Below are 72,089 nucleotides of genomic sequence, written 5' to 3'. Positions count from 1 at the left end.
ATGGGATGCAGCAAAAGCAGTTCTAAGAGGGAAGTTAATAGCAATTCAAGTCTACCTCAAGAAACAAGTAAAATCTCAAAGAATCTAACTTTACGCCTAAAGGAACTAGAGAAAGAAGAACAAACAAAACCTAAAGTTAGCAGAAGGAATGAAATCATAAAGATCAGAACAGAAATCAATGAAATAGAAACAAAGAAAACAATAGCAAAGATCAATAAAACTAAAAGCTAGTTGTTTGAGAAGATAAACAAAATTGAAAAACCATTAGCCAAACTCATCAAGAAAAAGAGCAAGAGGACTCAAATCAATAAAATTAGAAATGAAAAAGAAGTTACAACAGACACCACAGAAATACAAAGAATCCTAAGAGACTACTACAAGCAACTCTATGCCAATAAAATGGACAACCTGGAAGAAATGGACCAATTCTTAGGAAGGTATAACCTTCCAAGACTGAACCAGGAAGAAATGAAAAATATGAACAGACCAATCACAAGTAATGAAGTTGAAAGTGTGATTAAAAATGTTCCAACAAACAAAAGTCCAGGATCAGATGGTTTCACAGGTGAATTCTATCAAACATTTAGAGAAGACCTAACACCCTTCGCAAACTCTTCCAAAAAATTGCAAGGAAGGAACACTCCCAAACTCATTCTATGAGGCCACCATCACCCTGATACCAAAATCACACAAAGATACTACAAGAAAAGAAAATTACAGACCAATATCACTGATGAATATAGATGTAAAATTCCTCAACAAAATACTAACAAGCAGAATTCAACAGCACATTAAAAGGTTCATACATCATGAACAAGTGGGATTTATCCTAGGGATGCAAGTATTCTTCAATATATGCAAATCAATCAATGTGATACACCATATTAACAAATTGAAGAATAAAAATCATATGATCATCTCAATACATGCAGAAAAAGGTTTTGACAAAATTCAACATGAATTTATGTAAAAACTCTCCAGAAAGTGGGCATAGAGGGAACCACCTCATCATAATAAAGGCATTTACAACTAACCCACAGCAAACATCATTCTCAAGGGTGAAAAACTGAAAGCATTTCCTCTAAGATCAGGGAAAAGACTAGGATGTCCACTCTCATCACTATCATTCAAGATAGTTTTGGAAGTCCTAGCCATGGCAATCTGAGAAGAAAAAGAAATAAAAGGAATAGGAAAAGAAGAAGGAAAACTGTCACTGTTTGCAGATGACATGATACTATACATAGACTTACCTAAAAATGCCACCATAGGGCTTCCCTGGTGGCCCAGTGGTTGAGAGTCCGCTTGCTGATGCAGGGGACACGGGTTCATGCCCTGGTCCGGGAAGAACCCACATGCCACGGAGTGGCTGGGCCCGTGAGCCATGGCCGCTGAGCCTGTGTGTCCAGAGCCTGTGCTCCACAACAGGAGAGGCCACAACAGTGAAAGGCCTGCGTACCACAAAAGCAAAACAAAACAAAAAAATGCCACCAGAAAACTCCTAAAGCTAATCAATGAATTTGGTAAAGTTTCAGGATACAAAATTTATGCACAGAAATATCTTGCATTCCTATACACTAATGATGAAAAATCTGAAAGAGAAATTAAGGAAACACTCCCATTTACCATTTCAACAAAAATAATAAAATACGTAGAGATAAACATACCTAAGGAGACAAAAGACCTGTATGCATAAAACTATAAGACACTGATGAAAGAAATTAGACATGATACAAATAGATGGAGAGATATACCACGTTCTTGCATTGGAAGAATCAATATTGTGAAAATGACTATACTACACAAAGCAATCTACAGATTCAATGCAATCCCTATCAAATTACCAATGGCAATTTTTACAGAACTAGAACAAAAATCTTAAAATTTTTATGGAGACAGAAAAGATTCCAAAGAGCCAAAGGAGGCTTAGGGAAAAAAAACGGAGCTGGAGGAATCAGACTCCCTGACTTCAAACTACACTACCAATCTACAGTAATAAAGACAATATGATACTGGCACAAAAACAAAAATATAGATCAATGGAACAGGATAGAAAGCCCAGAGATAAACCCACACACCTATGGTCAACTAATCTATGACAATGGAGGCAAAGGTATGCAAAGGAGAAAAGACAGTCTCTTCAATAAGTGGTACTGGGAAACTGGACAGCTATATGTAAAAGAATGAAATTAGAACACTCTCTAACACCATACACAAAAATAAACTGAAAATGGATTAGAGATATAAATGTAAGACTGGACACTATAAAACTCTTAGAGAAAAATATAGGAAGAGCAGTCTTTGACATAAATCACAGCAAGATCTTTTTTGATCCACCTCCTAGGTAATGGAAATATAAACAAAAATAAACAAATGGGACCTAATGAAACATAAAAGCTTTTGCAAAGCAAAGGAAAGTACAAACAAGAGGAAAAGACAATCCTCAGAATGGGAGAAAATATTTGCAAACCAATCAATGGACAAAGGATTACTCTCCAAAATATAGAAACAGCTCATGCAGTTCAATACTAAAAACATAAACAACCCAATCAAAAAATGGGCAGAAGACCTAAGTAGACATTTCTCCAAAGAAGATATACAGATGGCCAAGAAGCACATGAAAAACTGCTCAACATCACTAATTATTAGAGAAATACAAATCAAAACTACAATGAGGTATCACCTCACACCAGTTAGAATGGGCATCATCATAAAATCTACAAACAATAAATGCTGGAGCAGGTGTGGAGAAAAGGGAACTCTTTTGCACTGTTGGTGGGAATGTAAATTCATACAGCCACTATGGAGAACAGTATGGAGATTCCTTAGAAAACTGAAAATAGAATTACCATATGACCCAGCATTCCCACTTTGAGCATATACCCAGAGAAAACCATATTTCAAAAAGACACATGCACCCCAATGTTCATTGAAGCACTATTTACAATAGCCAGGTCATGGAAGCAACCTAAATGCCCATTGCCAGATGAATGGATAAGGAAGATGTGGTACCTATATACAATGGAATATTACTCAGCCATAAAATGGAATGAAATTGGTTCATTTGTAGAGACGTGGATGGATCTAGAGACTGTTATACAGAGTGAAGTAAGTCAGATAGAGAAATATGATTATCGTATATTAACACATATATGTGTAACCTAGAAAAATGGTACAGATGAATCAGTTTGCAGGGCAGAAAGTGAGACACAGATATAGAGAACAAACGTATGGACACCAAGGGGGAAAACGGTGGGGGGAGGGGTGGTGGTGGGATGAATTGGGAGATTGGGATTGACATATATACACTAATATGTATAAAATGGATAACTAATAAGACCCTGCTGCATAAAAAGGTAAATAAAACAAAATTCAAAGAAAAAATAAATAAAAAATCTAAAATATGAAGTTGGCAAGTGCTAGCTACATTTTGAAAGTTGTCTGTGGTCTTTAATGAAGTTGATTTCCCTTTGGCATCTCTGTTACTCACTGTTTCCCTTTCTTGGGAGTTCTAGAGGTCCCTCTCTGCTATTTCTTCATGTCTACTGTAGAATAAGAAATACTATCCACTTCTTTCTTACAGAAAACATAGGAACAATGTTCCTGCTCATATATTCCTATTTATTAGCTAAATTTTTATGAGATTTGGTTCTTCAGAAACAATGGAAGGGGCTTACAAAAATGTATCCAAAGAAAGGCAGATTACCAATGAAAAATATAAACTTAGATTGGGAAAATATAAATAAGAATAAAATAAAAGGTCTGGAAAATATATAACATGACATTTAGATTGGTTGAGATTAGTCAGATTGAGTTGAGATCCAAATTCAAATTCAATGGAGTGTCTTACTTAAAAAAAAAAAGAAGACCAATCATTAAAAAAAAAAAACCCAATCATGATAAAACATGTAATTCACACTGGAGTGTTGGAAGATGCCAGTCAAATTTACATATTAATTTATTATTTTACAGTTTGTTTGTTTTTTTTTGCGGTACACGGGCCTCTCACTGTCGTGACCTCTCCTGTTGCAGAGCACAGGCTCTGGACATGCAGGCTCAGCGGCCATGGCTCATGGGCCCAGCCGCTCTGCGGCATGTGGGTTCTTCGCGGACCAGGGCACGAACCCGTGTCCCCTGCATCGGCAGGCGGACTCTCAACCACTGTGCCACCAGGGAAGCCCTATTGTTTTAATTTATAGAGTAGGTGAAATTGAATCACTTTTGTAACTGGTTATATTGAAAGATCAACTTCCTGTTAATGACCCTCTTAGTTTATGATATTTCAGCATATGGAATATCAATATGTTCAAGAGTACCTTTACATTTTTATATCATCCATGACAGTGGAAGGGGCAATTGAAACTATAGCCCATATTTACCACTTTCAGGAATTTTTTTACTTTCCACAGAGTTGTTATTGAGGTCAGTCTAGGAGGAGGTAATCCAGAGGGCAGGTGGACAGTTGACCTGAGAACTGGAGCTGAGCAATGAGAGGCTCCTCATCCCCTCCCCTGTCCTTGGAATGTGCATTGTGCTTGCCCTTTGCAAGACAGAGGCTTCCCAAGGACACAGCCTTGAGATAGTAATGTGGTATTGAGACTGGATAGTATACATGACTGAACTCAGTTAAAGCCTCTATGTAAACTTTTAAGATTTGGAGGGCAGTGTGGAGATCTACTTGTCTTGCAGCTGCCTAATATAAGTAGTTACCTTGTTTATTAAAATTGCCACCTACCAATCTGGAGTGATCTTCTCTTTCTTCCACCTCTCTCTGCCCTCTGTGTTTGGGGCCTGGTTTCAGAATATACCCATGCAGCTCTTGAGGAGGTTGCAAACTAACAGCCACGTCTTTTCATTCCGTTTATCTGATTCAATCCTGTCTGTTCTATTCTCTTCCTTTTATTACAGCAATACCTCTTAAATGGTCTCCTTCTTCCAGTTTCTTTCCACAATTTCCAACAGAATTACATCTTTAAAAATCTGGTCATTTCACTGCTTCAAATTCTCTGTATGCTGTGGATAGCACATACAAATTCTAAAATCATGCAAATGTTCTCAATACTTGCCTTCAGTTGTCCTTCTGGGTAACACAATGCATTATTTTTGGCATATAACATAACAATAGCTGATACATTTATCAGTATTTTGGGTTCTGATTTGTTTACTGTCCATCTCTAGTGCCCCCCTCCCACCAGCACAAACCCAGAGGAGAGTGAGTAACAATCAGACACCATCCAGGCAGCTCTTTAAATATACTTCCTGGTACTTAGTCTGCAACAATCTCCTCATTAACAAGCAGAATAGAGGAGAATTTATGGCCTGATAGACGATGCAGTCCTGTCCATAAATTTACTACATATTCTCGAGGAGCTCCTTCAAATCCCATTAATCAACTCAAAGGGAAGTCTTTGTCTTCCTTTTCCAGGAAGACATGTCTTTGTCACTCTCACATCCTTATACTCAGAACTGCCAAGAACTTGCAAGCTAACAAGTTGGCCTGCCACAATCCCGTGGATATTGGTAGAAAAACAAACTTATTGGCTCAAAGACAAAGGGCAGTTTGTTACAAGCAATAACATTAGCCAGAGTAACATTATTTGCTTTGGTTCCCCAAGGCTCAATTCCCACAGTGTGTAGTATGAAGGCTGCATGATGCCTGAACACACATTGGGTAACTTGCAGGAGTGGAACCCAAGGAAGGATTAAAGGAAACACTAATCTTTTATAAGGGGCCACTGGCAAACTTGTTCAACACTTTCCCAAAATGAGACATCATCTGTATTGTCTTGGACAGCAATCAAATTTATCCTCTGCTTCACAGAAACACTATTTCTATCTTTCAAGGATATTTGCTAAGTGAACATCCTTAGAAAAGACAATTAAAAACAAAAGCCATTAATGACTTTTTTTCAGAAGATGTGAGAGAATATCTCTCAACATAATGCACACATTCTTATGAGAGAGCAAAGAGAAATAAGACTGGAATGGGAGTTGAGCTTCAGGAAAGGCTCACTAACAATAATAAAATTTAATATTTTCTAGAGCTTACTATATGGCAGGGTGATTAACATGAATTAAGATGTTACTGGCATGAACCTCAATGTACATACGGGAAAAAAAGAGGTAGAGCTGGAGTTACTTGTTCAAAGCACCACATTTATTGAGTAGAACTTCAATTGAACCTATGTCTATCTTAAGAATCGGTGACTTTTTAAAGTTTGACATTTCTCCAAAGGAGACATACAAATGGCCAATAAGCACATGAAAAGAAAAATGCTCAACATCACCAATTATTAGAGAAATGCAAATCAAAACTGCAGTGAGGTATTACCTCACTCCGATCAGAATGGCCATTATCAAAAAAGTCTACAAATAACAAATGCTGAAGAGGGTGTGGAGAGAAGGAACCCTCCTATACTCCTGGTGGGAATGTAAATTGATACAGCCACTATGGAGAACAGTATCGAGGTTCCTGAAAAAAACTAACAATAGAGCTACCATATGAGTCTGCAATCCTACTCCTGGGCCTATATGTGGAGAAAACTATAATTCAAAAATATACAAGCACCACAATGTTCATTGCAGCACTATTTACAATAGACAAGACACGGAAGCAACCTAATATGTCCATCAACAGATGAATGGATAAAGAAGATGTGATATGTTTATATAGTGGAATACTACTCAGCCATAAAAAAGAATGAACTGTTGCCATTCACAACAACACAGATGGACCTAGAGATTATCATACTAAGTGAAGTAAGTCAGATAGAGAAAGACAAATATCATATGATTTGCTCATATGTGGAATCTGAAAAAAAGATACAAATGAACTTACAAAACAAATTCACAGATATCAAAAACAAATTTATGGTTATCAAAGGGGAAGGGGGGGATAAATTAGGATGATAGGATTAACATATACACACTACTATATATAAAATAGATAATAAAAAAGACCTACTGTATAGCACAGGGAACTTACTCAATATTTTGTAATATATAAAGGAAAAGAATCTGAAAAAGAATCTAAAAAAGAATATGTAGGTATAACTGAGTCACTGTGCTGTACACCTGAAACTAAGATGACATTGTAAATCAACAATCCTTCAGTAAAAAAAAGGAAAAAAGTTTGATATGACAAAATAATATTTGCAACACATATGTGAGTTATAAAGCATAACACCAAGGGTTATCTAGGAATTCACCATTCAACTTATGAACTTTGTCATTAGCAATAATATCTTACCTGTGGTTTTGTGCACCCCTTCACTATCTTATCATTCTATTTTTTTCCCCCAGTTAAACACTATCCTCTATTTGGGTTTATCATTTTATTGACTTTAATTTTTAACATATAGTTTTACTATATATATAAAACAATATAAGCTAACTTTGAAAATAAAATCTTTTAAATTTTATAATTACTTTTTATACAGTATCATGCCCTAATAATCTTCTGCAATTTGCTTTTATTCCACTCATATGTTTGTAACATCCAGTTTATCACATATAGTTTATAGGTCAGTCATTGTTATGGCTTCATACTGGTATATTTTATGCTTGAACAAAAAGTTCTTATTTTTCATTCCATTACAGCATCAGCTCAAAAGTCCAAAATTTCATCTTGACCTGAAACCCATCATCTCTGTTAAAGTTATGCTAAGTATCTTTTAAATATTGTATGATATATATTTAATTTCCTTTTGCTTTAAAACTTTTATTTCTTATATTTAAGATGTCTTTTTTATTTCCTAGACAATAAATCCATAACACATCTTCCCCTTCATGATATCAGTGCCAAGGTTGTTATGTAATTAAATTCTATAATTTTAAACCTCAGAAAACATTATGATTATTGTTTAACTGTCAACATTCATTTAAATTTATTCACATACTTAGCTGTTCATTGATCTTGGTTTTTCCTGTATTTCTATCCTTTTGTCTGACATCATTTTCTTTGATCTTTACGAATCCCCTTTCATAGTTTTCTAGTTTCTGTTTCTTGATGGCAAATTTTCTCACTTTTTTGTTTGTTAGAAAATATATCCTTTTGGGATTTCCCTGGTGGTGCAGTGGTTAAGAATCCACCTGCCAACACAGGGGACAAGGTTTGATCCCTGGTCCAGGAAGATCCCACATGCCACGGAACAACTAAGCACGTGCGCCACAACTACTGAGCCTACGCTCTAGAGCCTCTGAGCCACAACTACTGAGCCCACGTGTTGCAACTACTGAAGCCCACGCACCTAGATCCCATGCTCTGCCACTGCAATGAGAAGTCTGTGCACTGCAACGGAGAGTAGCCCCCTGCTTGCTGCAACTAGACAAAGCCCATGCACAGCAATGAAGACCTAACACAACCAAAATAAATAAATAAATAAATATATTTTTTAAAAAGTAAAGAAAATATATCTTATTGCCTGTACCATTGAAGGCCATTACTGCAGGGTTTAGATTTGGAGTTAGTAGCTTTGAATATAACCATCTTCTTTTGGCTTCCAATGTTTCTTTTGAGAAGTTACCTCTCTCATTATTGCTCTTTTGAACTTAATATAACTTGTTTATCTGGCTTCTCTATGACTTTTATCTTTTTTTTTCCTGAGTTTTATCAATGTATGACTATGTTTTTTGGATGTTTTTATACTGTTTGTCATTTACAACCCTTCTTGACTTTCTGAGTTCATGATATTGACAGTGATAAAAAAAATATATTTGCCAATATCTTTAAATAATACTTCTGCCCAATTATTTTTCTCTCTTCATTGTTTATATTAATTTGCACATATATTATGGGTTTTACAATCCCATATTTCTATTATAGTTTTTTTTTGTGTGTGTTCTCTTCCTTTACTCTTTCCACGTTTGTATTTTAATAATTCTCCTTAATCTATTTTCCAGATTATTTATGTGCTCTTTAATTTAAAATTTCATTGTTTTTTCTTTATTTTGAAATTTATATTTGATATTTGATTCTTCTTTATACTTACTACATTCTTCTAAATATATACATCTTTACTTTTTATGAACACATTAGATAGCTATTGCTCAGTGCATGTTTGAAAATCCCAAAATCAGGATTCCTTGTGGGTCTTCTACCTGTTTTCTCCTTTACATGTAAATTTCATAGATAACATTTGAGACTGTGGATGATGTTATTTAATTTTGCTTCTGTAAAGTAGTTAAATTAAGAGTAGATTGCATCAAGTTGAGTCAAATCTGCACTTCCTATTTTTTATGGATTGTTCTGATTAACCCCCTTTTCTAAAGTATACTTAATTGGGAGACTCAGTTGAATTCTTAGAGATGGTTGTAAGGTTTCATTCATCTTGGCAGTTTTCAAACTCTAATTTTTACTCTCAGCTCCATGAAACCATGTAATGGTATGATAAGTGCTCCCTCTTCACTCAGCAAACTATATAGAAGATTATATATAGTCTTCCCACATCAAAAGTATATAGTTAGATAAGTTTTTACAAGTACAGATAACCCTGTAATCATTACCACAAATAAGGAACAGAATATATAAAACCCATCTCAAATTGTTATTTATCTCTTCTAGAGTTTCACATATTCAGAATCAAGTTTTACATATTTCATTGTAGATTAAAGTCCCTTGGGAAGTAATTTTAATTATAAATTTATTATTTTTAGTAAAAACAGGGCTATTCAAATTTTCTAATTTTTATTGAATCAATTTTGGTATTTTCTGTCTTTTATAGAATTTATTCATTTATCTAAGTTTTTATATTGGCACAAAATTCTTTATTTTCTGCTATATATTTATAGTATCTTAGATTTATTCCTGATATTAATAAATTTTATCATTTTTCCTTTGGTCTCAATCAATTATCTAAATCTTTTGAAAGAATCTGTAGTTTTCTTTATTGATTTCTGTTGCCCTTCTCTTTCCTGTTTGTGTTTGATTTATGCCCTTGTCTTTTTTATTTCTTTCCTTTTACTTGCTTTTGGTCTAATTTCCTCTTCTTTGTGTAACCTACTTGTGTATGCATCCATAAGAGAGTTTCAAAATAAGCAGTGTAAAAATTAATGGGCTGAAAGGAAAATAGGCAAATATATAATTTGGAGATTCCAAAACCACTATCACATTAATATGTGGACAAGTGAACAGAAACTCAGTAAAGGCACAAAAATTTTGAGTAGTATTATCAACCAACCTGGCCTAATTGACTTACACTGTATACTCTAGACTACACCACCAAAACATGCATTTTGTTGTGTTCAAGCAACATTCACCAAAAGAGAATATATACTGGACACAAAAGATATCCCAACACATTTAGAACAACTGCATTCACAAAGAGTATGTTTTCTTATCAGAGACAATTAAATTAGAGATCAGCAACATGTAGAAACTTGGAAAATCTTCAAATATTCTGCATGCAAACAACATCCTTGTACTCATTTGTGTTGGTCTGATAAGGCTACCATAACAAAATACCCAGACTGCGTGGTTTAAACAACATGAATTTATTTTCTCACAGTTCTCAAGGCTAGAATCTCACAATCAAGATGCCAGCAGGGTTGGTTTCTGGTGAGGATGCTTTCCCTGGCTTGCAGACTGCTGTCTTCTTGCTGTGTACACACAGGGCCGTTCCTCTGTGCTCTGCACCCCTGATGTCTCCTCCTCTGCTTATAAGGACACCAGTCCTATTCACCTCACCTTTATGACCCCATCCTTCTGACCTTTAACTTTACTTCCTTAAAGGCTCCTCTCCAACTACAGTAATATTTGGGTTTCAGAGCTCAAGCCCAGTTTTGAGGAAACACAATTCAGTCCATATATCATTTTACTTTTAATCATTGAATATTTTGAGTACATTAATAATAGTTTAAAATGCTGTTATCTCTTAATTCATTCATCTATATATATATAACTTCTTGTTCTATTTTCTTTTAACTGACTTTCTTCTGGACTTTGAGTCACACTTTCCTCCTTCTTGGCATGCCAAATAATTTTGATTGGAGGCTGGGTATTGTTACGTTGAGAATCTGGATTTTATTTTCTACCTTTAAAAGATCACTGTGCTTTGTTTTAACAGTTAACTTACTTGGGTATCAACTTTATCTCTTTTTTTAAACTACTAACCAGTGCTGTAATTTGGTCTAGAGTAGCCTTAAATCTAGGGGAAGGTTTAGATGTATTACAAAGGTGAAGTCTTTTTGAAGTTTCTACTGAATTACCCATATCATTAAAGGCGACTCTATTCTTGCTAATTGGAGCTCAAAAATCTCCTGTCTTATCTGATATCACAGAATTGTTTAGCTTGGTAATGTTGGTCATTTCTTGTCTGGCCTCATGGAGTTTCTCCCTACACATGGGGATCTTCAGCAAGCTGCATTTAGCAAAGACGGAAGATAAACCCAATATAAGTTTGGGGGACTCTTTTTCTGTATAGATCTCTTCTCTCAGGAACCCTGTCCTGCAATTCCCAGTTGCCTAACTTTCTTAAACTCTGATCTTTATGTCCTTAATTCAGAAAGACCCTACAGGAGATTTATCATGGTGGTCTGGAATATTCTCCCAGGTAGAAAACTCGGATAACTTTGTAGAGCTCACCCTGTATGTTTCCTTTTGCACAGAAATCACAGATCTTCACTGATTCTTGTCAACATCTGAAAACAATTAATTTTTATAATTTCTCCAGTATTATAGTTGGTTGTTGTTTGAGGGTAATTCAGGTCCCTGTCTCTCCAGCATGACAAGAAGCAAAAGTTTAAGACAACTGTGTTAAAATAAAAAGTAAATACAAATAATAATAATAATAAATAAAAAGTAAATACAAAATTCTCATAAAGAAGGAAATTATACAATCTTAATATAACAAACTGTCCAACTTGATCCTTTGTCAACTACAGAATTAGGTCTTCAGCAGTCTTGCTTTTGTTTCAGCATTCAGTTTGAAATCTTCCCCTTTCAATCTGTCATTCCCTTTGATATTATCCATTTTGATTCACTCTGTTATTCACTTTAAGAACCCTGGAGATGTTCATTCTCTTTGACTCTCACTCTTATTCCAATCATCCTTAAAATCTAGCCTCAAGTTTACATTTTTAAAATGTTAAGTAAGTCTAGCAATAAAATATTTTTCAAAACATTTTTCATATTTAAAATTTGACCTATGAAACATTTACAAATGAAGTTTACTAACAAAACTTGATGCTACATTATTGAAATAATCCTACATTTAACTTTCTGTGTACTGTATTTGTAAATTCCCACTTTTGCCTACAGATAAGTCATAAAGTGAAATGTCATATCAAAGCTCTTCCACCACTGCCTCTAAGAATTTCTCACATGCTTATATTATTTAGCAAAAAAATAATTTTTATAAAATCAATAATACTTATTTCACTCTGGCAGTTTCTCTTTCATTACAATTGGGTTTTTAAATACTAATGTAATAAGGAAGAACCTTTGTATTCTATTGAATACACTAAAGAGATATTACCTATAAGCTTAAATTTTACATAAAGGCCCATTTCTGGAAACCCTGCCTCCCAGGTAATGAGTGTTAAACTAGAATATCTTCAATAAAGCTAATTAATATTTAATTTTATAAATATATATTTTTATTTTTTCATTCTTAAATTCTCACTTTTACTTCTATGATTTTAACTTTTATGTCTTCCCTTTAATAATAAATAATAATGGTATATATGAGGTTTTAGAGATTAAATATTAGATTATTTTCCCTTTTGCTATTTAATAACATAAGCTGTAAATTTTTTGTTAAATAGTGAAGAAATTCAGTTTAGCTGCTCAGGTCTGTTTACCTTTCTTTGTATGTGCTGGGGAATATCAATTATCACCTTGATAATGAACAGGGAGCAATTCTGTATGAATTCATTTTGTCTTTTTGCCTAATCAATATGTGTATTAGTTTGTTAGAACTGCCATAACAAAATACTACAACCTAGGTGGCTTAAACAAAAAAATTATTTCTTTTTCAAAATTCTGAATCCATAGAAGTCCAAGATCAAAGTGTATGCAGCTTTGGTTTCTCCTGAGTCCTTGATCCTTGGCTTTTAGATGGCCATCTTCTCACTGTGAACTCAATGATCTTTCCTTTGTGCACTTGGATCCTTGGTGTCTCTTTGTATATTCAAATTTCCTCTTCTTAAAAAGACACAATTGAATGGACTAGAGCCTACCCTAATGGCCTAAATTTAAATTAATCACCTCTTTAAAGGCTCTGTCTCCAAACACAGTCATATTATGAGGTGTTGGGAGCTCAATATACGAATTGGGAGGGGGCATGATTCAGCTATAACATTATTATGTAACATTTACTTAATAATGTGTGTGTATTTACTTGTGTGTATTTACTTGGGAAATGTTACATAGGCTTTTTAAATTGAATTATAATTGATTTGCAATATTATATTACTTTCAGGTTACAATACAGTGATTCAATATTTTATAGATTATAATCCATTTAAAGTTATTGTAAAATATTGATTGTATTCTCTGCATTGTACAATATATACTTGCAGGTTTTAAACTTTATTTATACATAGTAGTTTGTACCTCTTAATCATCTACCCTTAATTTACCCTTTCCCCCTTTCCTCTCCCCACTGGTGACCATTATATCTGTGTTCTTGTTTTCTATATCTGTGAATCTGTTTCTGTTGTGTTATAGTTTTATATATTTATTTGTTTTATGGGCAGAAGACCTAAAAAGAAATTTTTCCAAAGAAGACACAAGGTGGCCAACAGACACATGAAAAGATGCTCAACATCACTATTCTTCAAAGAAATGCAAATTAAAACCATGAGATATCACCTCACACCTGTCAGAATGGGTATCATCAAAAAACAACACAAATAACAAATGTTGGTGAGGATGTGGAGAAAAGGAAACCCTTGTACACTTTTGGTAGGAATGAAAATTTGTGCAACCACTATGGAAAACAGTATGGAGGTTTCTCAAAAAACTAAAAATAAAACTACCATATGACCCAGCAATTCCACTCCTGGGTATTTATCTGAAGAAAACAAAAACACTCATTTGAAAAGATACATGCATCCCAATGTTTATAGCAATACTATTTACAATAGCTGAGATATGGAAACAACCTAAGTGTCCATCAACAGATGAATGGATAAGGATGTGGTATACATATACAATGGAATGTTACTCGGCCATAAAAAAAAATAAAATTTTGGCATTTGCAACAACATGAATGGATCTAGGGGGCATTATGCTTACTGAAATAAGTCAGACAGAGAAAGACAAATATTGTACGTTATCACTTATATGTGGAATCTAAAAAATGAAACAAATGAATTCAACAATGCTTTTTTACTGTATTTTAAAAATATATTTTTGCCAAAGCTTGATTCATATTTTTGAAATATTTTTATTAATTTTATTTGTAGCTATTCCTTAATCCTTTGTGCTTTTATCACTCATAAAGTTTCATAACATTCAAATTTATACAATCTAATTATTCTTGTTTTATAAAAAAATGTTTTATTGTAACTGAATGCTACAGAATTTCCTTAGAATAATATTTTTTGTCTCTTGTTTTATACACACAAATATGTATATATATGAATAATATATATATAATAAGTATACATGTATTTAAATCTTAAACACCATTACACTACCTCATAAAAATAAAAATTCTAATAAATGTTGTATAATATTCTACTAATATATGTGTATTCTTAAAAGAGACTGCTTTAGGGGAACTCACTGTATAGGACAGGGAAATGATGAAAAATTTTAACTCAACTTATTTCATAAAGATACGCAGTTATGACCAATTTAGAATTGCAATCCATTTCTCTTTTACCTTGTGATTTTTCTAATAGTTCTGATTGACTCTGCTATTTAAATACTTATTCATTTATGCTCTTATGCAATAAATTGATGGGCACAGTGCCAAAGTCTATGTTATTCCTCCTTATATTATGATAAACCTAGAAAATGTTCTTGAAGCAGCTCATTGCTTAGCATCAGAAGTGGATTAAAAAAAAAAAGCTTGAAGCTGTAGAAACAATGTGACAAGGCATGAGATAGGAGACATTAGTGTAGAGGAGTGAACACCTAATTCTTTTTGGAGATTAGGGAAGAAGATACTGAATGATAATACTTGAGATATGGCTTGAAAGAGTAGGAGATTGACAGGTAGGCAATGATAATCTGTGTGGGTGGGGATAAAGAGAGGAGTCTTCAGGAAAAAGGAATCCCATGTATGGAGGCCAAGGCTAAAATGTCCTGCTAAATTTTGAGGTTGAAAATTGTTTAAAATCATCAGGGGCTGAGAGGGGACTGGCAGAGGTGAGTCCAGCTGGTAGGCAGAAACCAGATGACTAAGGAGTGCTAAAGCTATGCTTAGGAGCTGGGGCATCATGCCATCTGTAACAGAAAACCATATGTGATTTTAAAGAAAAGGTTGTCATTATCATGTCCATACTTTAGAAAGATCAAGCAGATGGCAAAATGGAAGACAGACAGGAAGGGAGTGAAACTGGGGACCAATTTGTAGGTGATTTAGTAAGCCAAGGAAAAATGATAACATGCAGAGATAAGGAGGTGATAACAGAAATGGAAAATTTCTCTTATTTTTATTATTCTTTTATTTGAAAAATATTTTTACTGTTTCAGATAATTAGCCTTTAACTAGATATTTAGTAGTCCTAAGTGTCCTAATAGCATCATGTAAATTTATTAACAATTTATGATGAATTTATTTATAATTTACTTATTTTAAAAAACAATATTTTAGGTAGTTTACATTAAAAATCAATACCCTTAACACAGAAACAAAATTTTAAAAATTAATAAGAAAAATAATATACATGTAACCAACATAAAAAATGTCCTTTGAGGCACACGCTATACTTTTTTTTATAAACATTTTATTTAACTTCTTGACATCCCTCAGTTATGTACCATCATGCCATTTTCCAGATGAGGATATTTTGAAAGTGGTTTTGGGATCTTAATCTTGGAGTTGGCTGATAGAATGAGCTTCCTAAGAAAAGGCTCATCTTTTATTTATCTTTACACCACAAACACCTAGCTAAAAAGAGCTGACTGAAGAATAATAGCAAATCAGCTCTAAATTCCCTAATATCCGATTAAAGAAAGAATATTGTGGAATTTATACCTCTTTGCCCTTTTTTGTTCTTTGCTTATATAAGGGAACATGACAAAACTAGTATGTAATGGCTTTTAATAGGGAGAAAGATATATACATAATTATATATAGAACACTTTACAAGGGTTTTAGACTTGCACTATATAAGGTCATGTCTCATATCAGCCTTTGGCAAAACACAAAGTCAAACTTTTAATTAATTTTGTCAATTCATTGACTAATTCATTTATTTAATTACCAGTCTTTCAGAACCTCTACTCAAAATTGAGAAAAGATAATTTTCCTCAGGAAAGTGTAATGGGGAACATTTTTTCTATTAAAATGAAATCTGATATGTGCTAAAAGCAATAAAAGCAAAGGGGACCTTGAGTACACAGAGGAGAACCCAAGAATGACTTTCCAGAAATAGTAACAATTAGGCTATATATATATATTTTTTTTTTTTAAGAATGAGAATAAGATTTATGTAAGTTAAGAGAAAGGAAAGGTTAATTTGGTGGGCAGAAAAAAATAAATTTCTTCAAATGCAGAGAGGGCCAGGAAAACCTTGTTCCCTTTGGAGACTTTTAAGTAGTTGATATGACTAGATCTCAAGGGGCACAGATTTAGAGTTTCTCTGGGTGTATTGAGACAAAAGAGAGATGAAAAACAAAAGCAAAAACAAGATTACAAGTATCCTTGTATGCCACACAAGGAGTCAGGATTTAATTTAGGATGTATGGGGTTTTATAATATAGATTTGGATTTTAGAAATGTCACTGTAGTGACAGAAGGGAATCTAGGGTCATGCTATTGAAACAAAGCAGAAAGAGACAAGTTTTACAATACAGGAGAGAAATGATGAACTAACAAAATGGTAATAAGATGGAAAGGACAGAACTTGAACTGGGGTAGAGGGAAAGGGAAGCAAGCAGAGGAGCACTTTATAAGCCGTCCTTCTTTAGGAGATGTTTAAATGAATACATTTAGATAAAGAAGGATCAGAATAAGACAAAAAGCTGTTGGAGAACTCAGAGGGGAAATCAATCTCTTTGACACTGATGAAAGTAGTTAAAGGATGAAATGTTATTAAGCTAATCCCATGGAAACTCAACTGGGTTCCTGCTACAACTTGACCTGTTTCCATTCCTATGATCATGTCCATGACATTAGAATCTAGCTATGATTCTGGAAGGTACAGGACAGTTTAGTTGCTTTATGTCACCCAGTGTTATAAAGGAAAACAAATAGAAATGAGAAAAGTTCTAACTAATCTAAAAAAATATATAAGTTGGAGCAAACCTGTGTATTTGACCTTTTTTGCATCATTGATTCACTAATCTAAAACAAACCACATCTGAATAATTTTCTGTCAAAAATTGATCTATACTAAAAGGGAAAAAATGAATTTCAGACCCTGTGGTACCTAGAAATTGCTATGGTGTTCATTCGCTTGATTCATTAGATCAAATCTTTGTAACCCATTCTCAAATCACCTTAGAATAGTTAGAAACATTAATATCAAAAAAGGCAGAGTGCTGGCTAGAAGAACTGTCTTCAAGAAAATCACTGAACACTTAAGAAAGAAGTAGGAATCTTTTCAAAGATCTCACTGGTTTTACATAATAATTATAAATATTTTGGTTTTGAAATTTAAATATATATCTTTATTGTGATGAAAATATCTGTATACATCACAATACCAGGACAACATGAATTTCAAAAGAACATATCACTAAGAGTGGAAGTTCTGTGGGACTTTTAGTATAGAACAATTTCCTTCTTCATTATCAATACAAAAAATCCAGTATCTATTAAGGAAGAAAAGTAAATGCAAACAAGTCTTTGTAGGACTCTTTTCTTAATGAATCTCACTAGATTTCTAGCATTTCTATACAGTATCAGCCTCTTGACCTTTTTTTGTAATACATTATGTTATACCTGGGATATTTTGTTGTCTTTACTCTTACACCATCTAATGCAGGAGTCCCCAGGCCATGGACAAGTACCAGTCCGTGGCCTGTGAGGAATCGGGCTGCAGAGCAGGAGGTGAGCGGCTGGTGAGTGAGCAAAGCTTCATCTGTATTTACAGCCGCTCCCCATCGCTCGCATTACCGCCTGAGCTCCGCCTCCTGTTGGATCAGCTGTGGCGTTAGATTCTCATAGGAGTGTGAACCCTATTGTGAACTGCGCATGTGAGTGATCTAGGTTGCATGTTCCTTATGAGAATCTAATGCCTGATGACCAGAGGTGGAGCTGAGGTGGTGATGCTAACGCTGGGGAGCGGCTTCAAATACAGATTATCATTAGCAGAGAGGTTTGACTGCACAGAGACCATGATAAATCAACTGCTTGCAGACTCATAACAAAACTCTATCAGTGAGTGACAAGTGACAATTAAGCTGCATCTTACAGAGTAGACTGCACATAAACAACACACTTCAGGTGTCACTGTCTCCCAGCACCACCAGATGGTACCATCTAGTTGCAGGAAAACAAGCTCAGGGCTCCTGATTCTGCATTATGGTGAGTTGTATAATTATTTCATTATATATTACAATGTAATAATAATAAAAATAAGGTACACAATAAATGTAATGCGCTTGAACCATCCCGAAACCACCACTCCCCTTCCCTGGTCCATGGAAAAATTGTCTTCCACTAAAACAGTCCCTGGTGCCCATAAGGTTGGGGATCACTGATGTAATGAATATCATGTTGTGAGCTCATTCAAACTATTTAACCAGAAACTGTCACTGGAATTTGCTTAATTCCTCTCTATCTGCTCCCATAAAATATTACCTGAGTTTTTCTAAGTAAATATTTGTGTGTGAGGGTGGAGAGACAAAAGGGCATTGCCATGCAAGGTAATAATTCTCTCACCTTCAACTAGCACTGGGATACCATTTGCATTCAACATCTCTGTCTCATTCAATGCTGTTGTCCCCCCACCCCACATCATTTATTGTCTTTCTATTGCTGACATAACAAACGACTACAAACATATTGGCTTAAAACTACAGTCTTTTATAGTCCTGGCTGAACAGTTGTGTGCTGTTCTAAGCATTCTATTTAAAATCAGTGTCAGCAAATTGCATGCATTTGATTCCTTGGAATCTCTAGGGCAAAAGTGGTTGTAGGACTGAGGCCCCATTTTCTTGCTGGCTCTGAGCTGAGGGATGTTTCCAGCTTCTAGAAACTGCATGCATTCTTTGGCTTATGGCTTGCTTCCTCCATCTTCAAAGTCGGTAAATGTGGCTGAAGTCTTGCTCTCAATGCCCTTTGCTGAGAAACTCTTCTGCCTTCCCCTTCCTTGCCATATAAAGTAAGATATTTTCAGGCATAAGGCCAGTGGGTAAAGATCATGGGGGCCAAAAACCTGCCTACTGCACATCAGAAATCTCAATTCTATTTACACTTCCCTACTTTCTCTTCTATGAACTTTTCTTTCATTTATGGACATACATACATACACTATTACATTTCCTTGTAATTATACTATGTTCCCCTAGTAAATCCATCTCTGAAAGTACTCTACATACTTATTTTTCAAGATCCAATTCAAAACCAATCTTTTTCACGAAAACTTTTTGACCTCTAACTGGAATCAATGTCTCTGTCTCCTAGAGTTCTCTGAGAGTAGGATGGATAAGACAATTAGGAAAAGGGACTAAGATTTATTCTGTGCCTACGATATGCCAGGTGCTTTAAACACATTTGTGGTACACACCTAACGAAAGGAGTTGGCATTATTAATCTTACTTAATAGGTGAAAAATGTCCCAGAGAGAGTCGTTCACTTCCCTGATAACACGTGGCTTATAAACATAGGATGTAACTGCTGATCTGGTGGTCTGTAAAACATCTGTGATTTTCCTGCTGCCTCAATGTCCTTGGTACCTGTGTCATAGCCCTTATCAGGGCTAATGTAATGTAATGTCCCAGATGTCAATAGTCCCTTGAATTAAAATAACTTGAGCCCTCATTCCACATATTGTGAGAAGTCCAGAGCTCCAGAAATTGTGGAATTGTGCTTTGCTAACTTCTCACCATGTAGTAGCTCACTTTGGCACCAGTCCCCTAGCAGCCCTCATCCAAATGTGAACTTCTGTGGGTGTTTTTAGGGAGTATCTCATATCTGTTCCTGAGTCTTACGTAGAACATAAGTCTTATGTAGAACATAAGTCTTATGTAGATCTCTTACATGTGTCTTACCCATTGCCCTCCAATCCCGCAGCTGCTGTTCTCTCTCTTCACTCCTTCTGCATTACACCAGATGCTTTTTCCTGAATTTTACAAAGCACCACGAATGCATGACTGTTGTGTTTAATGTCTTCTCTGAAGTCTGGGAGAAATAGAGAGATATTCCAAAAAGCACAAACAATGATTGAAAAATAAATATGAGACATTGTCATTCTTAAAGCTTCCTCAGTTGTCTATGCCATCAGACTTTGCTCACCTGCTCTGTATCTCCTTGAACCCAAAATGCTGTCAAGCATCTGATCTTCGTACTCTCTCTCCCCAGATCCTTTCTCCCAACTCTAATTCTCTCTTTTCCCCAGACTACCCATAAAGCCTTGTGTCTTATACCAGCCATGGGAAAAGTGAAATGTCTAATTTATCACTCATGCAGTTCATTTTGCAGGTGTGTGGAAAACACTCCCATCCTATTCCCAGTAGAGAGTTGGGCAAAAGGGAGCACACCTTATTCAATAAAAAGGTCCATTAAAGTGTTTTCCAAACTGAAAGAGTCAGCTACCTCTAATATGTATTGTTTACTCCTTCCTCTGAATTAGGATAGTGTTTTTTAAATATTTTTTTCATGTTCTCCTCATGAATGTAGCATGTGGAGGTAGGGTGGGGGTATGCACATGCACTTCACCACTAGAATGTGAGCTCTTAATTTGGGGGAGAATATCTTACTTTTATTGGACTTTGTATACCCTAGCTGCATAGCCAGTGCTTTGCATGCTGTGATTTTGAAATGATCAGCACATGAAGCATTCCCTTAATAGCTTATTCCCTAAACGTCCTGGGAAAAGACAGAGTTGAATGTTTTGTGGTTTTCTAAATGGTTCTAGGATTTGTAACTTATTTACCTATGCCTCTTTTATCCAATTACTTACTTTAACTGCAATGATTCTTGTTTTATTTGTTACGTTTTGCTAGTACTTAACTAAGGTGTCATTATAATGCAAAATTAAAGATTTTCTTGAAAAATAAATTGGTCACAATAGGCCCTCAGATTTAAAATGGATTTTAAATAGTGCATACAGGCTTTATTTTTCTCTATTTTAAAGTAGCATATGCTCAAATACATATATTCCTGAAAAGAAGTGCCAGTCTTCAATAAAAGTCCATGGACATATTTAATCACGACACTTGAAGTGAAAAAATAAGTTAATTATTTTAAGGTTGCTATTTGTTTACTCTGTTTTTTAGTGTGTTCTAAATGGCTTAGTGGGGTCTAACAAAAGAATAGAATTAAAAGCCTAACAAAATTTATTCTTACTGTGTTTTCAGACTTCTTGGTTCCCAGAATTAAGGAACGTCATAACAGAAGATCACCTAATTTCTTTATGTTTCGTGAACATGTAGTTGATATGAATTATTTGCTAAAATCCTATGTAATCCCATTTAAAATCTTTGGATTAATAGGTTTTAGGTAGAATTATTTTGGCCTATGCAATTTGCCATGGTCATAATGCCTCTTTAAATGCTTATAGGCATGGTGAGTAACTTAACTGAATCTGGAAAGCATTACCCGTAGAAATTGTGAAGTGCAGTGTATTTATTTGTCCCTGGAAAACTGCCAAAGCAGTGGGCAAGCAAACTGCCAGATATGTGCATGGGGCACCCATGAATGACAGACTAAAGTACATATGAGACCTGATACCAGGTCTGGGAGGACTGGTATCAGCAAAGCATCTGGGCCCTGAAGTGTGACTGCATTATATTTTCTACTCCCAATGGAGAACAATGCTAATCATGAACGCAGAGGCTGGCATTGTTTAGAGTCCTTTTGTTTTGAAACCTTTGCCATATATTAGAATAAAAATAGAGCCATGCTTTTAATATTTGAAATCTTAAGACTCGTCTGTAATTGCTTTGGACTATATCTATTCTTATAGCGCTGTTAGTAATACTGGGTGCACAATATGTTAACATAGATACTCAATTCGGCTCTTTTTCACTTTTGAGGATGCACTTATGCTAAATGGATGGGATGGCTTTCTGTCTTCATTTGTTCAGTTACAGATATGACCCCTAATAAATGTTACACAGTAAATACTAATTATAGACTTAATGCCTTTTTCTTGATTTCTTTGTTTTTCACTCTTCAGTTTAAAGAAGTAGGGCTCCAAAGCAACATCTCAAAGTGTATTTTCTGGATATTGGAAACTAAACTGCTATGAACTTCGTAGATAGTAAAATACTCTTTCAAAATATGTTTGGAGAATATTTAAATGTAAGTTTGGACCAAACTAGAACAATGTTTAATTATGCTTTAAAAAAAGAATGAGCAAAAATAAAAGCCACTGGAATGGGACAATTTTATTTGCTTAATATAGAGGGCAAATTACTTTTTCACTATATTTCAGTGATTCTCAGAACTGAGCAAACTTTATAATAATGAGGGGGAGGGCTTAAAATATGAATGCATAATAACTACATATTCATGAATAATTTGATTTAATTGTTTTGGGGCAAGGTCGACACTTCAGTATTTTTAAAGGCTCCCCCAAGTGACTCTAGTGTCTATCCAGTGTTAAAATTACTGCTATATCTGAAGTTATAATTGAAACTACTTTAATTGTTTAATCCCCCATCACATATTGTGTTTGTAATATACCTCTCTTCTTACATCTCTGGACTTTATGAAAATGTCTTTAGTTTTCTCTTTTCTTATTCAGTGTTCTACTGAGTGGAAGGGAGATTTTATTTTTTTAAAGAAACACTGATTTTGAAAATCATGATCATCAATTGTTTCGTTTGATGACCTAATTGGTGAAAAGTATGGGTGTGAAGGGGAGAGGAATCTCTTATCCTAACTCTCATTACCACTGTTTTGTTATTTGATAAAATAAATAGAAATGCATCATCAGCTTTCCTCTTGGTTCTAATTGTTAGTTGATTAGAAATTTGTCACTTTTTAGCATAGGATTTCACAATCAGAAAATTGGTTAGAAGTTCAGGAAGAGCTTTTGGTATAAGAATCCTCTAAGCCCCTTCTGTAAACAAACAGCGTAAGTAATTGTCAACACTGTTACTACTGCTAGATGCTTACCTGCATTGTTGCAATGTATATATATTGGGGTTTTTTTGTTTTTTGTTTTTTTGTTTTTTTGTGGTACGCGGGCCTCTCACTGCTGTGGCTTCTCTCGTTGCGGAGCACAGGCTCCGGATGTGCGGGCTCAGCGGCCATGGCTCACAGGCCCAGCCGCTCCGCGGCATGTGAGATCTTCCCGGACTGGGGCACGAACCCGCGTACCCTGCATCTTCAGGCAGACTCTCAACCACTACACCACCAAGGAAGGCCACATATTGGATTTTAATGTGAACACATACTCTGATACTTGACAGATATTTTTATTTTATCAAAATAATCTACATTAAAATTGAAACAAATCTTTAAATACTATGTGTATAGCCTCTAGATATTACTAAGAAACAAGAAGCAAAGAAAAACTTCTCAATTTTTAAATTGACTTTAGTGATTTTTGTGAAGATTATTATCATTATCTCCCCTTTTACCTACCCTTCCTTCATTCTGTCCTTTTCTTTCTTCTTTTATTTCCTTCCTTGCTCTCACTCTTCCCTTATTGTAGATATAATACTTGAAAAAAAATTCAGTAAGGAAAACACGTGAAGCTGGTCACTGTTACCTTCTGCAGCCACTCTTCCTGTTTGCTGTAGTCTCCTCTCAACTCTGCCCCATCATATCTGGGTCCTGACTGACAGATTCTTGTTGGACTTGCATTATTCAGACCTTTCTTGGTCTATGCATCATATGTGCTGTACCCTAAGAAAACAGGCAATATTCTCACACTGTCTGCCTCAAAATATATTTGCATCATTGCTATTTCCTTGGCACTTTGCTAGATGTCTAGTTAGGACAAATAATTTACAAAGTGTTAATGGTAAATACTATCTTATTATGAAAAACAATCTTCTTGGTCATAACACTTTAAAAGACTCCACAAAAATGTTTGCAGCAGTTAGGTAGAAAAAAAAAAAGAAATGAACTAGAAGTTAAGGCTAGTGCCAGTAGCTTTATGTGACCATTATATAACACGATGTGATCTTCAATTTTGTAAGTCCCAAAATTGGTGTCATTAGTTCATCCAAAGATAAACAATTTCACTTAAGTGACTTCCACTTTCACAATTTACAAGAGACTTATGTATAAATGAGGGTACAAAATAAACATTTCAAGGTTATACTATATATAATATGTACATCATAAAAATACTATTGCATATTATTCCTCATTAGAATTTAAGATGACAGGGACTGTCTATTTTATTAACTACTATATTCTTAGTTCCTAGACCAATGTCTGATACATATATTAGGTATCTAATGAATAGTATGAGTTTATAAAATTAAAATTTCATGCTATGTGGTAAAGTCCTCTTTACTTACTGGTACCATCCACTAGAATTTAAATCCCGTGATGCTTGGGACTGTATTATTCACATACGTAATGCTTGCTCCAACACAATGCTTCAGCAAACCAGTACATGATTTCCTACAGATGTTAGAGTTTAAATCATAATGACAGAGATGATGATGATGATGGTGACAAGTCATCACCTAAGAATGATGAGTCGGTAGGGCATGTTGAGGAAAGAAGAGAAGGTTTGAGATCATTTGAGAAAAAATATTGTTAAATAAATATGAAGAAATTGTCTGGCAATTTTGGGTGCTTTTTGAGATTATGGTCTTCATATTTTAAAAAGTTCATTTAACACATTTGTGTAATTTTCTCCAGCAGCATTCCACTTCTCAGCTGCAGCCAAGGAGTACACAAACATTTAGCTATAGCCAGGGCTGGCATTTTGCCTGTGGGAAAGAGAGTGAGAAAGAGGAAGAGAGAGAGAAAACAAGTGAGCCAAAAGCAGAATGATCAATAAGTGAGAAAGCTGAACAGCATTTATATCAAAGAATCTGGATTTTTGAGAGAGCAAGTGAGAAATTCAGCACTGAAGTAATAATGAGAAACAGTAAGCACTTCTGTCATCTTGAATACTGAGCTGTGTGAGTTGACTGTGGGTAAAACCATTACCTGAAAAGCCTGTAAAAGAAAGTGTCTTCAAGAGATAGTCATGTCATTTGGGCCACCAAGATAAGAGCAATATTTTTAAGAGGTGTTTAGAAAAGTGGAGTAATTTTTTTTTAATAGGATTTGAGATTCTAGGGGCATAGGAGAAAGATTTGAGAGGGAAGGAGGGAAGGAGAGAGAGAGTAAATAGAAAATGAAATCATAGTAAGAGATGTGCAGGAAGTACAGACATCAGCATCTTTTGATGGATGGACAAGACAGTCCATCAGATAAACAATCTGATGGTGACTGCAATGGACAAGACTGTGAGGCATGTGGGACTGTAGATCCATAGCGAGAAGGCCTTTCAAAATCTTGCTACCCAAAAATGAGATTCAAATATCCTCAATATTTTCTTCCAGGTCATTGATAAACTGCTGACTAAAAGGGACTGATCATGTATATTTGATTCTGGCACAAGCGAATTTGCTTTTGGATTTACCATCAGTGCTTTTTATAACTCCACTTATTGTTATCCATCTGCACTGTAAAGAAACCTATGGTCCTGCCTTTGAGCTTTGTATATAGAGAGGAGTATTTAGGCAAATATTAAAACAAAAGTTCCAGAATAAGTTTTAAAAACTGTTCTCATAAATAATTAATGCATATAAATGACTTTTTCACAAAAAATAACTGGATAAGATAAGACTATCTTCGTGTAATAACAGTCAAATTGCATGAGGCTCCAAAACATTTTAAAATATATTTATATGTATATATTTTTTTGTTTATTTTCTATTTTTTTTTGTGAAAAAGTCATTTATATGCATTAATTATTTATGAGAACAATATTTAAAACGTATTCTGGAACTTTTATTTTAATATTTGCCTAAATACTCTTTATTATTTTTCTCAGAACTGTAGCTAAAATTAAAGCATTAGGGAGATAACTTCAAGGTGGTGGAGGAGTAAGACGTGGAGATCACCTTCCTCCCCACAAATACATCAGAAATACATCTACATGTGGAACAACCCCTACAGAACACCTACTGAACGCTGGCAGAAGACCTCAGACTTCCCCAAAGGCAGAAACTCCCCACGTACCTGGGTAGGGCAAAAGAGAAAAGAAAAAACAGGGACAAAAGAATAAGGATGGGACCTGAACCTCTGGGAGGGAGCTGTGAAGGAGGAAAAGTTTCCACACACTAGGAAGACCCTTCACTGGCAGAGACGGTTGGTGTGTGTGGGGGGGTAGCTTTCAAGCAATGGAGGAGAGCGCAGCAACAGGGATGCAGAGAGCAAAGTGGAGAGATTCCTGCGCAGAGGATCGCTGCCGACCAGCACTCACCAGCCTGAGAGGCTTGTTTGCTCACCCGCCAGGGTGGGTGGGGGCTGGGAACTGAGGCTGGGGTTTCAGAGGTCAGATCCCAGGAGAGGACTGGGGTTGGCTGCGTGAACACAGCCTGAAGGGGGCTAGTGCACCAAAGCTAGCCAGGAAGGAGTTCAGGGAAATGTCTGGAACTGCCTAAGAAACAAGAGACAATTGTTTTGGGGTGTGTGAGGAAAGGGGATTCAGAGCACGGCCTAAACGAGCTCCAGAGATGGACGTGAGCCACGACTATCAGTGCGGACAGCAGAGACCTGTGGTCTCAGACCAAGGTCGGACCAAGCCGATGAAGAAGCCTGTGTGCAAGACAGGTCACTATCAACACTTCCCCTCCCAGGAGAATGTGAAGCCCGGCACTGCCAGGGTCCCGTGATCCAGGGACAACTTCCCTGGGAGAACACACAGTGCACCTCAGGCTGTTGCAATGTCATGCCAGCCTCTGCCACCACAGGCTTGCCCCACAATCTGTACCCCTCCCTCCCCCTGGCTTGAGTGAGCCAGAAGCCCCCTAATCAGCTGCTACCTCCCCCACAGGATGGGAACAGATGCCCTCAGGTGACCTACAAGCAGAGGTGGGGCCAAATCCAAAGCTGAACACTGGGAGCTGTGCAAAAAAAGAAGAGAAAGGGAAATTTCTTCCAGCAGCCTCAGGAGCAAAAGACTAAATCTCCACAATCAAATTGATGTACCCTGCATCTATCATACCTGAATAGACAACGAATCATCTCAAAATTGAGGTGGTGGACTTTGGGAGCAACTGTAGATTTGGGGTTTGCTTTCTGCATCTAATTTGTTTCTGGCTTTACGTTTATCTTAGTTTAGTATTTAGAGCTAATTATCACTGGTAGATTTCTTTACTGATTTGGTTGCTCTCTTCCTTTTTATATATATATATATATATTTTTTCCTTTATCAACTTTTGTGAGTGTGTATGTGTATGCTTCTTTGTGTGATTTTGTCCGTATAACTTTGCTTTTACCGTTTGTCCTAGGGTTCTCTCTGTCCGTTTTTCTCTTTTCTTTTTTTCTTAAGTGTAGTTTTTAGCACTTGTTATCATTGGTGGATTTGTTTTTTGGTTTGGTTGCTCTCCTCTATTTCTTTTTTTTTAATTACTCTTTTATATTTTTAATATTTTTTTAAAATTTTAATAGCTTTATTTTCTTCTTTCTTTCTCTTTCTTTCTTTCTTTCTTTCTTTCTTTCTTTCTTTCTTTCTTTCTTTCTTTCTTCTCCCTTTTGTTCTGAGCCACGTGGCTGACAGCATCTTGGTGCTCTGGCTGGGTGTCAGGCCTAAGCCTCTAAGGTCGGAGAGCCATCTTCAGGACACTGGACCACCAGGGACCTCCCAGCACCATGTAATATCAAATGGAGAAAGCTCTCTCAGAGATCTACATCTCAATGCTAAGACCCAGCTCCACTCAATGACCAGCAAGCGACAGTGATGGACACCCTATGCCAAACATCTAGCAGGACAGGAACACAAACCCACTCATTAGCAGAGCAGAGAGGCTACCTAAAATCATAATAAGCTCACAGACACCACAAAACACACCACTGGAGGTGGTCCTAGCTATCAGAAAGACAAGATCCAGCCTCATCCAGTACAACACAGGCACCAGTCCCCTCCAAGGGAAGCCTACACAACCCACTGAAACAACTCTACCGACTGGAGGCAGACACCAAAAACAATGGGAATTACAAACCTGCAGCCTGCGAAAGGAGACCCCAAACACAGTAAGTTAAGCAAAATGAGAATACAGCGAAATACACAGCAGATGAAGGAGCAAGGTAAAAACTCACCAGACTAAGCAAATGAAGAGGAAATAGGCAGTCAACCTGAAAAAAATTCAGAGTAATGATAGTAAGGATGATCCAAAATCTTGGAAATAGAATGGAGAAAATATAAGAAATGTGCAACAAGGACCTAGAAGAACTAAACAGCAAACAAACAATGATGAAGAGCACAAAAAAGAAAATTAAAAATTCTCTAGAAGGAATCAGTAGCAGAATAACTGAGGCAGAAGAATGGATAAGTGACCTGGAAGACAAAATAGTGTAAATAACTATGGCAGAGCAGAATAAACAAAAAAGAAAGAAAATAATTGAGGACAGTCTCAGAGACTTTTGAGACAACATTAAATGCACCAACATGTGAATTATAGGGGTCCAAGAAGAAGAGAGAAGCAAAAAGTCACTGAAAAAATATTTGAAGAGATTATAGTTGAAAACTTCCCTAATATAGGAAAGGAAAAAGCCAATCAAGTCCAGGAAGCACAGAGAGTCCCATACAGGATAAATCTAAGGAGAAACACACAAAGACACATATTAAGAAAACTATCAAAATTTAAATACAAGGAAAAAATATTAAAAGCAGAAAGGGAAAAGCAACAAATAACACACAAGAGAATCTCCATAAGGTTAACAGCTAATCTTTCAGTAGAAACTCTGCAAGCCAGAAGGTAGTGGCAGGACATATTTAAAGTGATGAAAGAGAAAAACCTACAACCATGAATACTCTACAGAGCAAGGATATGATTCAGATTTGACAGAGAAGTTAAAAATTTTACAAATAAGCAAAAGCTAAGAGAATTCAGCACCACCAAGCCAGCTTTACAACAAATTCCTCAAGGAACTCCTCTAGGCAAGAAACACAAGAGAACTAAAACACCTGAAATAACAAACCCAAAACAATTAAGAAAATGAAAATAGGAACACACATGTCGATAACTACCTTAAATGTAAATGGATTAAATACTCCAAGCAAAAGACATAGACTAGCTGAATAGATCCAAAAACAAGAACTGTACATATGCTGTCTACAAGAGACCCACTTCAGACCGAGGGACACATAAAGACTGAAAGTGAGGGGATTGAAAAAGATAGTCAAATCAAATAAATCAAAAGAAATCTGCAGTAGTAATTCTCATATCACACAAAATAGACTTTAAAATAAAGATTATTACAAGAGACAAAGAGGGACACTACATAATGATCAAGGGATCAATCCAAGAAGAAGATAGAACAATTGTAAATATTTATGCACCCAACATAAGAGCACCTGAATACATAAGGCAATTGCTAACAGCCATAAAAGGGGAAATCGACAGTAACACAATCATAGTAGGGGACTTTAACACACCACTTTCACCAATGGATAGATCATCCAAAATGAAAATAAATAAGGAAACAAAGCTTTAAATGATACATTAAACAAGATGGACTTAATTGATGTTTATAGCTAATCTCATCCAAAAACAAGTGAATACATTTTCTTCTCAAGTGCTCACAGAACATTCTCCAGGATAGATCATATCTTGGGTCAAAATCAAGCCTTGGTAAATTTAAGAAAATAGAAATTGTATCAAGTATACTTTCTGACCACAATGCTATGAGACTAGATATCAATTACACGAAAAGAAATCTGTAAAAAATACAAATACATGGAGGCTAAACAGAACACTACTTAATAACAAAGAGATCACTGAGGAAATCAAAAAATACCTAGAAATAAATGACAATGAAAACACAACAACCCAAAACCTATGGGATGCAGCAAAAGCATGTCTAAGAGGGAAGATTATAGCAATACAGTCCTACCACAACAAAAAGGAAACATCTCAAATAAACAGACTAACCTTACACCCAGAGCAATTAGTGAAAAAAAAAAAAAAACCCAAAAGTTAGCAAGAGGAAAGAAATCATAAAGATCAGATCAGAAATAAATAAAAAATAAATGAAGGGAACAATACCTAAGATAAATAAAACTTCAAGCTGGTTGTTTGAGAAGATGAACAAAATTGATAAGCCATTAGCCAAACTCATCAAAAAAAAAGGGGGGGAAGACTCAAATCAATAGAATTAGAAATGAAAAAGGAGAAGTGACAACTGACACTGCAGAAATACAAAGGATCATGAGAAATTACTACAAGAAACTATATGCCAAGAAAATGGACAACCTGGAAGAAATCGACAAATTCTTCGAAAAACACAACCTCCTGAAATGGAACCAGGAAGAAATAGAAAATATAAACAGACTAATCACAAGCACTGAAATTGACACCGTAATTAAAAATTTTCCAAAAAACAAAAGCCCAGGACCAGTTGGATTCACAGGCGAATTCTATCAAACATTTAGAGAAGAGCTAACACCTATCCTTCTCAAACTCTTCCAAAATATAGCAGAGGGAGGAACACACCCAAACACATTCTACAAGGCCACCAACACCCTGATACCAAAACCAGACAAAGATGTCACAAAAAAAGAAAACTACAGACCGATATCACTGATGAACATAGATGCAAAAATTCTCAACAAAATACTAGGAAACAAAATCTAACAACACATTAAAAGAATCATACACCATGATCAAGTGGGCTTTATGCCAGGAATGCAAGGATTCTTCAATGCATGCAAATCAATGTGTTAAACCATATTAACAAATTGAAGGAGAAAAACCATATGATCATCTCAATAGATGTAGAAAAAGCTTTTGACAAAATTCAAGACCTATTTATAATAAAAACTCTCCAGAACGTAGGCATAGAGGGAACTTACCTCAACATAATAAAGGCTACATATGACAAACCCACAACCAACATCATTCTCAATGGTGAAAAGTTGAAACCATTTCCATTAAGATCAGGAAGAAGACAAGGTTGTCCACTCTCACCACTATTATTTAACATAGTTTTGGAAGTTTTAGCCACAGCAATCAGAGAAGAAAAAGAAATAAATGGAGTCCAAATTAGAAAAGAAGAAGTAAAACAGTCACTATTTGCAGATGACATGATATTATACATAGAAAATCCCAAAGATGCTACCAGAAAACTACTAGAGCTAATCAATGAATTTGGTAAAATAGCAGGATATAAAATTAATGCACAGAAATCTCTTGCATTCCTATACAATAATGATGGAAAATCTGAAAGAGAAATTAAGGAAACACTCCCATTCATCACTGCAACAAAAAGAATAAAATACCTAGGAATAAACCTACCTAAGGAGACAAAGACCTGTATGCAGAAAACTACAAGACACTGGTAAAAGAAATTAAAGATGATACAAACAGATGGAGAGGTATACCATGTTCTTGGATTGGAAGAATCAGCATTGTGAAAATGACTATACTACCCAAAGCAACCTACAGATTCAATGCAAACCCTATCCAACTACCACTGGCATTTTTCACAGAACTAGAACAAAAAAATTCACAAGTTTTTTTTTTTTTTTTTTTTTTTTGCGGTACGCGGAGCTCTCACTGTTGTGCCCTCTCCCGTTGCCGAGCACAGGCTCCGGACGCGCAGGCTCAGCGGCCATGGCTCACGGGCCCAGCCGCCCCGCGGCACGTGGGATCCTCCCGGACCGGGCCACAATCTCGTGTCCCCTGCATCTGCAGGCAGACTCTCAACCACTGCGCCACCGGGGAAGCCCCACAAGTTTTATAGAAACAAAAAAGAGCCTGAATAGCCAAAGCAACCTTGAGAAAGAAAAACAGAGCTGGAGGAATCAGCCTCCCTGACTTCAGACTATTCAACAAAGCTACAGTAATGAAGACAGTATGGTACTGGCACAAAAACAGAAATATAGATCAATGGAACAGGATAGAAAGCCCAGAGATAAACCCACGCACATATGGTTACCTTATCTTTGATAAAGAAAGCAAGAATACACAATGGAGAAAAGGCAGGCTCTTCAATAAGTGGTGCTGGGAAAACTGGACAGCTACATGTAAAAGAATGAAATTACAATACTTCCTAACACCATACACAAAAATAAACTCAAAATGGATTAAAGACCTAAATGTAAGCCCAGACATTATAAAACTCTTAGAGGAAAACATAGGCAGAAGACTCTATGACATACAACACAGCAAGATCCTTTTTGACCCACCTCCTAGAGAAATGAATAAAAACAAAAATAAACAAATGGGACCTAAGGACACTTCAAAGCTTTTACACAGCAAAGGAAACCATAAACAAGACAAAAAGACAACCCTCAAAATGGGAGAAAATATTTGCAAATGAAGCAACTGACAAAGGATTAATCTCCAGAATATACAAGCAGCTTATGCATCTCAATATCAAGAAAACAAACAGCCCAATCCAAAAATGGGCAGAAGATCTAAATAGACATTTATCCAAAGGAGATATACAGATTGCCAACAAACACATGAAAGGATGCTCAACATCACTAATCATTAGAGAAATGCAAATCAAAACTACAATGAGGTATCACCTCAAACCAGTCAGAATGGCATTAATCAAAAAATCTACAAACAATAATTGCTGGAGACGGTGTGGAGGAAAGGGAAGCCTCTTGCACTCTTGGTAGGAATGTAAATTGATACAGCCATTATGGAGAACAGTATGGAGGTTCCTTAAAAACCTAAAAGTAGACGTACCTTATGACCCAGCAATCCCAGTACTGGGCATATACCCTGAGAAAACCATAATTCAAAAAGAGTCATGTACCACAATGTTCATTGCATCTCTATTTACAGTAGTCAGGATGTGGAAGCAACCTAAGTGTCCATCAACAGATGAATGGATAAAGAAGATGTGGCACATGTATACAATGGAATATTACTCAGCCATAAAAAGAAGTGAAATTGAGTTATTTGTAGTGAGGTGGATGGACCTGGGGTCTGTCATACAGAGTGAAGTAAGTCAGAAAGAGAAAAATAAATACTGTATGCTAATACATATTTATGGAACCTAAAAAAAAAGTGGTTATGAAGAACCTAGGGGCAGGACAGAAATAAAGATGCAGATGTAGAGAATGGACTTGATGATACGGGAAGGGGGAAGGGTAAGCTGCTCTGAAGTGAGAGAGTGGCATGGGCTTATATGTACTACCAAATGTAAAGTAGATAGCTAGTGGGAAGCAGCCACATAGCACGGTGAGATCAGCTCGTTGCTTTGTGACCACCTAGAGTGTTGGGAGAGGGAGAGGGTGGGAAGGCGACGCAAGAGGGAGGATATATGGGGATATATGCATATATATAGTTGGTTCACTCTGTTATAAAGAGAAACTAATGCACCATTGTAAAGCAATTATACTCCAATAAAGGTTAAAAAAAAAAGAATAAAAAAAAAATTGGAACTACCATATGACCCAGCAATCCCACTACTCGGCATACACCCAGAGAAAACCATAATTCAAAAAGTGTCATGCACCACAATGTTCATTTCTGCTCTATTTACAATAGGCAGGACATGGAAGCAACCTAAGTGTCCATTGACAGATGAATGGATAAAGAAGATGTGACACATATATACAATGGAATATTACTCAGCCAAAAAGGAAATGAAATTGAGCTATCTGTAGTGAGGTGGAATGACCTTGAGACTGTAGTACAGAGTGAAATAAGTCAGAAAGAAAAAAATACTGTATGTTAACACATACACATGGAATCTAAAAAAAAAAAAAAAAAACCGTTCTGAAGAAATTAGGAGCAGGAGAGGAATAAAGACGCAGACTTAGAGGATGGACTTGAGAACACGGGGATGGGGAATGGTAAGCTGAGACGAAATGAGAGAGTGGCATGGACATATATACACTACCAAATGTAAAATAGAAAGCTATTTGGAAGCAGCCACATAGCACAGGGACATCAGCTCGGTTCTTTGTGTCCACCTGGAGGGGTGGGATAGTGAGGCTGGGAAGGAGATGCAAGAGGGAGGAGATATGGGGATATATGTTTATGTATAGCTGACTCACTTTGTTCTACAGCAGAAACTAACCCAGCATTGTAAAGCAATTATACTCCAATAAAATTGTTAAAAAAAAAAATTAAAGCATTAACAGAGGCAGTAGTAAAACAGCATAACTAAAATCCATTTTAGCTATAAATGAGACTTTTCTATGTTAAATTTCAGTGCCATAATAACAAGGTTATAATCATTTATTATGTTAAAATAAGAACAAAATTTTACTAATGGTGCAATTTTCTTGCTAATTTATTCTTTACTTAATAGCACATAATTATCTGAGTAAAATCTGATGTCTCTTCCAAACAGAAAAGGCATTGTGAAGAGACAAATTCAAGTCCAACTAAGTTTTTTTAATTTAAATTATAAAGAAATTTGAGACTGGCATTAATGTGCTCTATGCTTGTATCTTTTTCTTTCATATTTTTTTGAAATTGGAAAATGTGTGTCATGGGTGTTCAGTTAGAATATTACGAATCTTACTGATCATGAAATAAATCAATATAAAGTGATTTATTTGGCAAATACATTGTAGTATGAAGGAACAAAAATTGAACTATATATCTCAAAATGACTCATTAGTTATGACAATTTAAAAATATTATCTTGTGGTTTAACAATTGTTATAAAGACAAAGTAGGAAGCACATGAATATAGTGAATGCTTAACATCTATATAATGAAACCAACCTCCTTCCAAGAAAACATTCATTGCTTAATAGCTACTTGATAAATTCTGTAAAGAAAATGTCCACTGTCACCAGATACTATAAAACTCCTAGAGGAAAACAAGCAGAACATTCTTTGACATCAATCGCAGAAATATTTCTTGGATCCGTCTCCTAGAGTAATGGAAATAGAAACAAAAATAAACAAATGGGACCTAATTAAACTTAAAAGCCTTTGCACAACAAAGGAAACTATAAAGAAAACAAAAAGACAACCTATGGGGTGGAAAAAAAATATTTGCTACTGACAAGGGATTAATTTCCAAAATATATAAACAATTCATACAGCTTAATATCAAAAATACAAAAAAACTAATCAAAAAATGGGCAGAAGATCTAAATAGACATTCCTCAGAGGAGACATACAAAGCCAACAGGTACTTAAAAAGATGCTCAACATTGCTAATTATTAGAAAAATGCAAATCAAAACCGCAATGAGGTATAAACTCACACCAGTCAAAATGGCCATCATTAAAAAGTCTACAAATAATAAATGCTAAAGATGATGTGGAGAAAAAGAAACCTTACTACACTGTTGGTGGAAATATAAATTGGTGCAGCCACTATGGAGAACAGTATGGAGGTTCCTTATAAAACTAAAAATAGAGTTACCACATGATCCTGCAATCCCACTCCTGGGCATATATTCAGAGAAAACTCTAATTCGGAAATATACATGCACCACAATGTTCATAGCAGCACTATTTACAATTGCCAAGACATGAAAGCAACACAAATGTCCAGCAGATGAATGAATAAAGGAAATGTGGTATATATATATATATAAAAAATACAAATGCATATTACTCAGCCATAAAAAAGAATGAAATAATGCCATTTGCAACATGGATGGACCTAGAGATTATCATATTAAATGAAGTAAGCCAGACAGAAGACAAATACCATATGATATGACTTACATGTGGAATCTAAAAAAATGATATAAATAAACTTATTTATAAAATAGAAACAGACTCACACACATAGAAAATAAACTTATGGTTACCAGAGGGGATAGCAGGAAGGGGGGGAGATAAATTAGGAGTTTGAGATTAACATATACACACTATTATAATTAAAATAGATAAACAATAAAGACCTATTATATAACACAGGGAACAATATTCAGTATCTTGTAATAACCTAAAATGGAAAAGAATCTGAAATATAGAATCTGAAAAGAATCTGAAATATCACTTGGCTGTACACCTGAAACTAACACAACATTGTAAATTAACTGTACTTCAAATAAAAAAAAAAAAAAGAAAATGTCCACTGTCAAATGCACCACTTTCAGTCTGCTGTTGAATACTATTTAAACTTCTCTATTCTTTCCTTTTTTCCCATTGATTTATGTAGATAATTACTTAGCACATTCCCTGTGTATATAATTAAAAATTATACTAAGTACTGAAGAAAAAGTCAAGATTGAAATGAGAGACTATAACAGGAAGAGTTAGTCCAAATTTGACACTCAGAAATGGTTTTCGAAAAAGTGTTATTACCTTAAGATCTGAAGGACATAGAATAATTGCCCAGAAAATAATGTGAGAATAGAGGAGTGTATATATAGAGAGAACGTGCAAAAGATGATCATCTGTTGATCTGTAGATACAAGCTCTGAAGAGAATCTGGTTTTCATCAAGTTGAAATTTTAAAATATGAACTAAATCTTCTAACATGGTGTAACAAAAATGCTAAACAATGACTGACTGATTCTGGAAAAAGGTAATCTGATGATTGACAAATAATGCAAAAACTACATTTAAATACTTTCAAACATTCTAATGTTTTTCAACCTTTCTAAATAAGACATAGACCCCACATTCTCTAGTTTAAATTTTAATTATAGAAAAAACACTTCAGGCTGAAAGATTAAAGTTCTTCTCCTTTCACTTTTGTTGCCTATTTTCTTTTACTGTGTACACATATATTTCAATACAGGCTTATGTTATGTATCAGTAGCTCTATAACCATTCATCAACTAATATATATTGTGGCTGAGTGCTGTCTCTGTTTCTCTTTCTACTCTGATTAGGGTTTATTTTTGGTTTGCTTGGTTAAATAGGTATAGTAGAACACAGTAACTTGTTTTTCATCTTAAAAAATACATTATTCCAACTGTAACTGACCACCCATGATCTAATTTGATTCATTAATGGTCTTGCCCTAGATTTCTCAGGGGACTTTTTATGCATGCTTCTACCACTCTTTCCAGTCACATCATGCACCTGCATGGACCTAATGGGCTTATTTTATTCACACTTTGCTATTATTGCAAAGAAATGGTGATTTTCTAAATGGTCTCTAAAACCTGAAAGAGCTAATTCAACTTTCTAAATTGCTTGGCTTTAACTGTGGAAATATCCAGGTAAGACTGATTCCATATATCTGGCTGTGATTATTGCACTAAGAAATTTCCAATCCTAAAAGTTTGGAGGCCGAAAGTATCTTCCTCAGTTGGAGATTAAATCATTATAGAAACACTACTCATACCAAACATATTTTTTAGAATTTTCAGTCCAAAGAATAAAATCTTTCATCCAGGTTAAATGGAACAATACAAACAGAAAGTTAGTAAATTTGCAAGTTAGGTGACAAATACTATTTTACACATAAAATGATGTGCCCTGATATAACATATTTAAATAATAGTTTATTTCTCTGCTTTTTCTTTTCCTACATAAATTATGTTTGAATGTTTTGTTTAACTCCTGAAACAAAAACTTCTGAGATGATATGCCTTGGTAACCCATTTTAACACCCTTAATGCTAGGGGAATGCTCTCTGTTTATGATAAAGACAGCTCTGGCAGCATAGGGTGGCCAAAACTGTGAGAAAGTTTTATGTTCTTATTGTAATAACAAAAGACCCTTACTTCCTTAAGTGTTTGACATACTAGACATCTTCACATCTAGTATGTCAAAAACTAGCAAGTTCAATGTCATGGGGCACTTTTTTCTAAGGTACATTAGGAATGGATGCCATTTTTATGAGAAAATCATTGTAGAGAGCCTGATTGATTTTGGTTTTGGAGGAAACACATAATAAACTCATTGTGAATCTTATTATGGTGGGATGGACATCAACTAAGAGTTCAACAGTTGAAATTTTTATTTCATGTTTTCCACATTAACTCTGATACCAAAGCCTACTTCCAAAATAGACTTCAGGCAACTTATAAGAAAACCACGCAAATCCAGCAGAACTGTGAAATCAGACAACACAAAACAAAGAAAACATCCAAGAGCTGAAACTCCATATGTGGGTAGATAAAGGTTAGGGGAAAAAACACAGCTACGTCAGAAGAAAAAGGTTTTAAGTTTTAAGTCTGCTTTCAAACTTAAAACCCTCAGCTTCCTGGGAGACAGTAGAGGAAGGAAGCAGGATAAATTTCAATGACATAAAACATGACTCAATAGAACACTAAATTATCTACTGGACAGTATTTTTATTAGCACTGTAAAAGTGATATAAAATTTGCTTGTTTACTGGTAACTCATCTTATATTCTGCCCATGATCATCATATCATCAAAATTACATAGAATTCCTGAAATCTTACAAATAATGTTCTACTTAAGTATTAAAAAATTTGAGAAAAACAGAAATCCCATACCAAAGTATCTTAACCCATCTGACCTTGACAAGAATGTTTACTGGTATTTTTGATTGCTAGTCATGTAGCCCACATCATTCTAAATATTTACTTCTCATGAAAACATTAAGTACAATTATTATCCCATTTACTGATATCTCATGTACCTGAACAAAGCCTGGCCTGCCTGTAGTAATAAGCAATAAATGGAGTTTTAAAGAGACTGAGTAACCAACACAGTGTTGTATAGCTGATAAACATTGAACTGAGATGTGAAAATAGGTCTTTTGACCACAGAATCAATGCATTATGATATATATTGTTACAAAGAAACGTTCATAGTTGTCAAGTTTCAACTACTAAAGAGTATTGGTGATCTGAACCCTTAGTAAGACATCAAAGTATCATTTATTCCACATGTTGGATATGGTTATTATTTAACAAAATTTCCTTGTCTCTATAGTTTCTACAAATTATACCTAAACTTTCTTTAATGCCTGTAGTCTATATAGCTCCATGGTTATTCACTACTGGTTTAAATGCAACTGTTTAATTATATACTTTAATATTGTATTCCTTTTGGGTAAATTGATAAATTGACTGCGCCTAAAATAAATTACACTAATCCTCCTCCTGTATGTATACATCTGATTAGCTAAAAATGCTCTGGGAAGTTGGTTGGAGACTTTCTCTAGTTAGAAGGCACAAATCATTCATTTATTCACTTCCTTCCTCATTCCTCTATTCCAGATAATTTAAGCACCATTACCTTCCAGATTCTACATAATATATTAGGGAAGTAGTGGTGAACAAAAAGATGTTACTCTGTTTTCCTGAGCTTTTAGATTAGTGGAAGTAATGAACAAGACAAAAAAAAATGCACTCAGTATAAAATTACAAGCTGTAATAAATGTTCTGAAGAAAAGATAATGAATCCAAAGTAACCATTTAAAATAACTGGTATGGTAGCATACAAGTTAGATGTATGTGCGAAAGCTCTAAGGCAAGTGTATACAAAATGTATTAGGTAAGGAACTATGGCCAGTGCATTAGAGAACAAAGGGTGAATAGGAGTGTTGCTAGTTGATGCTAGAAGGGTAAGTAAGATTCAGATGATAAAGGTAATTTTAGATTATGTTACTCTTTATCCTATGAGGTTAGTGTTTTTGCAGGATTGTGGTGAGATCATACTATATATATAAGCAACACTTCTGGCTGCAGACTGGAGGAAAGAATTGAAGAGGTGTTACTGTGGGAAACCAGTTAAGAGTTTACAGCAGTAGTATTTGTGAGAGATGATGGAGGGTTGGACTTCAACCCCAATGTACAACATCGACCCTTGCTCCAGAATTGTGGACCTACCTGGCTGTTCTACAAATGTTTGACTTGCCACCCCCCACAGTTATATGAGTCAATTTTTTGAAATCTCTATCTATTTATGTTATATGTGCTTCTGTTTCTCTAGTGATATGAAATTATGTAATGTAGACAATTGTTTTGGGAATTTGGCCCTAAAGTTGAAAAAAGCTGAACAATAAGACAATAGCTGGAGGGGAAATGGAATTAAATGCTAATTGAAAGGCTGAGGTAAAAGGGAAAGAATGAATACACACAACACAAAAAGGATTACTGATAACTTTCTTGATATAAGAAGTTTGGGTGGGTTCAAGGATGAAGGGATGGTTGGATCTAGAGCAGAGCAGGAGTTATTGTCCTTAAATGGTGATTACGAAAACTTATTTCTGGGTATTTTGTTGTCTAGATATAGTAAGTAGAATCTGTGTGCATCTAGTCTTATGGCTTCAATTTCCTTTATGAAGTCTTGAAGCCTACTCAGAGTGAATCCATGTGCTGTGAGGAAGAGGCAATTACAGGTCTGAGAAGAACAGAAAAAATTTTAAATGGAAATTTAGGTGGAATATCAAGACAGACATGGTTATGTATGCCTGTATTTCCTTCTTTTCCTCATGAAATTATTTAAAACAAAAAAAAACAACCATCATCGTAAAGGGAGAAAACAAAGTCTTACAAACTCAATTTCACGTGAAAGTAGGAAGGAGATGTAATCCACAGCTTCCAAATTATGTGTAAAATGCTACCAAAATACCTAAAATTGGGCAAAAGCTGTGAGAGAAAAATAGAGAAGTGTGGATAATGACAGTAAGATCCAGGGGAGTTTATGTCAGAAAATTCCAGGAAAAATAAATTTTCTGAATGTTTAACTCTTGGTGTCAACAAGAAATGTCTGCACTGTGGTAAGTTAAGAAGGTAAAGAAAGCTCTTCTGCTAGTGATCTGGCTCTCGATTTGGAGTTGCACAATGAATCACAAAGAATACAGTCTGTCTCTCTGGCAGCAGAGGTGAGTGTGCCTTTGGTATGTAGGAATTTCCCCTGCCTAGTAGAGTATCTGGACCACTTCCTATATGTAGAGAACTAATAAAAATGACTGGACAAAGTATTTAACATATATAATTGTGAATAATATAATAAAAGAACTTACATGCTATTGTTACAGAAATGATATAAGTAAAACAAGAAGAAAAGGAACATTTTCTCTACCAAAAGACAAAGTGACCAGAAAAAAATTTCTACCACAGAGAAAAAAAATTTTGGCCAAATGTTTTCCATGAATTAAAAAACAAACTTAGTAAACAAATCACACTGATGAACAAACACCACAAGACAGGGGAAAAAAAGTCAGGGGCTAGAGGATCAGAAAGATGGAAGAGACAAAATGGGAATATAGACAGAGCTCAGGAAGGAAGCAGCAATAATTCATCACAGCATCACAGAAATGAAGACAAACTTGGAAGAAGCACCGAAGAAAAGACCCTGTAGATACACAGTAAGAGACACAGAGGCTAGAAAAGAAGAAACAAGCACTAGGAAATAGAAATAAAACAAGTGTTAAATGGGATAAGAGAATAATAGATATAGAAGACAGGCAAAAAGATGCATGTATAATTAGAGTCTTTAAAGACATAAACTGAAATAATGGGACAGAATTTAATTCAAAACTATAATAGTTAATCTGTACAATTAGAAAGAATTGAAATCTACATAATGGAAAGGAACACCATTTGGCTGAAAAAAGAAGTAGCATCTCTTTGAAGGGGGAAAATTAATTCAACTGGGACTCATTTTTTCACAACCATATTCTGTGTCAGAAGAATGTGGAACAAGTTATAGAAGAGGTATACTCAGAGAAAGAGAATGTCACCAGGGACTTAATATTCAGCCAAATCTTTACCCAAAATTTCCAAGGAAAGAAAAGAAAGAAAGAAGTCATTAAATATGACAACACATTCTGTTAACGAAGCTGTAGGGAAACAAGGGAAACAGGTACTCACTCTGATGGTGAAATTATTAACTGGTACAAACTTTATAAAGAGTCAATTGCTAACATTGATCAAATTTAAGAAATGTGTACACTTGACAGAGCAATCTCACTTCTAGGAATTATTCCAATGACATGATTACCTATATGTGAAATGATATATTTTCCAGTTTATTCAGCTCATTGTATTACATTAAGACAAAAAAACAACCAAAGTCCATAAATTATTTATATCCACATAGTACATAGTGATAAAAGCATATGAGGAAATGTTTTACTTGCTGATATAGATAGATCTCCAAGATACACTGTTAAATAAAAAATTACAGAACGGTGTGGGTAATAAATGATACAGGTAAAATAAAATTATGAAAAATAAGGCATTTGCTTTGTTTCTGCTGGTACATGTATTAATAAGTTCTAGAAGAAACAAAAGAAACCACCAATGGCAGTTATTTTGAGGGCAAGGTGTGGATAGGGGAAATGGAGGATGTGCAAAACACTAAGATTTTCACTATATATCTTTTTAGGAATTTGGGGGTTTTAGCTCATTGGAGTTTATTACATATTCAAAAAGAAAGTGAATAAATTTAATGAAAAAATATATAATATATACAATAGGTGAAGTACTTAAACACATATTCCCAAGCTCACAAATTCCTTATTAAGAAGCTTTTGTAAAGTCAACTTAGAAAAATACCATATTCATCATATAATCTTCAATAATAGTGGTCGTATTCTGAGAAATAAAAAACCTCAGACAATGTTCTGTAACCCTCCCCAGCTATGTAGCTCTGACATGTGACAAAGTAATGTCACTATACTTGCTTCAACCTAAATTGGAACATGTGACAATCCTATTGAATAATTAAAACAAAACAATAAAAACACCACCAACAACAAAACCTTGCCACTACCATTAGTCATCATTTAAGATTTATTTTTTAAAACACAATGGAATATTTTTAAAATTTATTTATTTTTAAAATTAATTTATTTTTGTCTATGTTGGGTCTTCATTGCTGCACACGGGCTTTCTCTAACTGCAGTCAGCGGGAGCTACTCTTTGTTGCAGTGTGTGGGCTTCTCATTGCAGTGACTTCTCTTGTTGTGGTGCAGGCTTCAGTAGTTGTGGCATGAGGGCTCAGTAGTTGTGGCTCATGAGCTCTAGAGCACAGTCTCAGTAATTGTGGTGCATGGGCTTAGTTGCTCCACTGCATGTGGGATCTTCCTGGACCAGGGCTCAAACCCGTGTCTCCTGCATTGGCAGGTGGATTCTTAACTACTGTGCCACCAGGGAAGTCCTAAGGTTAAAATTTTTTAAGGACTTCCTATATATAGGACCTGTTGAAGTCATTGCTGTTTATGTGGCAGAACTGTTCTATCTCTGTCATCACTGCAATACTGGTGAATTTTTACATGATCTATGTCATGTAAAAACTACTAAATCTATTTTAGGGTAGGGTGGTTAGACATAATGCAAAAATTACACAAAGCACTTTACTGAGAAAAAGAGTTCTTTAAGTTAGCCACATATGAAAATCACTGCAGAACACATTCAAAATATGATAAAGGAAAAAATTATTGAACCGTCATTTTCCAGATATACATAGTGGCTCTCATTCCTAAAATAATACATATTTAAACTAGCAAAATGGTAATACTCTGTGAGTCTATTTGTGTATTACAGAAGAGATTTCAGAAATACCAAATAGGACTTCCCTTAAAAAAAAAAAAAAAGTGAAATGGAAATTTGAGAAATTAAAAAAAAATGATATATATTAAAAAAAGAAATACCAAATAGTCTCTCCATTTTTATAGTTAGAAAAAAATATTTTCTTCCATTTTATTGACCAGGAAGTACAACTAAAATATTATTTCTGGACAGCCCTAAAAGTAAATTTCTGGTGAATTCTGTTGACATCCAGCCTTTATAGGCAAAGTACAGTGTTTATCTTTTGGGTAATACAATGTCACACTCATAATGGATCCTGGTTTTTATTTCCAAACAGGAAATTAAAATGTAGGAAAATCTACCGGAAAATCAAATTAACATTACTAAATTGAAAACATGGTGATTAAATATCTTAAGATGAGAATAATCTTGCCTGCTTAATAAAACCTTTCATTTAATTTAATAAGTTACAGTATTTTCTCATAAATAGGGTATTTCAAACCCATTTGTATTTCTTTGGAAAAACATCATTTTTTGGAATCACTAGTGCCATGCATCTGCAGTGCATTACCTAGTATTTCAAAACATTCTTTTGAAAGACTTCCGTAAAGTCAAATCATGTGTTTTGCTTTTTTTTTTGATTTTTATCTCAAGTCTCTTAATTACCATCTAAAGTGATTCTATATATTTTATTCAAATATATGATAATTAACTGGGCTGAAATTATGTGCAATGTAAGTTGCTGTCAGATGAAACGTCAAATTGCAATACACAGTACAAACCAAAGTAAATTATTTCCTTGAAACTGATGTATCTTCAGTTTACATTGACAATGATATAAATACTAAAGCAGCCATTTTGACCAAAGGAAGCTGAAAAACATATTATTGAGTATGAGCTGTTAAATGAAGACTGAAAGAATAGATGAATAAGTTTCCAATTCTTTATGTGACAGCTCAATGGTTCTACTTTTAAATTAACGCTTGGGGCTTCCTTGGTGGCGCAGTGGTTGAGAGTCTGCCTGCCGAAGCAGGGGACACGGGTTCGTGCCCCGGTCCGGGAGGATCCCACATGCCGCGGAGTGGCTTAGACCCGTGAGCCATGGCCTCTGAGCCTGCGCGTCCGGATCCTGTGCTCCGCAACAGGAGAGGCCACGACAGTGAGAGGCCCGCGTACGGTAAAACAAACAAACAAACAAAAAAAACCACTTAATTATTCTGTTTATAAATCTGTTTATATGATATATGTTTCCATTTTATTCAATAGCTAATTACACCACTTGCTAATAGAAGTTTAATTTATAAAATATGTTAAAACATTTCTATTTTCTCAAAACAGTAATTGTAGAAGCTGTAATAAGCAGTGCTTATCCTATTAGAATTGATGAATCCTAATATTCTCCAAAAAGAGAAGAAAAAAGCACAAAATATTAGAACATAGACACATATATTTGGATCATTCAAAAAATAACTTGCATGTGCAATTGTAATGTGAAAATTTTATTGGTCACAACTAAATATTTTCCCACTCATTTGTATTACCTGAGAATCCCTTCCACATGCTTACCATAGAAATATAAAAGGCATAAATATAATGCTTCTTTGGAAAGGGAGTAGATTTTAATCAACAAAATTTATGAATGGTTTCTACTTTCCACATTTAAAATCCCTTTAAGATTTTGCTGCTATTGGAAAAGAAGACAAGTAAAACTCATCAAAACAGTGAATGACAAAATATCCAGTAATATTGATTTTTATAGAAAATCACCTAAAACAACAAAAAACCCTATTATTCCAAAATTTTCTTATGAAATGGTGATGGGATCATGACAAGCAGGTGATAACCACTCTGGTTTCTCACTTTATAACTTTGAGTCTATGCTCATTATTGAAAAAAAAAACAAATTATTTTAGAGAAGATTCTAACTGTAGGTTCATGAAATATAGGGCATAACATTGTCCAGCATTGTCCAGCATGATCATCTAGAACAGTTTTCAAAGACAAGTGATTTTGTCCCCCACAGGGGACTTTTGGTGATATCTGGAAACATTTTTATTGTCATGGCTTGGGGTGGGACAGATTGACAAAGATTGACTCTCTCCTTGAACAAACTTTAATCAGGCTTCTCTGAGCCCTCTTCTCAACTAGGTCACTACCTTGGCATCCATGTCCTTGGCCTGATGAGTCCAGTTATCAAAGAATCCTGCTAAGACAGTTTATTGAGAGCCTCAGCCTCTCAACCCTTGATATCTGATCTGACTCCTCATCTCTTACTCTTGATATCTAAACCCTTAGCCTGCTTTTAGCAAGAATCTTAAGCTAGTTTAGCAAGAATTCCCTTATGTCTGGTACCTAATCAGGTGTCCTCTAGTAATTTTCAATCCACTGACCCCTTCATTCAGCTCCTTGGCCACAGGTCTTCAGCTGTCTCAGAACTGAGTTCAACCTCTCTCCTATGGCAACAGTCTTGACCTCTATTGTTATATTCTTGAATAAAGTCCTCCTTGTGTCTTTTAATGAGTGTCCAGTGCAATGTTTTGTAAAAATTGTTAGAATAATTTACCTTTAACAGGATAATGTTGACATCTAGTATGAGTGGGGACCAGAAATGCTGCTAAGCATCCTACAATGCACAAAACAGCTCCAAAACAAGGAATTATCCAGCCAAAATGTCAATAATACCTGGTTGAGAAACCCTATCCTAGAGAGATCAGAATGGCTGACAAATATGTGACCTAAGGTAGTCTTCTACACATATTTGTTGTAAAAAATTAAGCCAGCTTGCATATAGATTGCATTTTCTTTTTAAGATCTGCTTGTATTGGTAACCCATACTCAGTGCTAGAATTTGGGAAATTTGTAGGTAGGAAAGCTGCTGGACCTAGCCCTAACATAGTGGTTGTTTCTTTCGGAATCAATGAATATGCCTCTCAATATGAGTGAAGAGATGTTTGAAATTTGACTGTTGGAAGAAAGCAGACTAGCAAGAACATCCCTGCAAGGGATGGCAAGGGCTCTGCATGGTCAGACTTAAAAGAGTGACACTCTTTGGAGCAGAAACAGTAACTGTGGACTGCTCATACTGAGATCTCCCTAAGTCAAGCATTAGAATAAATCTTAGCAGTAAAGAAATCCATAGACTGTTAAGGTAATTCAAGCAAGGACTTCAAGAGACAGGCAACTCTTGAACTTTCTGCTCACAAGTGTGAACTTGTAAATAAGTGGAAAATTAATCTAAGGAAATTAACAAGAATGAAATAAATATAACTATGTGTCAATTATTAAATTGAATGATATAGACATTAATGTTATAGTAACACAGAAACAAAGATTAATAGTCACAGAAAGATTAATAGTCACAGATGGTTTAGTAGAAGAGGATAGAAGATTTGGAGATGAATAATATAAGTAAAATACGATTTAGCTCAATTCTGGAACAATGAAAGTCCTCAAAAAAAAAATAATAAGAGCAGCTATCACTGTTTTCCTGCTTTTCTTTTAAATATGTTCAAATGTAAGTTAATTAGAAGAGAAGGGAAAGAAATGCCAAGTTATAAAGATTGAACTGAGGAAAATGAAATAGAGATATATAGAAACAAAGTATAGACCAAGCTTAGCATAATGCTTTTACAGATTGGATCTAAATTGATAATGATAATTATTGAAAGTATCAGGTTTTTGTTAGACTTTGAAACATTATGTGCATCACTGAGTGTCAAGTACCTCAACTTTCACCAGTTTAAAGTCCCCTTCTATGCTTCAGGCAGATTGAAATATTACATGTCGCTGTTTACATAGTGACCCTTGGTCCCCTTCTTTGATTTGTTAAGACTTTATTTTTTACAAAGTAAAATGGAAGGAAAAGTACAGAGATATCCCATATACATCCTGTCTCCACACATGCACAGCGTCCTACATTATCAACATCCCCTACCAAGGTGGTACCTTTCTTACAACTGATGAACCTACATTGACAATTCATAATCATTCAAAGTTCACAGTTTACATTACAGTTCACACTTTATGTTGTACATTCTATGGTTTTGGACAAATGTATACATCATCATTGTATTATCCAGAGTATTTTCACTGTCTTAAAAATCCTCTGTGCCCCACCTAATCATCCCTTCCCACCCCTCAAACTTCTGGCAACCACCAATCTTTTGACTGTCTCCATACTATTGCCTTTTCCAGAATGTCATATAGTTGGAATCATATATTATTTAGCCTTTTCAGATTGGCTTTTTCCACTTAGTAAAATGCTTTTAAGTTTCCTCCATGTCTTTTCATGGTTTGATAGCTCATTACTTTTTAGTGCTGAGTTATATCCCATAGTTTGGATGTACCACAGTGTATTTATCTACCCCTTATCATTTACCATGGTGTTCTCTCTTTCTAGAACACCTCTTCCTAACCCTTTGCCTTAGCAACTTCTCCTGGTATAGTCAAAACCCTTACCCTATGGTCACCATCTTCTGCAAGTCTACCTTGACTACCCTATATTTTTATGTGAGTAAAGCATCCTTTTTCCTTCTTTCTATAACTCCCCATGTTCATTATACTTATCACCCTGCTTTGTAATTGTTTGTTTACTTATCTGTGAGGACTTTCTCTTTCACTAATCTCATAGTTTCTGGTACAGTGCATTACATTCAGGGGAAGTCAATAAGCATTCCTCACTGACTGTCTCTGCTTAAGAGCTTTAGGTAAAATAATTACCTTCAGTAATTACAAACACACCCACACAAAGCAAATGCTTAAAAACAAGAAAAAAAAATTTTGTCAAGGCAAAGAAAGAAGGCTAAGGAAAACTGTTCTTTATTATTTATTGTAGGCCTTTGTAAAAGATCTTTAACTTCCTTTTTTTCTATTATGAAACATGGAATGCTTTACACCAGTCATCAAATACCATTATTTGTTTAATATAGGTTACTAACACAGATTTTGGCATGAAGCATGCTCTACAACATACAAGCATTCTGGAACCAGACAGCCTGGCTTAAAATCCTGACTTTACTGCTTATTAACAAATTAATTTCTTTGCCCAAGTTTCCTCTTCTAAAACAAATTCAATGAAAGTGTGGTGGGGAATAAAAACAAAAATAGTAGCTCCCTGGAGTTACTGTATTAAACACTAAGTGAATCATTAAATGTAGAGTGCTTGTAAATATGTCCGGTCAGTGTAAGTGTTCAGTAAGCGTTAGATATTATTTTATGATAAAACAATATATTTTAGATAATGCATTTTCTTACCAGTGTTCAAAATACAAGAATTGTTTGTAATATTGAATGTAATACTAACAACAAGTGTTTATCTTCTCTGCTTTATGAGACCACATTAAAAATAACAGTAAAGAAAACAAGTGCAAATAGGTATGCCAAGTGTTTTCCATTTGCCCTGCCATATTTACAATCTGCTTTTCTCTATGCTTTTTGTGAAGCACATCTATTATCTTTTGCTTTGCATTTTTTTCTTGCCAGTGGAAGGGACTTAAAAATTAGAAGGGAGAAGAGTGAGGTTGGGTATTATTTCCCTAACCCCATTCATGCCATATCATTAGGAATTAGCAAGTTCACTGAGCCTACAGCTCTTGTTGGAAGGTTCTCTACTAGACACGGATACTTTCTCTGTGTTCTAGAATTTTTTCTTTTCTTTTTCCCGGTCAATACCTGTATTAGTTTTCTTTTGCTGCTGTAACAAATTACCACAAACTTAATGGCTTCAAATGACACAAATGTGCTATCTTTCAATCTTGCAGATTACAGGTCTGACTGGACTAAAATCAAGATGTCCACAGGGCTACATTCCTTTCTGGAGACTTTACTGAAGAATCCATTTCCTTGCCTTTTTCAACTCTTAGAATAACAAAGAACAAACCTGACTCCATATTGGATCTATTCCTTTAGCTCTAACCTTCATGTCCTGTTGCCTGTGCTTAGTCATGCTGGATCTGCACTCTTGTAAAAGAATGTTACCTATAGCCTGAGATATACACGATAGCCCATTCTCAAGGCTCTGCCTCTCAGGCTTGACCTTTAAAGGTGTGATACTTTTCATTCATATGGAGATAAAAAGTTGCAGAATAGAGAATAGCATTTGTCTTGTTGGAGGTTTACAGGAACACTGTGACCAGATCTCTGAGGACAGCTGCAAGCACAAAGTATTCTGGCACCAAGAAGTTTGCAAAAACCAATCACACTCCCTCCCCTTGTAGTACAAAAGAAGCCTAAATTCTAATTCCAGTAAGATGGTTCTTTGGGACACTAGTATACTATCATCTCAGTCTGCTGGCTTTCTGAATAAAGTCGCTATTCCTACCCTAACACCTTGTCTCTCAATGTATTGGCCTGTTGTGTGGTGAACAGTATAAGCTTGAACTCAGTAACACCAGAATCTCATAGCCCTCTTCCTTCATCTTTCTCCAAAGCCAGCACATTTCATCTCTGTGAAGATTCTTCCACAGTCATTTCTCCTCTGACCATAGCCAGCAAAGGCTCTCTACTGTTAAGAACCTATATGATTAGATTTGGTCTGCCAAGAGAATACAGAATAATCATCCCATTTTTAAAGCCCTCAAGTTAATCGTATCTGCAAAGCTCCTTTCACCATATAAGACAAAAGGTTCTGGGGATTAGGATGTGAACATTTTTCAAGGCACCCCTTTTTTCTTTACCTCACTTCTAGACTGGTTTTATCCCCACCTGTTGCTAGCCCTGAGGTACTGCAACATCACTTGATGTTTCTCTGCCTACACATTTATGAATAGGATCTTTATAAACCATCCATCTTGAGTGTGCAAGGATACTGACAATCCCACAAAGAGAAAAATATATTGGAGAGAGTATATCAGTGAATAATAGATTATACAAATCTTTATAAGAGTGTAAGGCAATGTAAAATTGGTAGCTGGGTTAATAGTATGTAGAAAGCAAAAGACAAAAGGATTTTCAGAATGAGACGATGATGTGAAATAAGCCAAATACTGTTGAGAAATTTCTGAGAAGATTAGGGAATGTAGGAACCAGCTGTCCTAACCAGAAGGTGAGGACAGAGTGGAACATTCAAACCCAGGGGTGTTGAATAAACATCTGCACAATGTATTCACTATACTTTCAGGTAGAATAATGGAGAGAATGAATTTTCTAGAGACACTGAGTGGGCAAGATTCTTAATTTGTAGGCACCTAGAAAAAGAGAGGGCAGTAGTGAAGGAGTGGAAGTTTTTCTTCTCAGGAAATAGAGTTATTCATTCAACCAGCTTTGCCTTACTCCTAAAACCCAACCAGGTAGGGCTGTAATTTCTAGTGTTGGAGGTTGAAGAATCTATCTTGGAAGTAAAAAATATACCTATGTTAAAGACCTGCATATACTGACATTTTAGGTCTTCTCTGACAAAATTGCCTTCTCATTCTCACAGTCACCTACCGAGAATCAGGTATCATCCTAGTATACAAAATGTCATTGGCCATGTTAAAGGATAGGTTCAGACCTTAACAAGAACAGAGGCTTTGAAGAAAGTCCACCTAGAGAACAACCCTCTAGATTTTTTTTTTAAATTCTAAAGTATCTATAAAAAATTTCAAACACCCTATCATACATAGCCAATGAAATTTCCCAGAAAAATCAAGCAAATAGAAACAAGGACTAGGGGGCTGAGGTTGAGGGTCAGATGCTTACTCCCTTTCCTATCTGTTGGCTTCTAGAGTACATGCATGGGAATTAAGCTCCAGATGGTTTAGTGTTCATTGTGGAAGCAGCATCCATAGGTAGCAAGAGTCCTGTGCACCAGTCAGTGTCTTTAGTGGTAGAAAGCAATGCTTCATGGTCTTGCTGTGTGTGGTACCTTTTTCTGTCTTCTCTTATTCCTGCATTTCTTCTAATCTGGCTCAGCAGGCTTCACAGTGATGCAGTGAACTTCCTCGGACCCTACACATAAATTTCTGTTCTGCTTATGTTAGCTAGATTTGGTTTTTCTTCCTTGTAACTGAGATCAATGAATCACAAAATTTATTACCCTTTTAGTACTATTTGACTTTTAACTATGTGTGTAGTAATTTTAGATGAAAAAATAAGAAGAATTACGGTGGAGAAAGGCTTTATTTATAGCAAAATTCTAGGATGTTTGGATTTAATTTTTCCAAGTAGAAAATAACTTGTCTACTGTTAGCTTTGCCGAGGAAGGTATAGATCAGGCAGTGATAATTTTTGAAGAATCTATGCATTTGGGGACTTGTATGAGGTCTAAAATATTATAATTATTAATGATTAGTATGCATTTATTAAACTTCTTAAATAAATAAAAATAATTTTTCATTATGTCATAGAACATTATAATATTTTCATTATTGTTCTTTTAAGGTGTAAATAATTATTCTTTCAAAAACCACTCTGTTCTATCAGTTCTTCCTGTTTGATCTGCTGAGATAACTTGCCTCCCCTTTTTCAGTGGTAATGTGATTTTTTTTCCTAGAAGTTCCTTGTATAAATAACAAACTCCTCTGCTCTGGTCAAGCATGATAAGGCAGGAAGGAAATGTTTAAAATGTTTAGGTTTAAATAATCTGTCTCTCAATTTCCTTCTCTTCCTCCCACTTTTTCTCTCTCCCTCCATCCTTCCCTTCTTCTGTTCCTCCCAGTACATGCACGCGCACACACACACACACACACACACACACACACACACACACACGGCATTTCTTTGTAATTCATCCTCATTGCTACTTAATGAAGACTTTTTGTGTAATATTGAACACTAACTTAAACTGGTATACAATACATTTTATGCATCTAGAAAGTATGTGAAAATTTAAAGCCCTAGCTTTCTAATATTCATATCTATTACTAAAATCTAAAAAAAGAGTTTTTCTACTTATATTATATTTGTAGAAATGTTTTTCTTATGAACTAACTTATTTGAGAATATGTTAATTACTGGGGAATAATGAATGGAAAAATCAGATAGGTGTGTTATTCAAATTATACTAGAAAATACCGTATTTTGTTTATTTTGTTAAGTCCCAAGCAAAAGCTGCATAGCCTTTTTTTGTGCTCTGTGATTAGAACAAACATCTGAGCTGTGTACAGCATTTTATGAGAGCATATTATAATCAATCTAATCCCATTACACTGGGTAAACAAATTAGCCCTAAAATTGCTGAAATTTATCATGGATTCCAATAAATGTTCATGCATTATTTGCTCTGCTCTCCTTAAACATGTGTTGCTAAGCCTATTTTAGGCTTCCACATGAGGATTAGCCTTTCCAATCACACTGAAAGCCAGATTGCTTAACTACAGCACAGAGTGTCATGCTACAGATAATCCATGCTCTTGATTAATGCTCTTATAATCAATTGCTGTCTGGAAGTGACTCCTTTCCATCACACTCTTCACAAAAAGAGCAGATGGTATTTAAAAGGTTATGGCAGAAGGGCATTACAGAGGTCAAATGGAACATCGATCAAGTGGGCAGAAACATTGCCTTTTTTCTTCTTTTTTCTTCTTATCCTACGAATCCATAAAGGAATGTGGTGTATGAATTATAGTTTGATCTATAGTTCAAGCACCAAGATATTTTCTTGTTTCATATTTCTGTGTTGTTTTGGGTAATGAACCTGGAAATTGGATTCCTTGCCTGCCAATAAAAAATTGTACCAATATGAGCATCTAAAACAAATAATTCTTAGACACAGGAAGATTTTTTTTTCAAAAAGTTTAATGCAGCCAGAGGGTTCCAGCTTAATAGAGACTTTAATATAGAGTAACTCTCGGATCAATTTTTACAGAGGTAATGGCTTTATTTCTAGAAAATCACACCAAATTTTCATTTTTATGTGAAATTAAATGTAGTGCTATGTGTAGAGGTTTTCTCTCTCTCTTCCTGTCCTTTCTCACACTAGTGACAGTCTATTATATATTTTGAAATGATCAGTTCCCTTTTTAATTGGTATGCTTACATTCTAATGAGGCAGAGTCATGGTAGGGAGGCTGCATTTCCATGTTCAGATTACGAAGATTGAAACTAAGTAAGAAAATGTCAGCATAAGGTTCTTTAAAAACTGAAATACATTATTTTAATAAATGAGTGCCTTCAGATACATAGATTCAGATGCACTGATCATGAATAGGTCACTTCTACACAATGTAATTATGATAAAGATATTCATTATATAAATAAAGAGAATAGGCACCCTTGAGCTTATGGAGAAAAAGAAAAGCTTTTTGAACAAAGGCTTTGGTAGAAGGTTTATGATACCAGACATCTGTATACCTTTCTATTGTTCAAAGTGTTATTACATGCATTATCTAGGTAGTCATTAATAATTTTCTAAGTACCTACTCCATAGGTAAGTGTTAACTATTTGGGGATGCAAAGACATTGTCTCTATTGTCAAATAGTTTAGGTATATTTGGGGAGGAAAGCACTATACAAAAGTAATATGAGAGACAGGATGTAGAGAACAAACATATAGACACCAAGGGAGGAAAGTGATGGAGCGGAGTGGTGGTGTGATGAATTGGGAGATTGGGATTGAAAAAAAAAATGTGGAATTGGAACAAACTAAAAAGAATAGAAAAAAAAAGTAAAATGACATTATTTGACAGTTATTCAAGAATTTTCATAAGAGAATAGTTGGTTAAATGTCAAATGAATGGTCCTCAGAATAATGTTATTATGAAGTCACTAGAGACAGAGATACCTGTGGTCTAGGCTGGCCAAAAGAAATTCAGATTTCTGAAGAAAAGTTTTCAGAATAAATAGCATTTAGAAAGTCATTGAATCCAGAAAGGCAATGCAGAGAAGATAAAGTGGAAGCAAACACACCAAAGTGGAATATCCTTGACTAATTTAGGCCAATAGAGTTGCAGTGGAAATTTCACACAGCAAGCAGGCATATTTGAAAGTCTATTGAGGCCAAATTGTAAAGGAGCTTAAACGCTGTGCATAAATGTTTGAACTTTATGGCATATGCAAACGTTTTTGATAGAGGGAGTTTTCTTTCACCTAAGTGTAGGCTATTTCTTTCTAGTAATATGCAATGTGTTTCCAGTTTTCTAATTTTAGCTTTTACAAACATATATGGCTTTCAGTCACATCTTAGCTACTAGTATCGATAAATCTGAAACTAATAAAAACTATTTTGCTAGATGCTAACAAATCTAATCTTTCAAAAATCTAATTTATGTCAAAGGATTGGAGAACACTCATTTTAAGTTTGTGACATACATTACAATAGGAGACAGAAGTAATCAGGAGGGTTTCATTGATAGAGAAAGATACTGGACTTTGAAGGGTTTGTTGAGTGACTACAGTACACCAGGCTTTGTGAACAACAGACCTCATAAAATATGGACCCTCCCTCTCAGGAGTTTTCAATCTAGTGGGCAAGGCAGGCTGCTGTATAGAGCATGGTAAGTGTTAGAAATCCCGTAAGGAAGACATATGACAGGGGCCCAGATGACATCTTGGAAACGAAGTGCAAGCTGAACTTGGATGGGAACATGAACTTCAGCAGTGTGTGAGAGAGGAAAATGCCAGAATGGACTGGGGGAGTTGTTCACATTGCAAATGCTTTTACCCAACCTAGATAATCTGAAAGAGCTCTGGGTCAGGACAAGGGGCCCTCTTTCCAACCCACTGAGAATCACTGCATTTAGCCTAGAAAAAGGAAGATGAATAAAAGGACTGTATATTAGAAATATCAGTGTAAAATGGGAGAGTGGAAATAGGAAACTCAACTAAAATTTGTCTTAATTCTGGAGATGAAGGTTATATTCTTTCCTGTGTGATCCCTTGAGACATCAATATTATTCTGGCTTTCTCTATATGAATGATAGGTAAAAGGCAGTAAATTCCCAACATGATTAAAGTACAAAAACTTTAAATTTATATAATAGAAAAAAACTGGGGCCGCTATCTGGCTCACACTAATTTCCCTAGAGGCCATGTCTGAGCCTGTAACCCTTGGGAAGCTGTTCCTCCCTCTTCAACCCTCACCCTATCAGGGACAATAAAAATAAATGGGAGATACAACGATCTGTCTCCCTGGCCACAGTGGTTTAATGTGACTGTGACTGAATCAATTGATCTTTTTGTCAGTACTTTTCCAAAAGAGAAGCTGGGACATGGAGACCTCTTACTTTCTCAGTAGACAGTGTTGTGAAATGTAAGCCCAAACTAGGGGACTGCCCTGTCTGAGGTTCCCATCATTGTTTAAAAAAATGATGGCAACAACTTTGAAGTTAATTATATTAGCATTAGATAAATCCTTAGGATTTGACATGCTAATGCCTTATTTTTTCTATGCATAAACTCAGCCATACATTTGACAAATATTTATTCAGCAACTGCTATGCATGAGGTGCATTTGTATGTGTGCATGGGATACGTAGAATCAGATTTATCTCATGCCTCAAAAATCAGTTTTTGCTAAAATACTTTTATACATGATGGTTACTCCCTATTCTCCCCACTGTGATAGTATTTCAGGCTGTGTTCGTATTCTTTATGATCTACAACATGCATTATAAAAAGGAACATTCCAACAAACACGTAAGTTTGTGTGGAATTACTGTGTGCCATGCAAATGAGTATGCTTACACGTTACTGGGCATAAATATGAATCTCTAGGCCAATAGATAACATCAGCTCTGAAAAAGGGAGCTGAGCCTTTGCACATTACAGATAACTATATTTAATCTTTTCACCTGTATTAAAGTAACAGACACAATAGTCAGTGTTACAAAAATATCTTCATTGGGAAAAAATGGTCTCTGATCCAATTCTTGCAAGGTTATTTACCTGGCAGCCTTATCTTATGACTTCTTTCTTTTTTTTTATCCTTTCAGCCTTAATAAGAGTGGAACATTTATTAATAAGCATGAATTGTTAGCATGATTTGTACATGGCAGTTTTCATGGTAAACAAAATTTATTAATTCTAAATAATTCATTAAGTGCTAACTTTGAAATTTCCTCTATTCATTACCAGTTTGATATACAATTAAGGTATACTTACGAAAACCCTGTAGACCTTGGAAGCTCATTGAACTAGTGAGCTAGAGAATACAAACAAGCTCCTACATGATCAGGCTTATCCCAACTGTAGAAGGATTGCCAACTCCTGTGATGTTCCTGCATATTTCTCCTTTAATTAGAATAAACAAAATAGACATGAGCTGCTTGTGATGTGCACTGCAGGAACAAAGAGCATTAAGTACATCATTGTGCTCCATAAAAGAATTAGAGTGATGATGCTTAAGAGAGAGCCTGGTATCAAGTGGATCAAAATTTTTATTCAAGAATGTGCTTAAAGACAAATGAGTCTGTATTTTATACCAATGCTACCTTCATAATAAATGCTTGGAATATTTTTGACTCTTTACTGAAACAGAAATGTACAAAGCATAAGTAAAATAACCACTTTAGTTGACCTGAAGTCTTTTTTTCTCTAGAAAGTTTTGTGCTTAATCTTGTGGAGGGAAAGAGCAGTCATGCTCAGAAGTTGGTGCTCATCCTTCACAGTTATCAGTAGACGAAGAATATTCTGCTCAGGAAAAATAGAATGTTTATTATAGACTTATTTATATTTGTGATTTTATCAAAGCAGTACGTATATATGGTAAGTAATCAAATGTATAAATGACTTACAGAGAGAGCAGTAGTATGAAACCACAATTCTATTTACTTTGTTTTACCTCCTAGTTTTTATTTTTGTTATTGGTGACATCATAATTATATAAAACATGCTTCAATTTCTAATTGATCTCCTGCAGACTATATAATTGTGAATAATGAGAATGTAGTTTATTTATGCAAACTTTCTTTCCTCTGAATTTCTCCATATGCTAGATACTTATATGACTAATTTTTTTATTTTATGGTAGCTTCTGTAACTAAATAATACTCTTAGAACTATATTAAACATTATAATGAGAGGGTTAGTCTTTGAAATTAGGTCTCTTCCTTCAAATGCTGTGTCCTCCTCAGGGGGGACTAGGAAAAGAAAGGAGACCACACTGGGGAAAGGCAACTAATCTGAGGTGGACTAATCTGGGCAGGAGAATTGCCCACAGGTGAAGTGCAAAGGATCAAAAAATGAGTTCAGATCATAGACAAGTATTAAATAGTATTATAAGAATTTTTAATTTTATTTTGTAGCCAACCAGTGGGCGCTAAAGTTTTCTTAGTGAATGGTAAAGTAATGAGTTTTAATAGCATGTGTCTAGTGCTGCCTTAGAAGTTGACACTAAACTAGAAAGTGCCAGAGACAAAGATATCAGTTAAAAAAATATTGCAACAATTTAGCCCAAAGATGAAAAATTAGGTCCCTGGCAGTGAGAATAGTGAAGATTTATGAAAAATAAGTGGACATATCCTTACTTGGACTTAATAACTAGTTGAGTGTAAGGTTGTAAAAGTAGAAGTCAGTAAAAAGAAAAACGTATCTAGAATGACGCTGAAGTGTCCCGCTCAAGTTTGCCTTTAAGTCAGAGATTATACAGAAAATGGAATATGTTTGGGTGAGATTTAGCGACTTTTTCTTTTGAAGTTTTTTTGGTCCATAGACAAGTTTCCTTAACCCTAGAAAAGCCTTTTCTCGCCAAAGAGCTAGAGGGGACACAGAGACATGCAAGCTTGAACTCTTCTTCTTCCTCTTGCTGTAAATTCTGAATCTATACTTATTAACACCCCTCCAAGAGCAAGCAGCTGCTGAGGCTTCAGGCTGCTGGAGAGAAGGGTTTGCAGAAGAACTTAGGCTCTGTGACAAACTGACCTTGAGAATAGATGGAGAATATTTCACCCTTTGGCCTGCACAAGAGTCCTGGGACCAGTACTGGAAAGATTTAGAGCCATGCATAACACCAAGAAAAGAACACTGTCTCATTCTAAGATCACAGATAAGGGTTAAGAGGGCCCAGGTCTGCATATTACTAACTTGTTTTGTGACTCTAGGTGAAGCACTTAAATCCTCCATTTAAGTGTTTCCACAGGTCCCTATCTTGATAAGGAGGTTTCCTCAACTTAGTGTCTCTATTCCTTTTCTACTTCCTCACAGTATTCTTCATCCTTCCTTTGGCTTTTGGAGAAGAGCAGGTTGTAATGCTTTTAACCATTTCATCCTTCATGCTCTGCTTAAAACTCTGCAAGATGCAACTGATAGCCTTGCAAAACAAACTTTTCCTAGGGAAGTGGATGACTTTTCATGCTCACTGGGATTAACATTTGGAAGTAGAAAAAAAAAAATCAGACAAATGGGAAAAGAACCTGGATTCTTAGCCTATCTATGTAATAATGAGTTCCTTGCTATAAACTATATGAGTTAATTACATGCATAGGAACAATTTAATTTAATTTAATTGGAATGTGAACAGAGAGATGTCTGAAGGCATCAAATCACACCTGGAAAATAAAAAGTCGTAATCTTTCCCATTAAGTTAAATGAGAAAAGGCCCACTTTAAGAATGACTTGTGATGCCTTCAGCAGAATGACCTAAATTTTCCTTTTAAAATAGCCTACAATGTAAAATTGTTTATTCATCTTCAATATCCTGTATAGAGTTGAAAATCTAGATTATCTTAAATATGTATATTAAGGTCAATTTTTTAAAAAATGTAAGTATATCCCCTAAATTATTGGCATTTGACAGATAAATGACTAAAAAAGTTGGTAAAAATATGCATTATCTGCTGTGAATAATTATTTAAAGTGCTGCATGCAAAGTTCTTTCATATTTATTACATGCTTTTACCCTGGTAAAAGTATTATCCTACCATATTTACCAATAAGAAAACATGAAGCAGAGAAAACTTAAGTGGTTTTCTTTAAATCAATTAAGAAAAAATGACATTAGAATTTATATTTCCCAACCTGCTTTTTGTTTTCAATTACATCAGCCAATCAGAAAACATCTACATGTTTATAACCATCTTTGTTATCTTATCATTATTAATTCATTCATGATCGGCTAATGTTAACTTTATTCCAAATACTTACATTTGTCTTTTTGCTACTGTTTTCTTTTCCTCTGGGAAGATCTATTGCCTCTCCATACATAGTGCACTCTCCTAAACTTATGGAAAGGGAAGTAATTGACTTACTCTCAAGTAGTGATCAAGTAATCCTCAATTCAACTGATGATTTTTGTTTATGGTAATTATTTTCACTAGGAAGGCATAACTGGACCATCTGCCTCTTCCAAAACTGATTTGTGTCTGGAATAGGCAGACAGTAAATATGTAAATTTATCACCCCATCTCCCAACTCTATTGAACACAGTAAATTTAAGTTTAACTTCATCCTGAGGGCCTAAAATCCCAACATCCAAATTTAGGACTTGTTATTATTTACGTATTACAGTCTATGACCACAATTTAAGACTCTTTGAACTTCTAGTCAATAATATTATTGTTGTTGTGTCCTCCACAATGTAGTAGATATTCACTAGATAAAATTACCAAATGCATACCACAGCCAAACCTGGAGCTGGATGTTGCAAGGCAATTATTCTTCAGGTTTTCTCAAACCTAGAGATATGCGTTCCATCCTACTCCATTTTAGATATTGGTCTGTCTCACCTGTTTTAGGAGCTAAAATGGACACTTGGATCATGTAAAGCAGTTCCTTCAGTAATATAATGATGAAGAGATGTAGAATACATCTCTTAAAAGCATGTACTCCAGAACAAGAGAGCTTGGGTTGGGTTAGAATCCCAGCTCTACCATTTTCAATTGTGGAACTTCAGGCAAGTTTTATCACATCTGATGCCCTTAGTATCATTAACATTAAATGTGTATCCACTTTATAGTATGTGTGATGGACAGACTCTAAGGTGATCCTCTATGGTCCCCAACTCTGAGCATTCATTCCTTTGTGTAATTTCCTCTTCTGGAGGGTGGGAAGAACCTTTGAATTTGTTCTAACTAATAGCCTCTGGCAAAGGTGATGGGATGTCCTCCAGTGATTACATTATATTATATTGACACAAACTTGCTAGAAGACATTTCCAGAGACTTACTCCCTTACTCTCTTTGGTCTTCTCACCAGTTAAAATGGGAATGTTATGGGGGATAAGGAGACCTTAAGCCTTGTAATCTTCTATTACGGGCTTTATGCTTGAAAGTCTTCTTTACTTATATGAGAGTAGTTAACTCTGAGAAGAGGTTTTGAGGGGTCTATTCAAATCTTGATGGGAGATGTACTATGAATTTTGCCAATATCAGCTGGAGATTTTGCCCATATGAAAGGTGGTTGCTGATTGAGTAGGAGTCAGGGGATTGAGATGATGACTGAACCAGTACAGTTTCAGTGAAGCAGCACCTGTTCTCAAAAGAATGGTCCAAAGTCTAGCCAGTTCAACTGAAACAGCCTGATATTAAAATTAAACCAAAATGCCAAATGAGTACTTGCATACAGAACAAGGCCTTAACCAGAAACAATAAAACCTCGAACTAGATTCCAAAAAAAGCCTGGAGAGGTTCAAGGGCAAAGATGGGGTGAGCTGGGATCCAGGCAAAAGAGGTTCCTTCAAACTCCAGGGTCGGTGAGGAAAGCAGTGAGCCACAATGTGCTCAATTGTAGGAACTGTACCTGTTTGCTCACTAGCACTGGAACCTTTCGAGGTCTTCTCTGGTCCACTTATGGGCCAGCAAAATGTTGACCTAAAACAAAGGGAATGCCAGATGTTTCTCTAGTAAAGATGGGGTTATTTGGGATTAGCAGAGAATACAATTCAGGGTCTGCAATCATAGCAAGCCCTGTGGGAGTCTCTCTGCATAGCAAGGGAAGGAGAACACTTTTACAGAAAGAGAAAGGAGGTTGGGAGGGCTGTAGTAAACAAAAAGTCCACGGTTTTTATTTGACTGAGTTCAGGAGAAAAGAGGAGTCTTTCTTCTTCCTGTTTGGCTCTGCTAATATCACAGGGCATGATACTGGCCTCCCTACTATATTTAATTGATTTTAAAATACTGTTTATTAATACATTACAAAGCCATCAGGGTGGGGTCTGCTGGCCCACTGGTTCCCTTCTCATATGTGAAAGGAAGGGAAGGTAAAGAAATACCAGAAACAGTCTCTTGCCTCCAAATGCACAGTGTTTTGACTTGACTGTACAGTTTGCTTGAAAAATGTTTCAGAGAAAAAAAACAACAGAAAATTAAATAACGTCTTTTCTTGCTTCTTTAATTTTGTTCTGTCTTTTAATTATTGTGTTATCTTGTACAAAATTCACTACAAAACTATTTGTAATTAATTTTTTAGGAGCAGGAAATGGGTCTCTTCAGAACACATTACCTCTATTTTCTGTCATTGCTCCTTTTGAGGGTGAAGACCTTTACCTTAATTGTCCAAGTCCTTTCTCTCTATTGCCTTCACCAAACTCCCCTTGAACATTATAAAATTCTACAACATGTTGTGAATTTTAGTTCATATTATATTATATATCTTTGTGGTTTGGCCTTGTCACTAATTATGGAATATGAAATCTTCTAATGTCCAAGTAGATTCAAGAGTTTGCATCCACCAGCAGGTTGAAGATGTTTCAGCTGCAGGGTGATGTACTTGCTCAGGGTTCAGACTAAGTGCTTACAATAAGACCATAATTGTATTGATTTATTTTTGTAAGTTTTTTTCTTAAAAAAATAAAAATCTATATCAATTATATTCATGTTTATAAATATATTATATTCATGTATGTAGTTTATACTTATCCAAGATGTTCATATTTTCTCTGTCTCTCTCTTTTCTCCCTCTTTCTCTCTTTCACACACACACACACACACACACACACACACACACACACACACACTCCAGGCCTTCTCAACATTACATTGCTCACTGTCCTTGAAAAGATAGATGGGTAACTTATAACCATAATTATACGTACTCACTAGTCTAATGAAGAGAATTAGAAATGTGTACACAATAGCAATGCAGGAGAGAGGAATCATAATTAGCAACTATTAATCTAATAGAGAGAAAAAGAGATGGCTTGAATAATTAACGCTTGCCACACAGAGTGATCATTTAGATAAGGATGACTGAAAAGACAGCAGCATTACTTAGCTTTCCCCACCGGCAAAGAAAACCAGAGGAAAACAAAATGAATCTTTGGCCCAGACAGCAGCCATCATGTTTACTGAGCTGTGGTGAAAGTAGCCTGTTTAGATATCCATAATTCTCCTTTAACCCCTACTTTACTAATAGAGAATCATATAATCTTGTCCTTTTTCATAAAATTTGGTCAGCAACGCTCTTAAAAGAAACACTGAAATTATATTTAAAACAACCTTTAGTTAAGAAAATATTTATCCCTGGACATAATTTGAAAATATGAAACAGTCATGCATTTAAGAAACTCATGTGTATTTGCTCTCTCTTTTGGCTTTGGTTTACTTCTAAAATATATACCCCATCAAAAATATCACTACAAATAGTTTTAAATGATCCATAGACAAGGCATGCCGTTCTCATCATTAACAGGGAGATTAAATGTATTCACATGGCATACGTCTGAAATAATGATCACTTGCTTCTTCTTTTGACATTCTTTCCACATATAAGTAAATATTTAAATACTAATGAAATTCAGGCCACTTCTGAGTTGTGTTTATTTACAGTTTACTACTTTGAATAATAATAGAATTTATCATGGAAAATATGAGACAGGCTTGAAAAAAGCATTATTAGAATGCCTTGAAACTAATCCTACAAAGAAACAATCCATATGTCATTAGATGAAAAATAGTCAAATATATCTTCAAAAGTCTACAGCCTTTTTTTTAACATCTTTATTGGATATAATTGATTTACAATGGTGTGTTAGTTTCTGCTTTATAAGAAAGTGAATCAGCTATATGTATACATATATCCCCATATCCCCTCTCTCTTGCATCTCCCTCCCACCCTCCCTATCCCACTCCTCTAGGTGGTCACAAAGCACCCAGCTGACCTCCCTGTTTTATGCGGCTGCTTCCCACTAGTTATCTATTTTACATTTGGTAGTGTATATATTATCAATGCCTCTCTCTCACTTTGTGCCAGCTTCCCCTTCCCCCTCCCTGTGTCCTCAAGTCCATTCTCTAAGTCTGCGGCTTTATTCCTGTCCTGCCCCTAGGTTCTTAGAAACTTTATATATATATATATATATGTTAGCATATGGTATTTGATTTTCTCTTTCTGACTTACTTCATTCTGTAGGGCAGACTCTAGGTCCATCCACCTCACTATAAATAACTCAATTTCATTTCTTTTTATGGCTGAGTAATATTCCATTGTATACATAGGCCACATCTTCTTTATCTACTCATCTGTTGATGGACACTTAGGTTGCTTCCATGTCCTGGCTATTGTAGTGTTGCAATGAACATTGCAGTACATAACTCTTTGAATTATGGTTTCCTCAGGGTATATGTGCAGTAATGGGAGTGCTGGGTCATATGGTAGTTCTATTATTAGTTTTATAAGGAACCTCCATACTGTTCTCCATAGTAGCTGTATCAACTTACATTCCCGCCAACAGTGCAAGAGGGTTCCCTTTTCTCCACACCCTCTCCAGCATTTATTGTTTGTAGAATTGTTGATGATGGCCATTCTGACTGGTGTGAGGTGATACCTTATTGTAGTTTTGATTTGCATTTCTCTAATGATTAGTGATGTTGAGCATCCTTTCATGCATTTGCTGGTAATCTGTATATCTTCTTTGGAGAAATGTCTATTTAGATCTTCTGCCCATTTTTGGATTGGGTTGTTTGCTTTTTTGATATTGAGCTGCATGAGCTGCTTGTAAATTTTAGATATTAATCCTTTGTCAGCTGCTTCATTTGCAAATATTTTCTCCCATTCTGAGTGTTGTCTTTTTGTCTTGTTTATGTTTTCCTTGGCTGTGCAAAAGCTTTTAAGTTTCATTAAGTCACATTTGTTTATTTTTGTTTTTATTTCCATTTCTCTAGGAGGTGAGTCAAAAATGATCTTGCTGTGATTTATGTCATGGATTGTTCTGCCTATGTTTTCCTCTAAGAGTTTTGTAGTGTCTGGACTTACATTTAGGTCTTTAATCCATTTTGAGTTTATTTTTGTGCATGGTGTTAGGGAGTGTTCTAATTTAATTCTTTTACATGTCAAAAGTCTACAGCCTTTTAAATGTTTTCTTTGGTTGTACTGAAATGCCTAATGGCCACCATGGATATTTCACTTTAGGTCCTCATGCTCAGGCTGTTCCTAGTATTGTGTTTCTAAGAATCAATTTATGAACACTGAAAACTAAGAATATTAAGTAAAAAAAAATGTTTAATTTTGCTATCTGAAAATAACTTTTAATTCTTATTTTCTCAAGAAGTAGACATCACTACTCATTATGATTTTTGTGAATATTTAGTAATATAATTATAAAATTCAAACAGAGTATGTGCTATTATTTGCTTTGAAATCTGTATTCCTCTTTGGATCCACAAGTGATCATGAACTATTTTACAAGGGAAATGAAGATAGGGTATCCAAAATCAGGATAACCTTCATCTTTTGGGTTGAAATATATCTACTTTGCTAATATTAATACTTACCATCTTATAACTCCTCACAGTTTATTTATGTTTGTCTTGTCTTGAACTTAAGTGTTGTATTTTTGTCCCAATTGTTTCAGTAACCCTTTTCTTAGATTATTTTTAAAATCCTATTTGCAGACTTTTTGCTCTTTCATCTCCATGGACAATTGAATATTTAATTTAAATCTGTGCAAGAAAAATAAAATGGATATTTAAAAAATCTGCTTGTATATTTTATTACATGACTTTTCATTTTAAAAGAAAGATGAAATACTGAATTAAGTTCACTTTATCTCTCCCAGAAAGCCTAGTTTTTCATTTATATTCTCCACATTCTTCAGTGTGAATGCTGTCCTCCAGAAAAACTGCATTATTTGCCATTTTCCTGCATAAAATCCTTGATTACAGGTTCCTTTACATAGCTATTCTGTGTTCATCTGTGAAAAAATCTACATCTTCTTCAATGCCTTAATACAATTGATTCACAGACTTCTTTACCTCACCCCAACACAATGTGACACATTTCTACTTTTCTCTCCATAAAGCAGTTTTCTGTATAATCATTTTGAAACTTTTAATACTTTTGTTTTCCTTTTTTATTTACTTGTTCTTCTTTACTTGCTTGATTTTGTCCCTGTTAAGAAAAATATATATCCATATTTTTTGATCCTCATTGTCTTATTTATAAATCAAGATTAATAATAATTCTTATAATTTATTGTACTTTTCTTATAAGTTATATATTGTGATAAATATATACATTATCTCTTTTACTCTTTATGAATATCTTATGGATGTCATTACTTCAGTTTTACAATAAAAAATCTTCCCAAACATTTGATTCAGGATTGAAACTAAGGTCTTTTTGACTCCAAAGTTCCTGTTATTAACTACTAGATTACATATTCTTACCTATGTCACAGATTCTAAATTGAAATATATGTATAATAGTTTATATATTACATAATTATTTTTGTATTGCTTGAAATAGTCACTAAAATTACTTACACAAATTATCAAATATACTTTATAAGTAATTAAATGTAGGCAATAAATATCCCTTGAAAATAGTTGTACTATAGTTATAAGCCCATCAGAGAACTGAGGTTATAGGGAAAACTGCCAAATCAAAATCTGGAGAGTCAGGCATTTCCAGAGAGACCCAGCTGCGATGTGCCCATCTGAAGTGGAAACAACTGGAGCCACAAAAAGTTAGGAACACTTTAGTGTAATTTTAATCAAATGCTGGGGGCTAAGTGCGGGCCTACTTGACAGTGAGAAACCCCTAGGGGCTGCAGTATCAGCACAACCCCTCTCCTCTGCCTACATGCATGCACACACACACACATAATTCTGTGAGATATTCCTCCAGGAACCCCTTCAGCTTCTTACAGTGGAGACTGAGCAAGATTCCCTCCAGGATCTTATGGGCAGGGAAGCCTGTCCACTATGAAATATGGTCAGAGACTTCTTCATAAATAAGGTCTGCTTTGCAGGGGAAGAGATTTGTCAAAAGCCCAATGTTGAAACCTTATCCTGGGTGGGAAAAATGGCTACTTCCTCAGTCCAATCCTCTCTGACTTACTTGAGTCACCTGAGGAGGGGTGCAGGGGCATAGATAACAGGAGACAGAGCTTTACAAAACTGATTGCAGACAGGGAAGGTACTAAGGAACAAAGAAAAAATATTTATACAACTAGAGGAAGATCAGAAACAGTCATGAAAGCCACAGTCCTGAATTTACAGGCTCACTAAAAGACTGAGACTTAATTGAAAGATTATAAAGTGCTTCTTTCTTCATCCTTACTGCCATCTCATAGGGCTCCAGTATAATAACACTGGATTCACTGAAAGAGATGCAAAACACAGAATCTGTCTGAGGAAAAACTTAAGGAAGGGCATAAGCCAAGAGTGGAGAAAAAACTAAAACTTTAGAGAAATTTGTAACCTCAGACACCTATAAATACAGCAAGCAATAAACTCAGTATGGCTCCTAACTAGATTAACATAAAACTTCACACTAAAGGCCTACTTACTTCCATTTTTATTATAAATTGACAGTTATAAAATATTAAGTCCAATAATACTGTGTAAAATAATGTGTATTTAATAGCTGAATGCCTTACAATAATGTATATCCAACAGCAAAATATGCAATCTTATCAAACTCACTTGGAACATCAACCAAGATAGAACACATTCTGGACCATAAAACAAATTTTAACAAATTTAAAGAGTAAAACATCATACAAAATATATGTTGAGATCACAAAGAAATTAAACAAAATAAAATCAAAGCATTAATATTGGAAATTGGAATATACCCAAATCTTTGGAAAGTAAACAACACATTTCTAAATAGACTACTGATCAAAGAAGTACCTAGAAAAAATTTTTAGATATTTTAAACTAAATTTAAATGAAAAAAATCTTATCAATATTTGTGAGATTCAATGAAGCAGTAGTTAGAGAGAAACTTATGCTATTGATGCATTTATTGGGAAGGAAGAATACTTGAAATAACCTAGATTTCAATCATAGAAAATTACAGAAAGATGATCATATTAAATCTAGAGTGAATAAAATTTGAAACAGGAAATCAATAGAAAAAATTAACACAACCAAAATTTGGTTCTTTGAAAAGATCAATAATATCGACAAATCTCTAACCAGAATAACATAGAAAAAAGAGAAAAGATGCATATTGCCAAAGGAGGGGTGATCACTGTTGATCTAAAGGACATTAAAAAGATAAAAAGGGAATAACATAAACAAGTCAATGTTCACAAATTTGATAACTTAGATGAAAGGGACCAATTCTTCGAAAGATATATATTACCAGTGCTCACAAAGAAAAAAGTAGAGAACTTAGCCTTATATCTATTATAAAAATTGAATCAATAAATAATAACCTTCAAACACAGAAAATGACAGACCCAGATGATTACACTAGTGAATGTATCCAACATTTAGGAAGAAATAGTACTAATTCTATATACTATCTTCCAGAAAATATAAGTAGAAGGAACATTTTCCAACTGAGACCAGCTTACCTTAATACCAAACTCTGATGAAGACACTGCAAGGAAAAAGAAAGAAAGGTATAGAGCAATATTCCTCATAAACTTACACACAAAACAATCATTAAAAGAACTGGAAAAATGAACCCAGAAATATATAAAACAAGTAAGCAATCATAACCAATCATGATTACTTCAGGAATTCAAGATTGATTCATCATTCAAAAATCAATCAATAGGGACTTCTTTGGTGGTGCAGTGGTTAAGAATCGCCTGCCAATACAGGGCACATGGGTTAGAGCCATGGTCTGGGAAGATCCCACATGCCTCAGAGCAACTAAGCCCACACGACATAACTACTGAGGCTGCTCTCCAGAGTCCAAGAGCCATAACTACTGAGCCCTAGTGCCACAACCACTGAAGCCCGTGCACCTAGAGTCATGCTCTGCCACAAGAGAAGCCACTGCAAGGAGAAGCTCACACACCACAACGAAGAGTAGCCCCTGCTCACCACAACTAGAGAAAGATGTGTGCAACACTGAAGACTCAACACAGCCAAAAATAAATTAATTAATTTAAAAAATCAATAAATAGAGACTGGCCTGTAACTTACAACATTGTGCCTTCTAGATTTGCAGTTCCTCTGCTATTCTCAAGAAAACTCAAGATTGGAAACCCTATTAAAGACTCTGGCCAAGAGTTTCCTCTTGTTCCTGTCTTTGCCACCCAACCAAAACCTGGAGCTTCCTCTGTAGCCCTGCATGTCATGCAGTGACTCCACTATGGGATCTAGCCATGTGGCTGACAGGGTCTTGGTGCTCCAGCCAGGTGTCAGGCCTGAGCCTCTGAGGTGAAAGAACCGAGTTCAGGACACTGGACTACCAGAGACTTCTGGGCCCTATGTAATATCCATAGATGAGCGCTCTCCCAGATATCTCTATCTCAATGCTAAGATCCAACTCCACTCAATGACCACAAACACCAGTGCTGGACACCACATGCCAAACAACTAGCAAGACAGGAACACAACACCACCCATTAGCAGAGAGGTTGCCTAAAATCATACTAAGTTCACAGACACCCCAAAACACACAATCGAACAGACCCCTGCCCACAAGAAAGACACAATACACCCCACCCACCAGTACACAGGCACCAATCCCCTCCACCAGGAAGCCTACACAACCCACTAAACAAAACTTACCCATGCAGTGCAGAAACAAAAACAATAGGAACTACGAACCTGCAGCCTGTGAAAAGGAGACCCCAAACACAGTAAGTTAAACAAAATGAGAAGACAGAGAAACATGCAGCAAATGAAGGAACAAGGTAAAAACACACCAGACCAAACAAATGAAGAGGAAATAGGCAGTCTACCTGAAAAAGAATTTACAGTAACGATAGTAAAGATAATCGATATTATTGAAAATACAATGGAGAAAATACAAGAAACATTTTACAAGGACCTAGAAGAACTAAAGAGCAAACAAACAATGATGAACAAGAAACATTTTACAAGGACCTAGAAGAACTAAAGAGCAAACAAACAATGATGAACAACACAATAAATGAAATTAAAAATTCTCTAGAAGGAATCAATACCAGAATAATTGAGGCAGAACAATGGATAAGAGACCTAGAAGATAAAATAGTGGAAATAACTACTGCAGTACAAAATAAAGAAAAAAGAATGAAAAGAATTGAGGACAGTCTCAGAGACTTCTGGGATGATATTAAATGCACCAACATTCGAATTATAGGGGTTCCAGAAGGAAAAAAAGAAAAAGAAAGGGAATGAAAAAATATTTGAAGAGATTATAGTTGAAAACTTCCGTAATATGGGAAAGGAAATAGTCAATCAAGTCCAGGAAGCACAGAGAGTCCCATACAGGATAAATCCAAGGAGAAAAATGCCAAGACACATACTAATCAAACTATCAAAAAATTAAATACAAAGAAAAAATATTAAAAGCAGCAAGAGAAAAGCAAATAGTAACACACAAGGGAATGCACATAAGGTTAACCACTGATCTTTCAGCAGAAACTCTGCAAACCAGAAGGGAGTGGCAAGAGATATTTAAAGTGATGAAAGGGAAAAACCTACAATGAACATGACTCTATCAAACAAGGACCTCATTCAGATTCTACAAAGAAATTAAAACCTTTACAGACAAGCAAAAGCTAAAAGAATTCAGCATCACAAAAGCAGCTTTACAACAAATGCTAAAGGAACTTCTCTAGGCAGGAAACACAAGAGAAGGAAAAGACCTACAATAACAAACCCAAAACAATTAAAAAAATGGTAATAGGAACATACATATTGATAATAACCTTAAATGTAAATGGATTAAAAGCTCTGACCAAAAGACACAGACTGGCTGAATGGACACAAAAACAAGACCCATATATATGCTGTCTACAAGAGATCCAATTCAGATCTAGGGACACATAAAGACTGAAAGTGAGGGACAGAAAAAATATTCCAAGCAAATGGAAACCAAAAGTAAGCTAGAGTAGCAATTCTCATATCAGACAAAATAGACTTTAAAATAAAGACTATTAAAAGAGAAAATGAAGAATACTACATAATGATCAAGGGATCAATCCAAAAAGAAGATATAACAATTGTAAATATTTAGGCACCCAACATATGAGCACCTCAGTACATAAGGTAAATGCTAACAGTCATAAAAGGGGAAATCAATAGTAACACAGTCATAGAAGGGGACTTTAACACCCCACTTTCACCAATGGACAGATAATCCAAAATGAAAATAAATAAGGAAACACAAGCTTTAAATGATACATTAAACAAGATGGACTTAATTGATATTTACAGGACATTCCATCCAAAAACAACAGATTATACTTTCTTCTCAAGTGCTCATGGAACATTCTCCAGAGTAGACCATACCTTTGGTCACAAATCAAGCCTTGGCAAATTTAAGAAAATTGATCTCATATCAAGTATCTTTTCTGAGCACAATGCTATGGCCTAGATATCAAGTACTCAAAAAAAAACTGTAAAAAGTACAAACACATGGAGGTTAAACAATGCGCTACTAAATAACCAAGAGCTTACTAAAGAAAACAAAGAGGTAATAAAAAAATGCCTAGAAACAAATGACAATGGAGACACGACGACCCAAAACTTATAGGATGCAGCAAAAACAATTCTAAGAGGGAAGTTTATAGCAATACAAACCTACCTCAAGAAACAAGAAACATCTCAAATAAACAACCTAATATTACACCTAAAGCAGTTAGAGGAAGAAGAACCAAAAAACCCAAGGTAACAGAAGGAAAGAAATCATAAAGATCAGATCAGAAATAAATGAAAAAGAAATGAAGGAAACAATAGCAAAGATCAATAAAACTAAAAGCTGGTTCTTTGAGAAGATAAACAGAATTGTTAAACCATTAGCCAGACTCAACAAGAAAAAAAGGGAGAAGACTCCAATTAACAGAATTAGAAATGAAAAAGGAGAAGTAACAACAGACACTGCAGAAATAAAAAAGATCATGAGAGATTACTACAAGCAACTCTATGCCAATAAAATGGACAACCTGGAAGAAATGGACAAATTCTTAGAAAAGTACAACCTCTCGAGACTGAGCCAGAAATTAATAGAAAATATAAAAAGACCAATCACAAGCACTGAAATTGAAACTATGATTAAAAATCTTCCAACAAACAAAAGCCCAGGAACAGGTGGAT

Source organism: Stenella coeruleoalba (assembly GCF_951394435.1).
Source record: "Stenella coeruleoalba genome assembly, chromosome: 5".
NCBI lineage: Eukaryota > Metazoa > Chordata > Mammalia > Artiodactyla > Delphinidae > Stenella > Stenella coeruleoalba.
The sequence above is the reverse complement of the archived record's forward strand: the minus strand, read 5'-3'. Positions refer to the sequence as shown.